Here is a 72,089-nt window from a genome sequence, read left to right as displayed (position 1 = left end):
ATAAAGTTGAATCAAATCTGTCTTGGATTTGGTGCAAAAGAGAGATAGAGGATAGTGGATCTGCAATCTTCAGGCCCATGCTTCAAGGAGATTTGCTTGATTCATCTCAGAGTACACGTTATCTCTGATGCAAGATCTCCTTTTGCTAGCTTTTCCATCTTTCCACCAACTACACTGTTCATGGCTGGAAGCATGTGCAGAAGTGAACATTCTGATCTCAGAATGTTCCATTTGTTCTTACTTTAGGTTGATTTGTAAGACTTAACTTTTAATGTAATCAAACCTAATAGTAAGATACAACTGAAGTGCAGTGAATGCATCATCTAGGACAATGTTCTCTTTGGAAAATTCCTAGTACTTTAATGTTCATAGTCTTGGATGAACATTAAAGATCCTTTTGACATAGTTCCTTGTCCATGCCTTTATTTGTTGATAGATCCATGCAGATGTACTTTTCTGAACCTTTTATTCATGTCTTGCATGTTCTTGATGAATCTGGGTTGCTTCTGAACAACCTTCTGAACTGGGTTGCTTCTGAACAACCTTCTGAACAGGGTTCTGAACAACCTTCTGAACTGGGTTGCTTCTGAACAACCTTTTGAACTGGGTTGCTTCTGAACAACCTTCTGAACTGGGTTCTGAACAACCTTCTGAACTGGGTTGCTTCTGAACAGAGTTGCTTCTGAACAACCTTCTGAGCTCTCATCAGAACGTTCTGATCAAACTCTCTGATCAACATTCTGAACTAACTTTCTGAACTTCAGAATTAGTTCATGGATTCAATGTCCTTTGATTTTATGCATCTTGGTATGATTCAAACCTTGTTCCTGTCTTAGTGAAAACACTCAAGAGCACAAGTTAAATACCAAGGAATTAATCAAAGTCCATTTAATCCTTAATCATTAAAGTTTATTATCTTTAAAATTAATTAGGGATTTTGCCTCAACAATCTCCCCCTTTTTGAAGATGATAAACTTATGATTTAGGATTATGGATTTTGATTATAAATGAAGAATTTTTAGAGCTTGAAAATTTTATTTTAATGCTCCCCCTCATTTTTATAATCCATTATGAGTTTTTAGAAGTTTTAAAAAGCTCCCCCTCATTTTTATAATCCATAGCATAAATAAGAATATGCAAATTTGAACCAACATCAATATTCATTCATTAATATCATTCATGAAGTCCAATTGTATGATGAACATGGTTCAAAAACAAAACGGCATATAAACTAAGTTTGATCAAGCAAAAATGAAGTTTTATAAGACTTCAATAACTATTGATCACTAGCCTACTTAGGGCCTAAACTTAGAAAACTTAAAGACATAAAATCCTAAAGCTTCTCCCCCTTTAGTCATCTGCAAAAAGGTTAGGGAGTAGGACCAAAAATGATTCAGGGAGTAGCATCACTAGAAACATCAGCTTTTCCTTTGTTTGTTGTGACAAAAGTGTTTAAAGAGTTAAACAAGGAAGACATGTTTGGGAGATTCTGAGTCGTTTTGGTTTGTGGTGAAGGTGGTGTGAATGAAGGGATGGTACTTGGTGTTGGCAGGGAAGACACGAGATACTTGCTAATTCCAGCAGTAGACCCCATTGTTGATGTTGACAGGTTCACAAACTGAGCCTGTTCAATGTTCTGAACAGATGGAACATTCTGACCAGTTTGAGCAAGAAGCTGAACTTCCTCAGAAGGCAAAGATCCTGAATCCAAAGGATTAGGATCTGCTGACAGCTGCTCAACAGGTGCAGTAGGAACATTCTGAGCTACATCCTCCAGAACATTCTGATCAGTGTTATTTTGAACATTCTAATCATCTTGCTGAATGTTTTCTCCCTGAGCATCTTGAAAGAGCTCATCATAGAGATCATTTGTAGTGTCTTCAATGTTGAGATCAAAATTAGGATGAGCTTCAACATTTTCTTGTTCCAACACAACTTCTTCTTCAACATCCATTGGTTGATTTTTGCTTCCAAAAGAGTCAGATACTAGAATTTCTGCAACTTCCCTAATATCATCATCAATATCCTGAGCTTGAAGCTCAATATTTTCTTCAACTCTAATATCTTCAAAGGGTGCTTCAACACCTTGATTCAAAGAGTCTTCAACATTCTGATGATCAACATCAGATTCTCCAACCTTCTCAGCAACTTTCTTACCCAGCATAGCTTCAAACTATTCTTGGCTTTCTTCAATTAGCTCTCTTGCATGTTCAGCAACATCAGCAAGGACTTCAAGAGCCGGAGTAGCCTTTCCTTTCTCAACCTTCTGAGAACTTGAACCAATTTCCTTCTTGGCAGGCTTGTCAGCTTTCTGCTTCTTCCTTACTTCCTGAACTTTCTGATCAGCAAGTCTCTTAACTGATCCAGTCTTTTGAGGAATAGGCATGTTTGAAGTTGTGATGTGAAGTTGACTAATGGTTTTTGGCTGTGAATCTCATAAAGGTGTCTTGACCTTTTCCTTTGTCCAGAGAAATTCCAGCAACTTCAAATATGGGTGTCAAGTGCATCCCATATGGCAACCCAACAACTTTCTATTTGAAGGAGTAGCATTGATCCATCATGTTTTGGAGCATGACAAAGCACAGATTGAGCTTCATTTGGGATATTAAGAATATCTGAAAGAAAGTTCTGAGAAACTTGGATTCTCACTCCTTTGACTATGGATTCCATAAACTTTTCTTCATTTGTTCCTTTACAGTCATGTTGGCATAGAATTCCTTCACAAAGTCTGGAAAAGTCTGACATTGAGTGGAAACAAAACTTGATCAGCCTTGAGGATCTGTGAACTTCTTCAGATTCCATCCTTTTGTCTTAAGACTTTCAAAGTCAAAGTTCTTAGCTCTGTTGATGAGTCTGTTAGCCATCTTTTCAATACTTTGAATCTTTAGAGTAGAAGCAAGTATGGCAATGTCTTTGCCTTTTCCTCTTATCCTATGAACAGATTCCTCTTCCTCTGTTTTCGCTTCTTGTTCATCTTCAGAGGAGGTTTTCTCTTCAGGTAGAGGCAGTGCTTCCTTTGCAATCTGATTCCTTCTTTGGTAAACTATCTTTGCAGCTTTGGCCATTTCAAAGAGAGTTTCCTTAGTTTTCTCAGAGGTTGCTCCTTCTTCTGCAACTTCTTTTCCTTTCAAGAGGATTCTTCTTCAACTTTCTCATAAACATTTCTCTTTTCCAAAATGGTTTCTTCATCAGAGTCTCCATGCATCTCTTCATTCTCTTTCTTTTCAACATCAGAAACTAGATCTACATGAGTAGTACTTGGTTTAGATGATTATCCTTTTCTCATCCTTTGAGATCTTCTAGTTGGCTTTTTAGAAGATTTGGGTTTGGATGATTTTAGAGTATCATGCGCAGGGATGATTACATCTTGTAGAATGATATGAAGAGGGGTTTCATTGAGTGGGGAATGATCAGAGGGTTGATCATCAGCAGCGGTTGGTGGTGATTGAGAACGAACGCGTGAAGAAATTTTGGTTCGTGCCATTTTTCGCAATAACAAAGTACGAACTTGTTTTGAGAAAAAGTTGGTTTGGAAAGAATAGGTGTGATGGAAATAATCTGAATAGTTGTTGGTTATTATAGAACCAAAATGTGTTCAGTTGAGGGAAGAAAGAGGAAGTGACTTGACAGTTTTTGCATTGGAAAATATGAAATTGAAAAGTAGTGGCCAGGAGAGAGAAACTAGCCGTTTGAGGAAAAGTGAATGGATGGTTTGATTGATGGTTAAGGTTTTACATGGTGGTTAATCCTTAAACCTATCTTCTTATAACCAAACATTAAATGCTTCAGATTATAGTGATATTTTTGGTTAAAGTCAACACAAAATCTTTCGTTTGAGATTTCTGACCCAGAATCCAGATCCTGAACATTCTGATGAATAAGAACATTCTGACCGGATGAACATTCTGATGAACATTCTGATGAATTGTTCAGATTAAGATTGATTTAACTGAAGTGAATCAGATAACATCAAGGGGGCAAGTTCAAGGCCCTTAGTGATTAATGATCAATCTTTATTGGGATTTTTCATGATTTGCAATATTTCTTTAAGAAAATTGAATCTATCCTCAACAAGGGGTTTTGTAAAAATATCAGCTAGTTGATTTTCAGTATCAACAAAGCTTAATACAATATCCTTTTTCTGAACATGGTCTCTTATGAAATGATGTTTAATTTCAATATGTTTAGACCTAGAATGTTGTACAAGATTTTTAGAAAGATTTATAGCACTAGCATTATCACACATAATAGGAATATTTGTGTACCTTAGTGAATAATCTTCCAACTGATTTATGATCCGCAAAATTTGAGAGCAACAGCTTGCTGTAGATACATACTCAGCTTCAGTTGTGGAGAGTGCAATAGTGTTTTGCTTTCTGCAAGACCATCCAATCAATGCTTGTTCCAAGAATTGACAGGAGCCACTTGTACTCTTCCTCTCAATTTTGTCTCCAGCATAATCAACATCCAATAAGCTACAAGATCAAAGCTAGAACCTTTTCTATACCAAAGGCCAAGATCAGTAGTACCTACTACATATCTAAAAATCCTTTTAACTGCAGTTAAATATGATTCTTTTGCACATGTTTGAAATCTAGCACATATTGACATGTCATTGATGTTTACAACTCTATCTTTGTCTTCAATTTTTGTAATTAAAGTAAGATAATTATTCAACAATGCTTAAAACAAACTTTTATGCTCAAAGCAGGGCCAATATAAGTGTAAGAACAAAATGTGCAGACCTTAGAGCAATTTTTGAAGATTATAACAAGATCACAAACAACATCATAATGAAGATCAAGTATATAAAATATCTTCTAATGATAAATTCAAACATAAGATTCATTTAAAATCATGTTTGATGAAAGATATTTTCTTAAACCATATCAAAGTTAAGTGAAATCTTCACGTTTCAGATTATTCTGAAGTTTGACAAATTAAGACATTTTTATGTTTCATATCAATGAACAATCATGATTTAACATTTATGATCAAACATAAATCTTCCTATGAATTATTTAACAACAATGATGAATTAGTTTCCATCTCATGTCAATAACTCGGATAGAAATGCTTAAGAGTAATTTATTTCAAATGTGAAGAGATAAGTATTACAAAATGATGTAACACATTTAACATTTAACATGATAGTTAAGAAAGAATTTTGGGGCAAATAATGAGAGAATATTATGCATGAATTTATACATAACAGAAACAACCCATTGTTCAATTATAAGAACATTAATTCATTTTCAATGCACCCTTAATATATATTGTTAAAGCAAAAGACATCATACAATGATTTCAATCATCAATTATGACGTGTGCAGTTGTAAATGAGTATAATACCATCATGAAAGGAGTATGAACAAAGTATGAAACACTTATTTGCATTTAAGTTCAAACATTTGATATATGCACATATTAGACATGACAGAATTTGATGCATTCAATCATTATATTTATTATAGTGCAAATAAATGTGTACCTTATGCGATGATATCCCTCACTTTGAGATTCAATGAAGAGAGCATGTTTCTCTTTCTTTGAAATACTTTCTCGTCTGGATGGAGAAGTCCAAGCATCAATAAGAAAAATCTTCTGAAGCAATTTAATCATCAGTAGCTTTCTCTTCTTCTTAGTCTTTTCAACTTTCTGATATAAGTATCTTTTAACATATTCAGAAGTTCCAGGATTTGCAGACATATAATCAACATATGAAATGTCTTGTTCATGAAGAATGTTTGCTTGAACATTCTGAACTTGATTTAAAGGAATTGTTCCATCATTTTCATCTGAGAATCCTCAAAGACACTTGCATTGAAGTCTGGGCTGAATTCCTCCGCATTCAGTTCAAAACCATCTTGATTTCAAGCTAGCTCAGCTTCATCAGATTCCTTTGTGGTAGTGTTTCCACTAAGCATGTGTGTGGCTAGAACTTTAGCAACATCATACATATCATGATCTTTTAATGACAGAGGGTCATTTCCCATATCAGATTCTAGAACAATTTCTTGTTCATCAAACTGAAGTTTACTCATGATGTTTGTAACATCACTTCAGATTTTGAAATTGTTTCAGCAGTAGAAGATTTAAAGGATCCTTCTCCAATAAAAGCTTTCAGCTTTGTTAGCTTTCTAAGTTACTTTTTCAAAAGCTTTTTCAATTTCATTAACCTTCTGAAGTTGTTATATAGGAACTTCATCAACTTTTTGAGTTCTATCTTTTAGTAGCTGCATCAACTTTTCTGAATTCATGTTTCAGTAGTTGCATCAGCTTCCTGAACCTTATTGGCTGCAATCTCAATATTTTGAGGTATTGCTTCAACTTGCTGACTTTCATTCTCAACAACATTAACTTCCTTTTGAAGTTCTTCAACATTCTGAACTTCATCAGCTTTCTGAACAACTTTGTTAGCAACGTCAGAAGCTTTTTGGAAGGTTTCTCCAGGGATGTCTTGATCCATTGTTGGAGGATATTGTTGTCAAATTCTTTTTGTCAAAGATTAGATAATCATTCTCATACACTTCACTTTTTCAAAGACATCTTAAAATGCTTGAATGTGAGTGTGAAAGCCAAATCATATAGAATATGAGAAGTCTTCTTTGTTCTTCAATCATATGTTGCAGGATCATGTAGTTGAGATTGAAAGACAATTTTGTTGAAAACATGATATATGATACATGATCAACATTAATGACATTTTCAAACACTTCCAAAGTTATTTCTGCCTTGCTTGAATACAGAGGAATGAACTTTGAAGCTTTCAACTTTTAGGATTGAATAGCTTCAGCATCAGGAGCATTTTCCTGAACATTCTGATACTAGTTGCAAATTCCATTTGAACATCTTCTAGTGATTGAACATTTTCTCCACATATCATCTTGGAAGCAAATATTTCTGCATCACAGATTGGAAAAGCTTTTGGTACCCATATTACTTTGGGTACTTGAAGGTTAGTGTTTCTCTTCTTGAGAGTTTATTTCTTATGACCACATTCTGATTTAAGATAATCAGCTTTGTTGTAATAAGAACATTATGTTTTACCAATCTCAACCTTTTGAGACCAATCTAATTTAGGATAAAATGTCTTTTTGAAATGAGGATTTTTCTCAAGTTTCTTTTCATAAAACAATATACAGGTTCAGAATGTTGAATCCTTTTTCAAAATGATCATTTTTATTTACCTTCTCACTTTTGTTTAGTATAACATATTTTCATGACAATTTTGTTTGTGATAGGTTATGAATCCTAAACCAGCCTTTTTGAAAGGTCTTAACAGACTTTATAAAGTTGGTTATGTCCTTTTTTTTTAAAATATTACTTCTCTTTTCAAAATAACATTTTATTTCAAAAGTTCAGACTTTGCTAAATCTTACAATTTTTGCTCATTGAGAATCTTATGTTTCTCAAATATTTTAAAATGAGAGTTCTACAACTTTTGAATGGTTTCAAGATATATCATTCAAGATTAGTAGTTTCACATTTTCTTTCTTTATACAAGAAAAGTTATTATTTTAAAAGTTCATACTTTTAAGATAAAATGCATGAGTCATATGAGATAATAGTAAACACTTTATAAAAGATAAGGATCAGATTTCTTACCTCTTTACTTTATGTATTGTCTTTTACTCATGTGTTGACTTCTTCTTCTTCAAAATCATCTCTGATTGCCATCTTTGCATTTTCTTCTTCAGAGGGATTTTACTTTTCAAATATCCCACATTGTTGCATATGTGATATGCACTTTGGCTTGCAGGTTTTGACATTACTTCTTTCTGGATCTTTTCCTCATACACTGTTAAGTGCTCAACCCATAGAGGCAGGCTCTGATACCAATTGAAGTAGATAAAATAGTCACAAGGAAGGGGGGGTTTGAATTGTGACCCTTTAAAAATTAACCTGAAACTTAAAAGTGATTCTCAAGTAGTTTACTTGGAATAGTTAAGTTAATATTCTGACTTCAGAACGTTCTGAAGTTCATACACATAAACAGTTTAATAAAGTAAATGTGTAAGTGTGTGTTGTGTATACTGTAATTAAAGAGTATAGGGAAGAGAGAAAGAACACACAGAAAATTATAGTGGTTCACCCAATGTGGGTTAGTCCACTCCTCACAATCTTGTGAGAGTTTCCACTATGATGCTTGAGATAACCTCTCAAATCCTGCACCTTACAATCTTGTTCACCTGAACAATTACAATCCTGTATTCTCTAAGCCTCAGCAGGCTTGCACCTTCTTGCTAAGTTAACCACTTAGACTTTTACAACCTTTGCTCAACCTAACACTTTAGGACCTCTAAAAGTTAGATGAGACTTTGTTACAATTTGTATGGAGCTTGAATGAATGAAATCAGACAAGAGAAGAAATGAAGGAAGTGTTATCTTTAAAGAGATAACAGAAAGAATTGATTTACACTACAAGAAGATATTAAAGAATCTTCAGTGATGATCAATTCAGATGCTAAAGCTTCAAAACAACCTCAAGTTGTTTTTCTTGTATGCTTTGCAATTTGTGTGGGGTTTGAATGTTTGAGAATCAAACAGAGGAGGAGGAGGAAGAAAGTTATCTTTGCATGAGATAACAAAGAGTATTGATGTGCACTAAGGAAACAAGAGCCTTAGAGATTGATCAATTTCAATTGCAGGAGCTTCAAACAAAATCAAGTTGTTTTCTTGTATGCTTTGCAATGGTGCAAGTTTTGCTAATGCCAAGTCCTCTATTTATAGAGTCTTTGGGCTCATATAGCCGTTGTAGGGTGTCCAATGGTGTTATGCCATGTGTCCTGGGTCCACAAGCTTTAACTTGAAATTCTGGGCAAACATTCTGATCTCTGATGAACATCAGAATGTTGTTGTGTTCATGATGATCTTCATCTGGGTTCATCATGTTCTTCATCTGGGTTCATCATGTATGAATGAACACATGAAGTTCTGGGCTATGCATATGCTTTTCATATGAATTTCTGGACAATAACCAATGTATGGACTTTTCTTCATACATCAGAATGTTCCTTTCCCATATTTTGTCTTGGAACTGGTGCAGGAGGATTTTGTGGGATTCTGCATCTTCATGCCCATGCTTTGAGAGATTGTGTTGTCCTTGTTCAATACCAACTCTCAGACGTGTCTATCTCTTGTTGAAGATGACAGATTTGCTTTGCTTTTGCTTTTTGCTTTTCACCTACTGTACTGTTCATAAAGTAAGCATGAGCTGAGCTTGAACATTCTGATCATCAGAATGTTTGATATTCATGATGTTCTTCATCTGGGTTCATCAAGGATGAATGTCAGATGAGTTTATGGATCCATTTCATACGTGACATGAGATTTGTTCAAGTGTTATCCTTCAAAAGTTACTTCTCCATATGCATCAAAAGTTGCTTGAAAAAGTAGGATAAAGTTGAATCAAATCTGTCTTGGATTTGGTGCAAAAGAGAGATAGAGGATAGTGGATCTGCAATCTTCAGGCCCATGCTTCAAGGAGATTTGCTTGATTCATCTCAGAGTACACGTTATCTCTGATGCAAGATCTCCTTTTGCTAGCTTTTCCATCTTTCCACCAACTACACTGTTCATGGCTGGAAGCATGTGCAGAAGTGAACATTCTGATCTCAGAATGTTCCATTTGTTCTTACTTTAGGTTGATTTGTAAGACTTAACTTTTAATGTAATCAAACCTAATAGTAAGATACATCTGAAGTGCAGTGAATGCATCATCTAGGACAATGTTCTCTTTGGAATAGTTCCTTGTCCATGCCTTTATTTGTTGATAGATCCATGCAGATGTACTTTTCTGAACCTTTTATTCATGTCTTGCATGTTCTTGATGAATCTGGGTTGCTTCTGAACAACCTTCTGAACTGGGTTGCTTCTGAACAACCTTCTGAACAGGGTTCTGAACAACCTTCTGAACTGGGTTGCTTCTGAACAGAGTTGCTTCTGAACAACCTTCTGAGCTCTCATCAGAACGTTCTGATCAAACTCTCTGATCAACATTCTGAACTAACTTTCTGAACTTCAGAATTAGTTCATGGATTCAATGTCCTTTGATTTTATGCATCTTGGTATGATTCAAACCTTGTTCCTGTCTTAGTGAAAACACTCAAGAGCACAAGTTAAATACCAAGGAATTAATCAAAGTCCATTTAATCCTTAATCATTAAAGTTTATTATCTTTAAAATTAATTAGGGATTTTGCCTCAACAGATTTTACTTCCTTATCCTATAAAAATATGATTTCCTTTCCTTTAAATAAGACAACTAATTAAAATAAAAGAGAGCTGTATTATTTTCATTTCTTAACAATTATTATTTTTTCACATGGATTATTTACTCAAATGAATTTTCTTTCGAACCTCCATGAATTTTTTATGAATCGTTTTAAAAAAAAAAAAAAAAGGATTCAATGCTTGTATCACAAAATAGGAAATTTGACAACGTATTGAATGCACATTTTCCTTATTTTAATTAGTTGATTTATTTCTCACTTTAATAGAGGTAAAACAAGTGAGATTGATTCATTTATTGCATGTTCCTTTATTGCTCCTTAACCAGTGTCTGGGGGCACCGGATAGCATTGCCCTTGTTTGTTTATATTGTAGATTCAATTTGAGGATGGGGAGGTTTGTTTGAAAATATACTTTTATTTATTCAAAGAAACTAATTTTGTGGACGTGTGTTTGGGGTCCATAGTTGGATGACCTGCCCTTTATCTTGTTTGGGTATAGGTTAATTTTGGCCTCTTGATGACTTGTACTTTGTTGTAACGTTCGTTGTTTCTTTTTAGCCCGTCTTGTGTGGAAGGTGCTACATTTTTATTGTTAATATATCTCATTTTTGTCTGTTCAAAAAAAATTGTAGAGGTCATTGGGACGCTGACAATGACATGTTTAATGATGAAAATTTCGCTCATCCACTAATTTAATTCACATTTTTTATTTATTTTATCAAAATATTGGAGAAAAAACTGATTATACATTTTGATTGTACTAGCTAAAACTGATTGTATAACACAAACTAAACTTATTGTACATTACACAATCATATTTGCCCAAGATCTATGGATTATCTATCGCAGCTAATTCTAAATTTTGTGGCACCACTGCCACAGACCGTGCTCTACGACTTAAACAATTTTTAATGATTAAATATATAATTACTAGTAATATACATACAGATATAAAAGGAATTCCTATTCCTAATAATATTTTCCTAGTTAAAGGGTTGTTTTCCAATTCTTCGTATGGACTAAATGATGTTTGAGCCCTCATTTCCTGCAGAAAAATGAAGAGAGAAATTAATTACACGTTTCTTTGAGAGATTAAATAGTTAATTTTGATTGAATTATTACCATTAAACTTTTGTAAAATTCAATTTAAAGATGCAGAACTTCCTTGAAAAATTCCAAGTTTTCCATTTAAATTCACTAATTTTAATGGTATTAAAACACGTTTGGAATTTGCTAGTTTCTTTTACATTAGATGACATGGAAATTTAATACACGTGTCGCGTTATTATTGGGAAAATTTATAGGAGGAAATTCAATTAGTGGAAAAAGATAGTTGTGATAGTAAAAGAAAAAACTTCATCGTCCTCCCACTTTTTACTCTACTTCTTCCTCTCTCACATCAATATCATATATGTTTGCAACAAAATATGTGACAATATCTATATCGGTCCTTTTGTATGAAGTTTTAATAGATTGTTGGAATATCCATTCATAAACAATTTGTTTGAACAAATTTTTAATGAGTTTTTTGTTCAGTAAATACATGTTTTTAATGTTTCTTAAAAATTTCAGAACTTGGAGGATGGTAAAACGTTTAAGAGAATGAAAGATGCAAAATCTTACCTTTGAATATGCAGAGATGGACGGATAAAAGAAATGGAAACAAAACAATTAGGGATTGATTTAACTACGTATATTAACTAATGCAATTAATTTGTTATGTAACCTAATAATTAATGATGATAAGTCAGAAGCAAATAAATAACGAATAATGTGGGGTCACCTTTTTGTTTTATGTACATCAGTCCAACATCTCAACCGTTAGATAAATAAATTAACACTCATATCTATGATTGAAAGTTGATTGCACCATGATGGGAAAATTAAATGTCATGGCGTGATGTATTGAATATCATTACGTGTCAACAATAATCAAAATTGGCATTTTACAAAAAAAATTATTTTTGGAAAATTGAGATGGTAACGGAAATTTATATGGTAAGTAAACGAAATTAACTTTAAAGGTATAAAAGGAATATGATACGGATTAACATGATTTTTTTTAGGATGCAAAAATGGAATATAGATTAATAACCTAAAGATGTTTTTCAAGCACAAGGTATGCTAGAAAAACTCAACGGTATAAAGTTACAAAGACAATAGTGAAAAACACATACAAACTAGCCAACATCCAAACAAATAAAGGGGTTTGACCAGCACGTATGCAAATTATGATGAATAGAAATGTTACTAGCCTTCATCCACAAAAAATAATGTAATTTGGCTTTCTCTACCAGTTGGTGAACGGTATGGTTTGAATTTTTGAAGATATGACTGTTTCTTATTCCATAGAACCCACACACAACACAAGCAAAAAAGTTGCATAAAAGATCGAATGGTACGAGAGTCACCTGCGGAATAAACAAATTGATAAAAGTGATCTGATAGACATAATGGCTCGGCTATAGCTATCCCTAACCAGGACCGAATATGCCCCCACAAAGCAGCATAAAACGAACAAGAGCGAAATAAATGATGAGCAGTCTCGATGTCTCCGCAACCTACCAATTTTTATTCGAATTCACGCTGAATTTATTCTAATTCATTTATTTATTTTATTTGAATTTATTAATTCAATACGCAATCATAAAATAAATGCAAAAGTTAACAAAAATAAACAAAAATAACAGATATAAAATATCATTTTATTAATATAATTCTTATTACATTTACAATTGGGTAAAACTAAATATGCGAAAAAAATAAAAATCACCAGAAAACCTAGCTTCCGGTGGTAAAACTAAAAGAAATCCACAAGAAAACTAACCTTCATGTGGTAAAACTAAAAGAAATCTACAAGAAAACTAGCTTTACTGGGGTAAATCTCAATGCACATTTAGTTTTGCCCAATCTAATTCTTTTTTCCCCAAGATAGTTTCTCACTAATCATCTTTTTATCCTCAAAATTAGCCTCTTTCTCTTTTTACACCAAAATAAAGAAGGAAAAAAAAAAAAAAAAAGGAAAAGAAGGAGATTCATGGGGGGAGGGGGTGATGAGGAGGGTGAGAATGTGAGATGGTGTGAGGAAATGAGGAAGTTTGGAGGGGTATTTATAGGTGGTTTAAGGTAACATAGCGAGGTCAAAAAATGTGAAAAAACTTAAAAAAAAAAATGTAAAAACCATTAAAATGCGTTGACTACTATCCAAAAAACATGTGTTCTTGAGCTCTAACCACCGGCCAACTTGCGTGAGTTAACTCGCGGACAGACAGTGATGCGTGACTTAATTCACGCAGGAGTATAATTGTCCAAACAGCTGGGCGCAAACAAAAAATGCTGGGAGAATAGCAGAAATCTTAAACTTTTTGCTAATCCAAAACATAAGTTATAAACTTTGAAATTATAAGCTACTTGAAGTATTATAAAAAAAAAACACTAAAACTTAATAAAAAAACAATTATAAACATTTTAAAAATAAATTGTTATCAAACAAATTTATATTTGTGTCCTGTAAATTTTTAAGTTTTTTTTTTTTGAGCAAAGTAAATTTGTAAGTTATACAACGTTTTTATGAATTTATGAATAAGAGACCGGTTGAATAACTTGTTTGAATTCGAATTCAAAAGTCGTTTTTAAGGATTACATGAAATTTTAGAGTTCGATACTGCTCCTAACAAATTCCCATTCCACTTAATAAATTAACTACCAACATAACTTTTCCTCTTGATGTGCTTCTACCATATCTCCTCATGACCAAATGTTGTCACTAATTTTTTACAAAGAAATGTTAGTTATTAGTAGATAAATTTTCCATCGTTCAAACCCCAAATCTCCTATTTTAAATATATTTGGTGTTTCTTATCTCGCCAGCATTTTTCTGATTTTTTATAGATAAAAGTTAGTAAATTAGCAGTTAAATTTTCAATCATTTAAACTCTAGATCTCCTATTTCAAATTTATTTGATGTCCCTTATCTCGCCAACGGAACTACCTACCTTGAAACTTAATCTGTTATTATCTTTCCTTTCACTATGAATGCCAAAGGAGAAGGCCACACATTTCGTTCAATTCCATACTCACTAACGCATAAATTCTCAACCAAACAATTTACAGCAACACAAGTCTAACAAATAATACTTATTAACCTAAATTATTAGAAAGCCAAGTTATTATTTGATCTACCAAATCAATAAAGATGGCAGCTGCTTGCTCTTTGATCATTGATTCGCCATTAGGTCGATGAATAATCTCTCTAATTGTCTCAAATTTCTAAGGTCCCACGTCCAGCACCCACTAAGAATATTTCTTTCCCAAAGTTTAAAACTTCAGAAGCATAAGCTAATTTAACTCATGCAAGAAGTTGTTTTTTTACAAAATTCAAGGCCAAATTTTTTTTTATGGTGTTCGGGATTTAAATCTCAAATCTTACATATTTTATGCATTATCTATAGCTGAGCTAAACTCACCAAAATTCAATGCCAATTTTTTCATTAAAAAAGAAAGGTTGGACAGATTGAACTTTTTGTCCATTAATACAAACATATTTTTAATCCACAATAAATTCTATCTATCAACTTTTCTACGATCATGTTTTCCCCATTGATGTATATAAAGGCTCAAAAACTCTCTAAAGTATTCTATGTGGGACTTCTATCATTTAAAATGAGAGATTATACACCGACCACCTTAGATGACAGTATCACTCCTATACCACCATTGTGTGGCATTTTTAACAATAAAAAATTTACATTTGCTTTGTCATCCGTTATAAGCTTGAAATCGTGTCTTTCTGAAGAGAGTTTATATTTATCTAATGCGCTGAGCTATCGAGAGCAATTAAACTCTACCAAAATAATTGAATTAGATATACAATTATATAATGCACTCTTGGGGTTAGAAGTCCACTACCACTTAAATACTAGTGTTTCATGTGATACGTTTTTTCTAATTTAATATTTCCTCTATTCTAAATTAACCGAATCATTTGTAAAAAAGAAAATTGTCCTTAAATAACTGTTGCGTCAATTCAAATTAATTACCTTTTTAATATTTTATATATTGCACACATATAAACCGAATCATTTTTCTCTCTATTTTATTTATACATTAATATTATTAATATGTGTGCAATATATAAAATACTCACTTGAACTAAAAGCCAATAATATACAAGTAAAAATCACGTGATTTTTTGTTTTTGTTTAGAAGGAAGTAAAAAGTAAAAACCACAATAATCACACTATAAGACCATAAACTGAGGAGTTGACTGTACATATATTGAAGAACAGTGGATCCAAATAGTAAGATATTGAAGAATGGAATTTCAATGGTTTTGGATGTCTGTTTCCACAATGTTAGCAATATTCTTGTACATTTTAGTTAGCAAAGTTGTTCGGAATTTGAATGAGTGGTATTATGATATTAAATTTAGAAACAAACAATTTCCACTACCTCCTGGTGATATGGGATGGCCTTTAATTGGTAATCTTTGGCCCTTCTTCAAATATTTCTCATCTGGTCGCCGTGATATATTCATCAACAACATTATACGAAGGTAGGTACCTCTCTTTCATTTTTGTTTCTTTTGCTTGCTTCAATTTTCATTGTAATTTTGAAGTATTGAAAAATGGATTTAACAGATTTTTGGAAATGCATTAACTATTTAATTATGGATGAGTACAGATTGAATATTTTTAGTAAATATTCAAATATCTATTTTTTTTCAAAAATATATTCTCCTTAATTAGTCATTCATCTTCTTTATCATGATTATGCATTCGTGTTCCTGTTAAAGAGTCCCACATCAGATAAGAGATGAGCTGACAATGTGTTTATAAATGGGAGCAATTATCACCTCACAAACTGGTTTTGTGGGGTTAAACTCTCATTAGTTTGAGGGGGATGTGTTTGGCTTTCAATTGGATCATGGCGACGATGGTTGGGTTTGGAGATTGGAGGAGAATGGTGTTTTTTCAGTCAAATTGGCTTATGAGAAGTTGAAGCTTTTGATGGTTTTCGAGGATAATCGGAATGTGGATGAGAGGAGAGGAGAGGAGAGTGTTTGATTGTATTTGGAAAAGCTCAGCTCCCTCAAAGGTCGTGGCTTTTTCTTGGAAACTTCTCCTAGATTGGATTCCAACGCGAGTCAATCTTCAAAGGCGGGATATTCTTCCTCCGGATGCTTCGTTGTTGTGCGTGTTTTGTGGTAGGAGGGACGAATCGGCTAACCATCATTTTATCCATTGTGAAAAGGTGATTGATATTTGGTATAAGGTGATTATGTGGTTAGAAATCTGTTTCATATATCCTCCTAACTTGTTTGTGCATTGGGAGTGTTGGAGTTTAAAAGGTAGAAACAAGAGGATCCAGAAGGATTTGCGTCTTATTTGGCATGCAATGATTTGGGCCATTTGGCAAGCGAGAAATCAAATCATTTTTAAGAACGAGGTTAGTGCGGTGGAAGATATTGTGGAGGCGGTGAAAGTTTTATCTTAGCGGTGGAGTTTGGAGAGGTTGAACATCCTGACTTGTTTGTGCTACGAGTGGATGTGGAATCTGAAGGATTGCCTTTTGAGGTAATAGGAGTCGCGGTCTGGGGTTTTCCTTGATTCGGTTTTGGGACTATTTCATTAGTCCGTTGGGAGCTCTGCAAGCGGTTCGGGTTTTTGCCTTGCTGCTATCTTTTTCTGCTGTCTGATTTTGCTGCTGTCTTAGTTTGCGCAGAGCTGAGCGCGTTTTTTCCCTGCTGCTAGCGGCTGCTGCTGCTGCTGTTTTGCTGTTCAGTGGTGGTCTGGCAGCTGCTGGTGTGGTCTGTTCTGTTGCTGAGTTGACCCGGTTTTGCTGCTGTTTCGTGTCGGACTTGGTTTTGGTTTCGTATTGGTCGGGTGCAGCAGTGGTTTTCGGTTATTTTTTTGGTCTGGAGCGTCCAGGGGCATTGGTTGAGGGTAGTAGTTAAGCGGTTGGCTGATCTTTTGGCTTTTGTTTTTGGGGGTTTGACGTGATTCGGTTTTGGGACTGTTTCATTAGTCAGTTGGGAGCTCTGCCAGCGGCTCGGGTTTCTGCCTTGCTGCTGTCCAATTTTGCTTATGTCTTAGTTCGCGCGGAGCCAAGTGCGTTTTTTCCCTGCTGCCTGTGGCTGCTGCTGCTGTTTTTCCGCTCATTGGTGGTCTGGTTGCTGCAGGTGTGGTCTGTTCTGCTGCTGCCGAGTTGACCTGGTTTTGCTGCTGTTTCGTTTCCGGCTTGGTTTTGATTTCGTATTAGTCGGGTGCAGCAGTGGTTTTCGGTTGTTTTTTTTGTCTTGAGTGTCCAGGGGCATCGGTTGAGGGTAGTAGTTAGGTGGTTGGCTGATCTTTTGGCTTTTGTTTTTGGGGGTTCCTCATGTATACGGAATCACTGTATTCACACTTAGGCCGCATATTCGGCACCTTGTATTTTGTTTCGGTTTCGTCCTTGTTTTGTGTATCTTACACATGCTTGGCTTAACAAATTTGGTTGTTTCAATAAAAAAAATTGAGAAAAAAAATATTGCATTAAACTTTTACTAATTATAGTGAGATGATCTATCTTTAGATCAGATCCATATGGGACGGACCGTTAATGTGTTGGTGATGTTTCAGATATGGACGAAGTGGTATCTACAAGACTCATTTATATGGGAATCCAAGCATCATTGTCATTGTACCAGCTATGTGCAAGAAAGTCCTAAATGATGAAGTAACCTTTAAGCTTGGTTATCCAAAAGCCATCACTGTACTAGCATACAATAGGGTACTAAATAATGAACACGGACGTTTAAAACGACTAGTCACGGCTCCTATTGCCGGTAACAATGTATCAACAATGTATCTAGAGCGTATTGAGGATATTGTGATCAACAAGCTTGAAGAATTGTCTAGCATGAAACACCCTGTTGAGTTTCTTAAAGAGATGAGGAAAATTTCCTTTAACTTCATCTTTCAAATTTTTACGGGCTCTTGCGATCAAGGTACCATAAATAAAATTTCAGATTTATTTGATGTTATGGGTAGTGCCTTGTTCTCTTTGATGCCCATAAATGTACCTGGTTTTGCTTTCAACAAAGCACTCAAGGTTCGTTACTTCTTTTTTTATTCAATTTTGAATTTTCTCCTTACTATATTTTTATTTCATTATTGTAGTTATGAATATGTTTGAATTTACTATTCTAACATTGCATGACTAATTTAGGCACGTAAGAAGTTTGCCAAAATAGTTCAAAATATTATTGATGAAAGGAGAATGATGGCAAAAGAAAGACAAATCGGTGAAAAGAAAGATTTGATAAACATTCTTTTGGAAATGAATGACGAAGCAGGTGAAAAATTGGAGGACAAAGACATTATTGACTTACTGATAACACTTCTATTTGGTGGTCACGATTCAATTGCAGCTGGTATGATGTTGACAATTATGTATCTTACAGAGCATCCACTTTGTTTGAAGAAAGCCAAGGTAAATTACCTAGAATTTTTTACTTTCAAATAGATCACTATTCGTAATGGTTTTATTTACGATCATATTATCTAAGTTAGTACTGGACATAAAAATGGTAGTCAAATATTCTTTTTCTTTATCTTGTAGGAAGAGCAAGAAGAAATCTTGAAAGCAAGACCACCCTCACAAAAACGATTAAGTATTGAGGAAATTCAGAAAATGACTTATCTTTCTCAGGTAAAAATAGTAGGATATAACATATCATCTATACACTCTGTGTATTATTACATCAGCCTATTACTCTGAGGAATAGTAAGAGATAACCTACGGTAGTTCTTAGAAGGGGTATCCAAAAAGTTGGGTGATGGTCACTCTAATTCCTTATGGAAAATTGGAAACATGTTTAGCTTGGCCCCCTTCCTCTAAGAGATAACATTTTTGTTTTGTACGAGAGGATGTTTTATTCACTCGATATCTCAAATAATATCGATGTTCCAACTTCGATTCAACTCTCACATCAAGAGGACTCTTGGCGTTTGAGTTGGGTGGGTGGTGTGCAATATTATGTTAAGTTGGCGTATTTGTTATTGTCAGACAAATGTATTCCTAATCCATCTCATTATGTGGTCGAGAATGAGGGAATTCGTTCCTCTTGAAAGAAAGCTTTGCACCTTCAAAGATGATTGTTTTCTCTTGGCAATTGTCGTTGCATAAACTCCCAACTAACTAGGCTGAACCTCTCGAGTAGAGGTGTGATTTTAGTGGATAACTCTTCACTGCGGGCTTTTTTATGACAGTGACTAGGATGACGAATATGTACATCATTTATTTGATTTTAGAATGTTCTCAACATCTATTTGATATGAGATGTTCAGGTGGTCTGAGCTTGTTACTATTATTTTGGGAATCTATCTATGTTCTTTCATTCGTTTGTTTCATTTGGTGTACGAATCGAATAGGGAAGATGAGGTTGTTGGTGATCTGACATGTTGTTTTGTGGGCAATATGGAGGTTGAGGAATGATGTATCATTTCTATTTTTTTCCGTGTGTGTATTGCAGGTTTTTGATGAAACATTACGCATCACCAGTGTCTTTGCAACTTTTCGAGAGGCAACAACTGATGCAAACATCAATGGTTTTGTTATATTCCTTGTACTTTGTTTCTAGCTGCTTCCGATTATTAAAAATGAATAATGAATTTAATGTGTCTTTTGCTCAATAACTTTAGGTTATCTCATTCCAAAGGGATGGAAAGTGTTAGTCTGGCTAAACGCTATGCATATGGCTCCTGAGCATCACTCGAATCCAGACGAATTTAATCCATCAAGATGGAATGTAAGTTGGATTAATATATAAGCAATTCAACAAATACATATTGATGATGATTCATTAAACTTATGAGTTAATTATATGCGTAGGATCATAATCCCACAACAGGGACCTTTCTTCCTTTCGGGATAGGTCGGCGACTTTGTCCGGGAAGAGACTTAAGCAAATATGAAATGCTCATATTTTTACATTATTTCGTCCTTAATTACAAGTTAGTATTACTTCTCTATCACTTTTTTTTTTAAATCAAACATTTTACATTCATGCTTAACTAGTCCATTTCAGAATTGAGATGATGGATGTTATATATATAGTAATGGAATATTCTAAATTTTTTTTTAAATTTTGTAGGTTGGAGCGAATAAACCCAGAATGTCCACTTACTAGTTTGCCATATATTAAGCCAACAGACAACTGTCTTGCTAAGGTCACAAAGCTCTCTGATGCTTAATTAGTTACAACCTTGCTTGTATGGCCCTCTAAGAGATCTTCAATTTCCTAGTTTGATGCTATCTGGGTTGCTACTAATTGCATGTATTAAGCAAAAATTTGGTTACGATTAAAATAGTTGAATAAACTAATATGTAACAAACATTTTGTCCGAATATATAAATCTAGGGATGACTAAAATTGACATTACCCTACACATCTAGGAACTATAGTTATACTGTGACTGTCTCGCATATTTAGAGACTAAAATGATAATTTACTAGGGAAAAAATGGAGATCACTTTGTGGTAACAAAAATTGGGTAGTTTATTCACCTTTAAGGTGAATTTCTCTAGCCACTAGACTAATTTAAAAAAAAAAAATAAGGGTAGAAAATCCAACTCCCAAAACTATGTTATCTAATCTAATATATAACGATTGTTCTACAAGCCTTTTAGTGTGCTCAAAATCTCATTGGATGTATCGAATCGTAACTCACTATTGAAAAAAACTGCTCGAAAAAAAAAATGATCCAATTTTTTTTTTTGCATCAAAGGGTAACTTCCAACCGGCTTAGACACATAAAGCAATCTTCATCTATAACATATATCGGGCGGAATTTCTTTTCCTACTCTTCTTACTTTCCACTCGTCCTCTGAAATTCTAAAAATGTTAATAATATTTTCGAATTTTATAATTTAAAATGAGGATTTTCCCTACTATTTTTTTTTTCACCAATTTAAATTATAAAATCCCAAAATATAAGTACTTTAACTTTTATAATTCGAACATTTATATGTCAAAATTAAATTTGACATGATTTTTTTTCTCACAAGAGGAATTCCAAACATGTACAAAAGGTGTTTGCATTATAAAATTCAAGAAAATAAGTACTTCAATTTTTTTTAAGATATATACTTCAAATTTTATGTGTGAAAAAAAAGTAGTTATCCATTAAACGGTGGAATTGCATGAGTAACATAATGCCATATCACACAATCGGGAGTGAGAAAAGAGGGTTGGAATAGAAATTTGTTAAGTTAACAACATATGAGACAATTCCTTCCGAAGTTGGAGTATATACAAGGGGTGAAGATCCTCCTCTAAAATTTGTCAATAATTTATATTCTTTTTTCAAAATTATCATTTAATCATTACGGTCTGTTTGGTTGAAGAGAAATAAGGAAGAGAGAAAGAGAGAAGAGAGACCAAATTTCTCTTGTTTGGAATGAAGAGAAATAGGGAAGAGAGATTAAAAAGTAGTGGGACCCACCACCTTTTTATGTCTCCTCACAATAGAGAAGAAAGTGGGGAGAGAAGGCTTTTAATCTTGTTATTCCTTTATTACCCTTGTATTGAAATATTAGATCTAATTATTTACCCTTGTTCCTATTTAATCTTGTTGTTCCTTCTATAATCTCTCGGCACTGTACGTGAAGGATTTCTAAATTACTGGATACCCAAGTGATAGTTCAGTAGATAGACCAACATTAGAAATGGATTTATGAGTTGATTTCGTTAATTTTTTTTTTTTTACCACAACTAAATTATTTAAACCCTGTCCAAAAACTAAAAATAATTAATCTAATCAAATTAAAAAAAAATAGTTTGTAGTTTAATAAATAAATTAACATACATAAATAAATTAGTGTATGTTGATCGAAGGATTTTTAATTTAGTGTTATAAAAAAATAATTTTTAATTTGGGACATTTTAGTACTTTCAAAAGTAATCAACACTTATTTCTTCTCTATTTCTTCTATATTTCTCTTCTAACAAACAATCCATCAAATCTACTCTATTTCTTACTTATTTCTCTCTTCTCTTACTCTCTCTCACTTATTTCTCTCTTCACAACTTCTCTTCACAATCAAACAAAGTGTAAAAGAGATGGATGATTAATCCTTTGATTCTATTTATTTAATTAAGATAATGTTGTAAATTGAGAATAGTATTAAAAAAGGGACAATTTTTAAAACAACCTCTAAAAAAACACAGAATCCTCCTCTCAAGACTTCAATTCCTTCAAAAGTTGCAGTGTTCAAACTTCAAAAAGTTACAACATGTTTGGTGCAAAAGCTTTCTCATTGTTGAGAACAAAATGGAAATTGAATTCACCAAACACTCTTTTAACCTTTTCTTCTTCTTTTTCATCTTCACATCACGCCAAGTTCAAAGCTCCAATGGATATGGCTGCAAGAGATGGCGAATTTAGGGTTTTTGTTGTTGCCGGCGAGGTTTCCGGTGATTCCATCGCTTCTCGTCTTATGGCTTCTCTTAAGCTTCTCTCTCCTTTCCCTGTTCGATTTTCCGGTATTGGAGGGTAAAAGTTTCCTTCTTTTATCGCTCTTCTGTAAATTATATGAAAATGGTTGAGGAATTTTATTCATTTATGTGATTTGAGAGTGTTTAATTTTTTTCAGGACTAAGATGACTAGTGAAGGATTGAAATCTTTGTTTCCTATTGAAGATATTTCTGTGATGGGAATTTGGGAATTATTGCCACATTTGTATACAATCAAAGTGAGTTGTGTTCTGATAACTACATTGTTAAGAAATGTAACTAATTTTGTTCTGTTTGGGAATTAGCGGGGTATTTAAGTTATCAGCTTAATCAAGTCGAATAAGCTATGAAGCACAAACACTTATATGTCGACACCTGTAAAATTTTGAGAAAATGACGTATTTCAATTTAATCACATGTGTCCGTGTCGGACATTGTTACATGTCAGATACTAGGATGCACTTTCGATTAGAAGTGTTGGTGCTCCAGAGTAACTAAGAAAAATTTATGCATAGGTTGTTTTACGAAATTCACGTATTCACACATCCGGGGCATTGGTAGCCATCTGATCAAGATCAAAGGTCCAAAAAATGCATATTTAAATTTTTATTTTATAATTTAAGATACCCGAGCTTGAATTTGGATTGTATCTTGGTTGAATGACTACCGATGTTTAAATGTGTGAATGTGTACTTCCCCTGACTACAGGGAAGCTCGATTCACTGTTTTACATATGCTTTCTTGGAGAGCCTATGAAAATTAGCTGAAAATTGTTTTATTTTCATAAGCTCTTCATAGCACTTGTACAGAAGCTGATGTTTTAAAATGACCCAAAAAAGCTTTTCCAAACACCTCTAGGGCCTGTTGGCTTATTTGAGCCTATCTACTGGCATAAGCACTTGTGAAACTGTTTGGGAGAACTTATTATGACGCCGTAGTTGTATTATCGCTTAGTGTTTGGGGATCTTAGCCTTTTACCTTATTTTGATTCTTTTTTAAAGCTTGTGTTGTGTGTAAGTAACACATGTTTTGATTTTCAGGTGAGACTGAATGAAGCTGTAAAAGCAGCTTCTTTATTTGAGCCTCATGTTGTATTAACAGTTGATTCTAAGGGCTTTTCTTTTCGGTTTTTGAAACAGCTAAGAGGTACAACTACTAAATTAATGTACCTGCAGTGATGGAAAATCTGTTGTGGATTTGCTATTTAGAGGTATTGATGTATACAAATGGTGGAATGCCTTTTGCAGCTAGATACAGTCAGCAAAAGTTGCATTCGCCGGCACATTTTCATTATGTAGCACCATCATTCTGGGCATGGAAAGGAGGTGAAGAAAGGCTTGGAGGACTGGCGGAATTTGTGGATCATTTGTTCTGCATACTTCCAAATGAGGATAAAATTTGTAGATTGAATGGATTATCTGCAACCTTTGTTGGACATCCTGTCTTCGAAGATGTTATGGAGTTGAATTCGGTATGAGCATTGTAGTTTCTCACTAGCTTTATACTGAAAATTCTATTTTATGCGTTTACATGTGATTTCTACTATTTTTATTCCTCGTTCTTAGTTGGCATTTTTTTATGTTAATTTCCTTGTCTAGTTGAACTTTATGGTTGAGTTTTGTCGGTCAATGCTGTATATTTTTTTTCAGAGAACCAACTGCTCAAACAATGAATGGAGGGCTGAAGGAAATGGTGAAGACTTCCTCGGGAAACATGAGGTGCCTCCAGGTACTTCTAAATTGAAAAGAAAAAAAAAAAAACTCCACAAGCTCACATACGTATCTTTAAGGAAAATGTATGAATTTATTTTTTCTTTCTGGTATCCAAAAGTAACTATGTAAAAGCCCATGCTTAACATTTCAGAACTATTTAGTAAATAAACATTTCAACTCCTTTTTTCTGACAACACTTCAATTCTAATACTCTCCTGACTTTCTTTCTTGAGATAAATATTTGTTGATTGCTTTCTTTCTCTTTTGTGTGGATATTTGCTTTAGCATAATATGCCAAAAGCCAAATTTTGAACCTGAAGTTTATTGTAGTTTGAAAAGAAACATGACATAAGAACCATTTTCTAGACACACTTTGCACGATTGTTTAATATTGAAGTAATTGTTTTCTTTATCATCTTATCAACTTTAACTTTAAAAGGAACCACTGTTATTAGCTTGCTTCCTGGAAGCAGAGTACAAGAGGTCAGTCGGATGCTTCCCATCTTCGCTAATACAATGGAACTACTGAAAGACAATGTACCACAGTTGATGACTGTCATTCATGTTGCACCTAATCAGGATGTGGAAAACTTCATTGCTGGGGCCGTTCAAAGGTGGCCTGTGCCTGCTGTATTGATTCCAGGTGGAACAACACGCCTGAGATATGACGCTTTTAGTGTACGCCTCATTTTCCCATTATACTCCAATTTGCATAACAAATTCTTTTCAACTCATTACGTCAAAACTTGTAGAAAATTTGTTTAACACCTTTGTTTTTGCTCCTGTCATTTGTTCTTATGGTTCCATTGTAGAATAATTACAGCCTCTAGCTTTATCAACTTCTAGTGGACGCTTTGACTTAATTGAATACATACTTACAATTACATAATAACTGCTAATTTTCCTAGCTTCCTATGTATTTGGTGTTCAACTTACTCAAATCCATAACTGTCCATACAATCTTATTTTAAATAGAAGCACACTTTAGGTTAGGTAGGTCCAAACCACCTTGTTTTTCTGTCTGATACTGGAATTACTTTTGATACTGGAAGCACATTTTGACTAAAGCTTCCATTATTGCGTATTATACCAGCGTATAAATTCTTACATATCGTGCATGAAGTTTGAATTTTGTGCCTAGTTAATCTGAGTCAACACATCACAGGCTAGTAAAATTGCATTGTGCACATCCGGGACAGTTGCTGTGGAGCTGCAGCTTGCACGTTTACCTTGTGTTGTGGCATATCGTGCCCATATTTTGACCGAATGGTTTATCAAGTACAAAGCGAAGATACAGTACATATCACTTCCCAATATTCTTTTGGATTCAGCCATTATTCCTGAAGCACTATTTCAATCATGCAAACCGGAAAACATAGCCTTATTGCTCAAGTAAGACTGAAAAAATATTTTATTTGGGTTACTATTTCTGAATGTCTTAAAAGCTTAGAATCTATGAAGCACGGATACGGACACGGACACCAGATACGACACGGACACCGACACAGCTAAATTTTTAAAAAAAATCACAAAATGCAGTGTACTTATATGTGTCGGTGTCAGACACGACACGTGTCTGACACGGGAACACGCCTAATCCAAGGAGTTTCCGTGCTTCATAGCTTAGAATATATTAGTCGCGGGCATTGTTTCTCATATTTGACATTATGTCTATGCTTTATTTTACAGAGATTTAATACATGATCATGTTCGTAGAGAAGAACAAATAATTGCAGCGCGAAAGTTTGTCAAGCTTTTAATGCCTTCAGAAAGAATTATCCACAAGCTTGCAGACCAAAATTTGATGAGTACATGTCCTGATTATAGTCCAAGTGCTGTTGCAGCATTGACTATATTAAACTATGGGAAGCCTGTTATTCATGATTAATACAGAAGCCTCTGGCATTGAGTTTTTATTTCAAATGTTGAAGGTTTGAAGCAGATATTCTAATAGGCTCTGGCACTATTAGAATTTAGGTTGGGTTTGACAAAAAGAGAAATTAGGCTGGGTCTAACTCAATCCCTTACAAAATCAATATCTAAGATGAAGACTACTTATTGCCTATAAACGCATTTTTAGATCAAATTTTGTCCAATGTGCGAGTTTTGACAGTTTTTTTAGAAAAATTTGTTCAGAAAAAAAAAAAAAAACGTTGCAATTGCATTTTCCTTTGAATATTTCTTTTTTTCCTTGACCTTTTATGATAACATAACCAAAAATTAGAAAAGTCAATGCAAAAATGTTCACACAAAAATATAACTAGTGACCAACTCACCGACAAGTGAAGCACTCTTCATACCCACATACAATTAATATTAGTAACATCTTTTCCAAGTTCTATTTCAACGCCTTTTTCTTTCAATAATTTAATATTCAGCCTCCACAAACTCAATGCTTGATAGAACCATGTTTACATATGAGAGAGGAAAATCAGCTTAATGTCATGTTTACAGTGAGCCGGGGTAATATTCTAAAACTAACAAGTGTAGTTTATGCAAAATTACAATGATTTAATGTAATTCTATCAAGTCCACCATACTACCAATTATGCACTTAATTGTTCATCAAAACTTGAGTTGAGTATGAATCAATTTTTAACTACATCCCAAGTTTTTGTTAAAAAATTTGAACATTACGACATGCTTTCTTAATTTTGAATCAAAATCATAAATTCTGCTTTGTAATAAAAAAGCCGCCACAAACTCTGACATCAGTCATAGCAGGATACTAGGATTTTTTAAAATTCACTGACTTTTTTATTTTATTTTATTTTATACACACACATGATTTCACATTCCTATTTTTTAGTAAAATATAGTGTTCGTGTGTGCACACACATGATTTCTTATTTTGTATGGTTCATTTTTCCAAGAGTAGTGATAATAGAGAGAAAAAAAAGGAAGAGAGAGAATAAGAATATAATATAAGTACAAGAAAGAAAATTATCAAAAAATTATAATAAAATGGTTGTACAAATATCATTTCTCTTTTTCTAATATGTTACTGTATATTTGTGTTCAATGTCGTGTGGGTGTCTCCACTAGATCTCATTAGTTGTATATTTACATGCAACATAATATTATTGTGCAAATTATAAACTTATAACTGTGCTTATAATCCCTAAAAAAAAAACGGTGCTTATAAGTTTTTGTTTATGAAGGATGTCCTCTTTAAATAAATAAAAAAATACAATATTTAGGATCTTTCCCACTTTACTGACTTAATTATTTCCATAAACTAAGTTTTATATTCTTTTTGTAAAATGAACTAGGGAAAGGAAATGTTTTATTAATTAAAGTGATATTAATGACTATTTTACAATTATTTTTGAAAAAAAATTTAAACTTTGTATCTTGATGTTACAAAACTAAACTCTTATTGTTGAGCTAACACCTCATGTGTAACTAAAGTTATTAATTTAAACATACGTACTATGTGATTAATCTCTAAAATAGGAGAATTTTCATTAAATCAAATAAGAAATCAGTTTGGGTACATGTATTTTTTAATTTAAGTAGGGGTGGGTATTATAATTTTTTTTGAGGCTCATAATTTTTGGAAGCTCGGTTCAATAGAACCTCTTGCACTCCCCATGATCCGGCCCCGGTAGAATTGGGTAGAATAAAAAATGGCCTCAAGACTAATTTTGTGGGTTGAATTCTGGTGGAACATACAATATTTAAATTGAGAATAAAAACTTTTTTTTTTTTTTTTTTATCGAAATTGAAATAAAAACTTTAGAACCTCACATTCTAGTGGAACATACAATATCAAATAACTTGGACAGAAGACATATTTTTATTTATTTTTAACGGAAGAAGACATTATTATGTTATAAATGTTTTTTAAACATCATAATTTGAGATTAAACATCGTATATCTAACATATTATATATGTTTTTTAATTGTATATTAATGTCTTCGGTCCCATATATAAAAAATTATCATGTGAGCTTAACTCAGTTGGTAGGGATATTGCATATTATATACTGGGGTTGGAGTTCAAATCTCGGACACCCCACTTCTCCACAATTAATTGTGTGAGCTCTAGCCACTAGGTTAGTTGACAAAAAAATATTAAGTCAGTAAAAGTTGATACAACGTAGTAATATAAATGTAAATATGTGTTTATCTAATGCTATAATATGTAGCTTATTCAAAACCACGATGAAATAACCTCGAAACGCAATAAAAACAAGTCTATCATATTTCGAAACATTGCAATATTTAGTCTAAAATTTAGTTGAAATACATAAAAAAAAAAAACTTTGGTAGAGAACTATTTTTTCAGAATTTGACCACACTAAATATTTTATACGGTGATGAGATTTTGTGTATAAATATCAATGTTAGTTCTTAAATTTAATTTTAAATGATTTTTCTCTTTGCTTACGCCATCTTTTAAGATGACGATTTAAATCCACCCACTTGCCATGAATATCCAACCACCAACACGTTCACATCATTATTATTCAATTATGCAAAACCAGTAACTACAAAAAACAACTATGCAAAACCATTTTTCTCCCAAAAAAACTATGCAAAACCAAAGCCGTAACATCATTCAACTCATTGGCATCGTGGGCTAGCTAGATACTAAGAGGGATTTCGTGATGCCACGCACTCATTTGCTTCTCCTTTATTCTTTTTTATGTTTTTTTTAGAGGTATTCTTTTTTATGTTTGAAAAATGTTTGTTTAACACCCAAATATTAACGAGCACTTTGAGAGAAAAACAAATTGAAAGTATGATGTGATCAATGCGATAAAATAAGATGTTGAATAAGTGTATGAGATTTTATGGTAATTAATATAAGAGTTTTTTTTTTTGTTTTTGTTTATCTCACTGGCTACCTCAATGATCTCCTCCATTCATTTAACACTTTTAACTATTGTGTAACAATTGTGAGGTAGAGTCTTACAATACATGAAAAAGTGAATGTCGAGCAATATATAAGATTTCTCATAAACACAATGCAATAAGGTTTTAGTTTAAGATGTATTGCTCGACATTCACTTTTTCATGTATTGTAAGACTCTACCTCACAATTGTTACACAATAGTTAAAAGTGTTAAAAATAGTCAAAGACACGTAGAAACTTGACAAATCACCATTTTACTTGTGTCTCATGTTTATAGCATCACTAATTGAAACAACTTCTTTATGTGAGTACATTCTGAGGCAATGCTACGTGTGTGGATGTGAGAAATGGAAAATACCGTGATATGAGAGATAACTTGTCAAACAGGGCCGTCACGTATAATCAACAATAGAATACACACATTAACCTTGAAAATAGTGAGGTTTATTCTCTAGGTCACGATGAATTGCAAAGTAAGACTAACTTTATCTAAACAATCTTTGAAGAAGTTCACAAAAAAACCTAACTTATTTTTTTTTTTTTTGAAGAAGCTAACTAACCACCCCTCAAATTGCACCAGAAAGAATTGAACCTAAGACCTTTGTTATGGAATGCAAAGTGTGAAAATGATCTCATTTCTCATAGATGTGAAAGTAGTTACATTATGTTTTTATAGGCAAAATGTAAAGTACAATAAGACTAAGTACATGCTAAATCAGCTAGAATAAGAAAGCTAAACTAGTTAACTTGAGATGCAAGTAAACTAGATGAACTATCTTTATTATGCTCTACTTCCTCTAATAATTTTGAGGAGGAGCACACTCCCAGATTCAAAACCAATAACATTAACTTATTTCTTACTTAACACTATTTGAAGAAGGTAAAAAATTTATACTTGATAAACGAAAAATTACATTTTTTAACCATTAGACAAGAGATTTGATAGTACATATATAACATATGAGCGGAGAGATGTCAATCAATTAAATAGATTTACGTTAACTTGATAAATTGATCTTCTCAATTGCACCAAAAATATATCTTAATTAAAAAAAAAAAAAAAAAAAACATGTTATTGGTGTGCATGACTTTGTGGAGAGAGAAAAATTTGAAACATAGAAGAAAACATGACATAGAAATTACAGACATAAGAAAATAATAGTCAAACATAACCGGTGGCTCCGGTCAACGGTTGATAAACCTCTTTCTAAATTGCTCTCTCTCTCTCTCTCTTGCTGAAGCATTCAATTTTGTGGAGGAGCTTCTTGGGTTCTCTCAGTTTTTACCTCTTCTGAGGTTGATCCAAAAAGAGCCTAATTTTTTAATTTCTTTTTCAAGAATTTTGCTTTTCAAGCTTAGAAGAAAATGGCAGTAAGTTTTTTTTTTCTTCTCTTTTCTCTCTATACAAATTTTTACCTTTCTGATCATGGTTTGGTTATGTTGTATATGTGTCTATGATTATGTTTTTTGCATTATGTTGTATGTTTTATGTGTATTTTCATCTTCAATTGTTTTGAAATGGTTGACCAAATTAGACTTTAACTTCTTTTGGTCAACTTTGTTATTTCTGTACTGTTAGATCAAGCATGAAAAGTTTCCTTTTTTGGTTTCTTAGAAACTTGAAGGAAGCAATTCAATTAGAATTAGAATCTTCTTATTTGTTTATGAGCAAAGAACCTAATTATGCTAGTTTCATATTAATCATGCTGGGTTTATGATTTAGCTTAGCCTAGTTTTTTTATTTATTTTTTATTTTTTTATCATAATTTATTTACTAATTATTTAATCAATTACCTTGTTAATAATCAATAGAGGAGTGTTATTTGAACAACCATTTTGTAGGACAACTTGTGGGACAACCAAAATATAGAAAGAAATGTGAGTCTTGGCACAAAAACCAAAGCAATAGAGAGAGAAAATGAGAATATGATGTGAGTATGAGAGAGAAAGTTGTCACAAAAGTTGTCACAAAATGGATGTTCAAATATCATTTCTCTAATCAATAATCGTAATTGTATTTTCGTATAATTTGAATCCTGTGTTGAATCAAAATCTGTCAAAACAAGCAGATACTTAAGTTGTAACTATGAGTTTGTTGTTTAGTTGCAATCCCATGTTTGAGTTGAGGAACAACTTGGATGAGGTGTATGAATTATGATTCTCATTGGATTTTTCTGTAGCACATGTGCTGATTGTACTATTTAGAATGCACATATTTTGGTACATTAAAGTATATGTGAACTATCACATGAATTATGTGGTTTTGTTAACTTCCCTGTTTGAGTTTAGTGAAAAGGCATAGAGAATCTATTGTATGTTTTAACAATCATTCGTTGGCCTAGTAAGATTTTGCGGAGAAGGGATTTTGGGTTCAAAATATTGAACCATACATCTTAATTGTGATTGAATAACGAATGATGAAGTTATGTTCAATCATATCATCTTTTAACTATATATTCTGTGTCGATGGCCCCTCCGCAAGTGGACGGTGGGATTGGACCCATTGGATTAGTCGGCTCTTGGGCTGGAATCTGAGTTTTTTTTTAAAAAAAAAAACTTCTGTGTTTCAATCCGAAATGGTAGCAAAGGCCTGATTTTTTATAGCAAAATGCGTACTATATTGGGTGATTAATTAAGGTGAGAGTTAAAAATGAGCAAATGGTTACACAAAAATAAAAGAGTAAATGAATGAAAAAACACAATTCATTGAGGGTCTTTATCCTATTTGAATTCTAGAGTTGATGTATAGTATGAATTCGATATTGTGTTGGGTATGACTGCAAGATTGTAGTTTTGCTTAGGTCAAAAAGTTAAATAATTTTGGTGATTTTATGGAATTATTAACAAAATTATGAATATATCCTTAAATTTTGATGATGAGAGAGGCATCCACATTCAGTATTTGACATGCCTTGAATAGGATTATCTCCAGGATAGATTATGAGAACAACTTGAACTTATAGCTTATATAAAAATAGCTTCATTTTATTTTATCTTTTGTTATTGAAATAACTTATATATAAACACTTATCTTTTGTTCTAGAAGCGCTTAATTAAGTTGTTTACCCAAACAAAGTCTTCATAGTGAGATATTTGGTGTAATCTCTACCAGCTTCTAGAAAGTGTAGCAGTTTCGGGGACCAAGATAATTGATTATTTAATCTGGTTCACGAGACCACAAAGGGTCCAAATTTGAAATCCAATATAAATATATCTCCCTAAAATACCAATGTATGATGATTATTACAACAAAAATGGAAGAAAAAAAAATCACTGCTTTGTTCTCTTGTTATTTAAAAATTATAACAAAGGTTCTTGAATGTGAGTAGTGAAGTTACAAGTGTTTGAAACATGTACTCTGGCATTTATTTTATTGAAACTCTACTTAACAGACTATTTTTCATGTGTTGATTTGGCAGCAACGTACTCATGTACCAAAATTTGGCAATTGGGAGAGTAATGATAATGTTCCTTATACAGCATATTTTGACAAGGCACGGAAAGGTCGAACTGGCACAAAGATGATAAACCCGAATGACCCTGAAGAAAATGTCGATTTAGTTCTTGATAATTCATCGTCTGATCATCCACCTCCTTCCAATACCAAACCCAGAGCCAATTCAGAGGATCTATCTGGAAAGGGATTGGTGCGATCAACAATTGAGTCGCATAAAAGTCTTGATGGTGATCCTAAGCAATATGTTGACTCTCCGGCTCGCCATGACAATGCAAGCAATAGGAGTTCCAATGATTCTACACCTCGTCTTGGAGTAGGTTCTGCTGATAACCGACGAAGACCTTCAAGACAAAGTACTGCTGGGTCTGAGCACAGCGTTGAACGGTCACCCCTTCATCGTCAGGCTAGAGCTCCTGCTGGAAGAGATAGTCCCTCTTGGGAAGGAAAGAATAATTCCTATGACAGCAGCCATGGTACACCGGGAAGATCTCGATTAAGACCAGCTAATCGAGGGGATGAAACTGTTAGTTTTTCTTTTCTTCCGTCGTATGTTATCACTGTGCATGGCATGAAGAGTAAAAATCTGCATATATATTATTGTACCTTAGAATCTTCGTGATATTTTCTATTGCGAATATGTTATGATTTTGGCATTCTGATGTTGCAGCCTGATAAAGGTGCAGCTGTTCCAAAGTTTGGTGATTGGGATGTGAGTAACCCTGCATCAGCTGATGGCTATACTCACATTTTCAATAAAGTGAGAGAGGAGAGACAGGGTGGGGCCGGACATGCACCTGGCACACCTAATGAGAGGCCGCATGTTATCCGCAACCAAAATAATGACAAAGCTCAGGTATGCCCTCCTGTTTAACACATTGCAAATCTATAAATTTTGGAGTTTTCAACTATGCAGCACCGACACTTCAAATTGAATGCGTAGTTGGTGTCTGACACATGTCAATGTACAACACAATACTAACATGTGGTTACATTCAATCACTTTTATTTTCTTAAATTATTACAAGTATATATCGGTTAGTATTGTGTCTAGTGTCGGCGTCTGCACCAGTCAGTGCTTCATAGTTTTTCACTGTACTAATGCTTATCTTTGCACTCTTTGTTTCTCCAGTGTTGCTGCTTTGCTTGGGGCAAAAAGTGATTTGTTGGACAATGTGAATTGTATTATGATAAGAAAAGAAGGCGAAAATAGCGTTGTGAATGATCATGAGGTTTGTGTAGCATTTGTAATTTGTAAATATCCAAGGTTTTCTTTCCTTGCGGGAAGACATCATTGAATTGCATCTATCATATAACTGCTTTGTGCTCTTTTTTACACTTTTGCATGCAAGATTGTGATTTTTTTTTTTTTTTTGGCCTTCTGTTGTGTTACTGTTATGCTCCTATGATTCAAATTAACTGTATTTATCCAAGATATATAAGAGATTGGTTATATAATTCTTTCCAATGAATTTCTGACTTGTGACTTAAGTCATACTGTCTTGAAGTTAATGTTAAACTTTTTGTATGCGATTGAAGATGATCCAATAGGAAAGTGTTATAAAGGATCTTATTATGACCTACTCCATGTCACACTACGATGCATTTTGTCCCTTATGCTTGACACTTGGGGAGCAAACTTGCATAGATAAAGAAAATTGAAGATGTGTTGAATTATAATGTTGATTTTGATCTTGCAAAGAATAAAATTGAAAGGATTAGTGAAGTTACCATCCTTAAAGTTGTCTACCAAAGCTTAGTTGAATCAATGAGTCTCCATCTTTTTGCAAACTTTTCTTTATCATCCATCACCTATAGTAGACTTAGATGCGATTGTTTCAGTTTTTAAAAAAAGAGCAATGTTATTTGAAAATTCAAAAAGCAGCAACTATTTGACAATCCGTATAAAAATATATAATTAATAGCTATTGATGTGAATATAAGAGAGAGAAATAACTAATAAAAAAAAAATGAAATAGTACTTATAGAGTATAAATATATGGTGTTGGACAACCAAAAAGTTGTCAACTAACATTTCTCGAAAAAAAAAAGATTGTGTTAAAAGAATCTAGAGATTTTCTAAAAAAATTGAAGCTATTTTTGTTTGTTTACTACCCATAAAAATCACTTTTTTAAAAGATTTTGTGTTAAAAGAATCTAGAGATTTTCTAAAAAATTGAAGCATAGAAGAAGGAACCTCTCTCTTGCAAACCTCTCTCTAACCTAAACTAAACTAGCCGCCGCCCAACATCATCACCTTCATCCAATACCCAAACCTTTCTGATGTAGCCCTACACTGCAGTGGTGCGTTATGCCCTCACGGCTGCACCACCGTCAAACCCTATGGTGGTCTTTTTGGACACGTTAGGGTATGCTCGGGTCAACGCCGCCGTTGTCCTCGACAGTGGTGGATGGTTATCTTTCTTAGCTGCGGCTGTTGTTTCCTTAGTGAGCAGCGCCGTTGTCCTATCACCCTATTACGTCCGTATGGACCGATGGTTGATGGGTGTTTTGGTGTTGATAACGTGGATTGAGATCTTTTCTAATCTAAGAATCGCGTTCGGAATTTTCTCGGTTCGTCTGACTGGGGTTCTCATCTTGCTTTAGTTTTCCGATTCTAACCCATATCTGTTGAGATATGCAGGATTCAACACTAATGGGTTTGCTTCCACCATGACGTAGGAATCGGGAAATGGCTTAAAATCCGTCTCAATCCTTCGTGATTGCAATCAGACAGATTGGTTTATGCTTTAAACGTCCAGTTTCAATGTGTGATTGGTACTGATTTGTGTCTTGCTTTGTTTCCTGATTTTAACCAAGGTTTGATGATATTTGCAGGTTACAAATTTTACGGGTTTGCATCTATTGCACCAAGAAATTGGGGAAGGTGTTACTTTTAGAAAAATCAGTTCCAGCTTGTGTTGATTCTTTTTGGATCGCAACGTCTTGTTCATGGATGGTTTGGTTCGAAAAGGGCGATTATTGCTTGCTGTTGTTTTATAGGGAGTTGATGAATCATTTATCTTTCTGTGTTGGAAAACAATTCATACGTCATTCTCGGGTATCCCAGTCACCTTGTTGATTGTCATGAGACTGTATGGACTCGAAAGAGTCGTCAATGCTTGCTGTCGTTGTTGCAGGAAGTTGATGATACATGATCCGATTTGTGTTGACGATCGATTCATTCGCCAAGCTTTAGACCCGCGTTTAATTGTTAGAATTGTTTAGGGTTGGACCCACTTCATGGATGGTTTTTTTTTGTTTTTGTTTATCCCTATTAGGGTTGTTGACTATGTCAGGTTTTATGTCCCCCTAATTTTTATGTAATTTTTCCTTTTTTTTAATAATATGTTTGTGCAATTGGCAAGAGAGGAGAGTAGGGTTCCAACATAGTTGGACACTATTCTTTTTGATGTCATTTTGCTCTTGACTTATTTTTTTTTAAAAAAAAAAGAGTTTTTAACTTGTACATGTGTTCCCTCCTTGTTTTTGAAAAAATAAAAAATTGATTTTGACAAAAGTTAATCCTAATAGCTTTTCATTTAAAGGAAAAATATTCTTTTTCATAAAATGATTTTTTTCAAAAAATCCTAAACTAACATTTTAAAATGACAAGTGATTGAAAAAAAATAGATTTTCTTAGAAAAAAATCTGAAACAAAATGGGCCTTAAGCAAACAAAACACTTAGAGCTGTCAAAACGGGCGGCCCGGCCTGGCCGGGCCAAGGGCTTTTAAGGGCCGGGCTAAAAAGCCCAGTTTGAATATGGGCTGCAAAAAATGAGCCCGAGCCCGGCCCTATACGGGCTCCCGGGCTAACGGGCCGGCCCTGGCCCGTATTTTTTTCTTTCCTTTTCCATTCTTTTAAGTACGGAACATACATAAATATGCCGGGCTAACGGGCCAGCCCGGGCCCGTATCAGTCTCTCACACACACAGACCACAAAAAAAAAAAAACAGTTGTATTTTTTGCGGGCTTCCGGGCAGCCCGGACGGGCTAGCCCTAACGGGCCAACGGCTTTTACGGGCCGGGCTAAAAAGCCCTCTTCAATTTCGGGCTCCAATTATTCGGCCCAAGCCCTACATTTTATTCGGGCTTTCGGGGCCGGCCCATTTTGACAGCTCTAAAAACACTAGCAAAATGGAAAAAATAACCCTTTTTAATTCTTTGATACATGTCATTTTATTCTTTGCGTGTAAGAAATTTGTAATCGGATCCTCTCCTTCCCTTTATTCTCTCCTTCTCCTTGATTCTTCAATTTGTGTTTGTTTCTCTCTTGATCTTATTCTTTTTAATTATTTCTCTCTCTTGATATTCTCTCTAAAATTTAGAGAGATAACTTGACGGGAGGGAGAAGGAGAGAATTAGGGAACGAGATAATATAAATTCAAGTGATCCCTCCTTTTTTTTTTCTAAAAATATTAACATTTTTATTCATTATAAAAAGTGATAAGATATCATTGATCAACTGTCTTCTTTTTGTTACGTCACTTTATTGTTTTTATGTTATTTTAATAAGTAAATTACACTCCCCTCCCCTCTTATATTAAAATATACATTTTTCTCCTTTGAAAAGTAAAATTTATATCCACCTTTCCTATAAGATGCTTGAATTACAACCCCCTCCCTTAATAATTAAATATGCACTACACTTTAATCTATTTTAACATAAATAAATATTTTTATGATATATACTAATTTTGAGCCACCATTTGAGAAAAATAAATTCATTTCTTTATAATTTAAATGTAAATGATAATTAAAATTAAATATTTTGCCATTAATTTTATAATTTAGAGTACAAAATTAACTTTTAAATAACCATACTTTATTGTCTTTATTAATTTTTCACCTATTTTAATTTTATTTTGGATACATTTCATATGCTACTAAGACTTAATATAACATCGATGTCTATATGTCTATAACAAACTTGTGAGATAACACGATTAATTTCTTGGTTGGAAATTATAAAAATACTATTGATAAATTTTATAATTTTTTTATATAATTATAACCACTTTCTAGAATTGATTCTCTGTATGAAAAAGACTAAGTGATATTTTTTTCACAATGATATTTAAATAGTTTAATATTCCACTTATATTTAATCTTATTTTATATAATATTACATATTTAGTCTTTTTTAAAAAAAAAAAATATTTGAGGTGATGTCCCTCTTCGGACAAGATTTAGTCGTTTATTTGACTTAGCGACTAACAAGCTGAGTACGGTGGCAGTTGTATGCCCTTGGGTGGGAGAATGAAGGAGGGGCGTGGAACTGGAGGAGACCTTTGTGAGTGTGGGAGGAGGAGTTGGTAGAGCACTGTAGGCAATTATTTAACGGTGTAGTCTGATATTTCTGACAGGTGGCTTTGGGATTCCAACAATGATGATGTTTACACAGTGCGTGGGGCCTATCAAATTTTAACTACTATGGCCGATCCTCCAATTGTTGGTGTCGGAGACCTTGTCTGGCATAAGCAGGTTCCTTTGAAGGTTTCCATTCTTGCTTGGCATTTGTTACGGGATAGGCTTCCAACTAAAGCCAATCTCATGAGGCGTGGGTGTCTGGAAGTCGAGGCAGCTGGGTGCGCGGCTGGATGCGGTATTGAAGAATCAACAAATCACTTGTTTCTCCATTGTGCTACTTTTGGCGTAGTTTGGCAGCATATCTGGGCATGGATTGGCGTGTTAGGTGTTGATCCTCATGATCTTTGTGAGCATTTTATTCAGTTTATCAACTGTATAGGTCACTCGAAGGCGCGTAGATCCTTTCTTCAGCTTATTTGGTTGCTTTGTGTTTGGATCGTTTGGAATAGACGCAACAACATACTTTTTAATAATATCCAAACATGCATAGAAGGTTTATCAGAAAAAGTAAAATTACATTCTTTATGGTGGCAAAAGCTAGTAAAGCCACATTTGTGTAAGGTTATCAAAGGTGGTGGTCGGACCCTATGTTATGTTTGAATATCGACGTACCCGGTTTATTGTAATTACTACATTTGTATGACTGTTTCACGGGTGACTTCTTAGTACATCTTGTACTTAGGAGGCTTCACCGCCTTTGTTAATATATATACCATTTTTGTTTCTTCAAAAAAAAAAAAAACATATTTGATCTAATTAGTTCAATTTTTTTTACTTGATAATTAAAAAAATATTTCCAACTCGATATAACTTGTTTAACATATAGATAGAAAAAGAATGGATAGTATATTTTTCTTTTATAATTATAATTAAATGAATAACTATTAAATTTATATGTAATATTATTTTATACAATGTAATAGGTTTGACCTAGGTGGGAAAATTTTATTATAATTAATTTTATTTATTTTTACTTCCATCCGTAAAAACAATACTCCTTCCAATCCTTTTTATAAGAGAGAAATGAGTCATTAAAAATTGATGTATTTGGTTCATAATAAAGACCAAATACATCAACTTTTGTTGATCATTTGTCTTTTAAAAAAAGTGGCCGGAGTATTACCAATTTGATATAACTTTCGACACAATACAAATAAAAAAAGAATAGAGAATATTTTCAAATATAATTAAATAAATATTCAATTTATATGTAATTCTTTTTTATATAATTTAATAGATTTGACTGAATTGAATAAAAATAAAGATTTGACTTGATTATATTTATTTCAACCTTTGAAAAAATAACATCAACTTGGTAATTTGTGTGCTATAAATACAACAATCGATCCGGCTAAGACATACTCACACTGACAAGATCTCTGAAGCTTGTAAAGATAACCGTTACAATACAAGCATCATGAGATTTCAATCATTTGTAATTATCCTTGTTGTTCTGTTTGCCTCAACGACAATCAATCAAGCTAAACCCATATACAACAATAATCAACACCTGATTAAAGTCGCAAACTTTGCTGTTACTGAGTACAATATGCAAAATACTGAGGCAAAACTTGTATTTGAGAAAGTCACCAATGGTGCATCCGATGTTAACAAGAAGAAGGGAACCAAATACAGCCTCACCCTTTGTGCTAACAATGGTTCAACTTCTAACAATTATGCAGCTATTGTGTTGGAGAAGCCATCAGATAACTTTATCCTCAAGGCCTTTTCACTTATTCATGATCATGATGCTTAAATTATTAAATGTTTCTTATTAAATGATCATATAAAAATAAAAAGTTTATGTATTGTCTATTAGAGTAGATTGTTGATCTAAATATATTATATGATCGTTTAACTATGTTTAATTTTCTTATGCTTATGATTCTATAAAAACTTCATGTCGATTATTTTACTTTGACTCTTTGAGCATTTTAGAAAGAAAATTATTAATATTTTAAAAATAAGGTACAATACAGTTGACAAACAAGAAAAAAAAAATCTTATTCGATTACAAACTAATGTCTGTCAAAACTTGGTCTAGCAAATCATGAGTTCATCGCAAAATGACTAACACATGTTATGAATTTTTTTGTTATCTCACTTATTCGGTGAAGGGAATCGTTGTGCAAATTTTAATAATTTTGATCATATTTTTTTCCTTAAAAAAATTAATTTAATATGTTTTTTTTAATAATATTACCTTATTCCATTTAAAAAAATAAGATAATATTACTTACCTTATTACATTGAAGTAATCAAATCAATCCCCACAGGGTATCTATCGGAAACAAGTTAGCGTCGCATTGAACTCTTCTTCTGATCTTCGGTCGCCACAAGCAGTGAGTCAGAAATTCATTTTCATGTGTTTTGATTTTCCAATTACAAATTTTCTATTTCTCAGAAAATGTTCAAATTGTCAACTATCAATTTTATTCATTTTTCTTGATTTCTCATTACCTTGATTTCATTCATTTTTTTTTTATTGATTTATTTGAGACTGTTTTTATAGGCGCTTATTTTCATAAGTGCTTCAAGTTAGCTTACGAAAACAGCTTATAGCTTATAGGAAGACAATTTAGCTTTATTTTATCCTTTGTTATAGAAATAGATTATACATAAGTGCCTATCATGATAAGCGCTTATGATATATTTGCTCGAATTTTTTGATTGAGTTTGTAAAATGAATTTAATTAAATAAGTGTTAGTTAGTTTCTTCGTATAATAGAGTACCGGGCTTGAATATCACAGTAAATGAAAAATGAGATTATGAGTTACGACAATTATTTGCTCGAATTATGCTCTTTTTATTACATTTAGGCATTTTTAAGTACTAAGCACATAGTTGATGGTTTTGGAAAGGACATCAAATGGTTGCATTTGATTCCCAAGTCTGTTGTTAGTTATAGGGGATCATATGGTTCTAAATTTCGGTTGCAGTATGCTGCAACAGTTTATATTGCGGTAAAATGTGGCCACAGTTGCGTTTGCGTGTAAAAACGTTATATTTTGTCCGAAATTGCCAGGGACGGATACAGAGGGGGGCGGCCAGGGGCTCCAACCCCTCCTCCCCACCCACACGATTTTCGCTTATCAGTTTGGCTATCATTTTCAATTTGATAGGCATAGTGTGGGTGCTTAATTGGAGATCGGAAACTTGAGGTTTTGCCTCTGGTCAACCAACTAAATGGTCAAATTGGCTTCATTGGCCTAAGTGCTTTTATAACACAGCCTACCATAGAGCTGCAACTAAATCCCATTTTGAGATTGTATATGGTCACGTATAACCTGTTGCTTCCAAAGTCTAGGTTGATCCATCCAGTTTTCTATTTCTCAGTTATAAAAAAGTAGTAGAGGTACATAAGGTGGAGGCACATTTTCCTGCATCTTGGCAATTGTAATAGTCCCTCAATATCAGAACCACTAGCAGTGATAAATTCATAAGCTGTTAAGCAGAAGCAAAAACTGGTCAAGTCGTGTCTGCTTCATTGGTGTAAAATTATTAAGCACATGGTTCTACACGAGAACTAACTTCTACCATTCAAATCAATTTTGAAACAGTTTTTAGGAGAAGGCTGATGCCAAGGAGGTTGGCTATGTTAACTGCCCACTAAAGGGCCAAATGTCAACTGCCCAAGTAGCCTAGGGAGCCTAGGCCTAATTTTGGGAGGTATATGTAAGAGGTGTCCCGGGGTTTCGCCAAAAGCAGGGAGGAGCATGCGAGAGATAAGGAGAGTATTTGTCCATTAGATATGTAGGAAAGAGTGTTGGGATGGGATTCTGTTAACTTGTTACAACAGAGGAGTGCTTCTATGTGAAGCATAGGGGGCGGGAATTCTTTGGAGGGTCACCCTTTTACTGTTTTCTTCATTATCATAATTGTATAGTAAATACAATTCATTTTTTCATCTATACTATGATTTTCTGTGAGATGATGTAAGAGAGTGTACTGAAATTGATGTAGACTAAGGATGTATGCTTTTCCAGTGAAATCAATACTAGATACCAGTGGTTCTATAGCTTGCATCATTAGGCTTTACTTCCTTTTCAAAAAGCCCTGTGATGACTGTTGTGGCAAAATATCACAAATATTATAACTTTGATCTAGGAAAGCAATGGCATGGAGAGGAAATCTTTCAAAGAACATAAAAGAGCTTCGGTTTTTGATGTGCCAGTCATCTCCTGCAAGCTCATCTGCAAGGTTAGATATATTTTTTTCCTTTCTTTGGACCAAAATTTCAAAGCATTATTATACATATTTGAATATAAAATGAGCTCTTATTATTATTTTTGTTATCTCAGGGCATTTGTTGAAAAGAATTATAAGGAACTAAAGACATTGAACCCAAAGTTGCCAATATTGATCCGTGAATGCAGTGGAGTTGAACCCCAATTATGGGCAAGATATGGTATCCCCTATCTTAATTTTCATTATTTTTTATTTGAAATTCTCGTTCCATAATTTTCATTCACATGCTTTTTTCCCTTAGTTTCAAAATGCTCATAATGCCAATTTCAGTATACTTACTCTGCAAAGTCATTGTATCTCTGGTGAACCTTTCTGATTATATCTTGAAGCTCATCATTTTGTACTGGTTCTTTATTTTGATCAACACATTCATTTCCTTCTTTAATACCAGATTTGGGCGTTGAGAAAGGCATTAAACTGGAAGGCATGACGGAGCCACAAATTTTTAAGGTACTCGAAGATATGGTAAAAGCAGGGGAGTCTTTTAAAGCTTGATATTATTGCTTTTATTCACTATATGAAAGGGAATAAATGTTTTTAGGTTGCACTTGTTATCACAGTGCGACTCTTGGTCATTTTAAGAATGAACCTGTTGAGTTTAAGTTGAAGCTCTCGGTTACACACAGTGACCATGTTTATTGTGAGATATTGATTCAAAACACGGATTAAATATATTTATTGGGATTCATATGATTATTTTCAGTGAAATGTTGTCTTGCTTAGATCATATGATTATGTATCGATTAAGCAACCTGGTAGAATATACTTTTTAAGCAATCAATGCAATTTCAAACGATTTGTTTTTACTTGTTATGACACCAGATTTTACTTGTTGACTCTTCTTCATTCTTTAACTTCACACGCAACACAGCAACAGAAAATTACCGATAGCTTAACTGTTTACTCAACTAAATTGGATATGTTTTCGTGAAAATTAATAGGTAGATAAAAATCGTCAATGTAATTCCAATACTGGTAAAATAATAGTTTGAAACATATCTTGCTGATGATTTGTGATAACTTGATTAATTAGTAGGCAAAACTTAGGGGATTGATGAGTTAGGGTGCTACCTGCTTCAGTGTATATAGGAACAACAATATATAAATCATAGAATAGTATAACTTTATCATAATTCTAAGTTTGAACCAAATTAAATCAAAATTTAATTAAAACTCATACGTACACAAATAATCTTATATTCTGTACAACACACACAAACGCATCACTGAAAGAAAAGGTGGTCGTTGCACTCGTACAAACAGGATTCATGAATAAACATAGAGATTTAAAGAAACACAAAAAGAAAACCATGGCGAGGATTCTTGATCTTAGCACCAATAACATAAAGATCAATCTAGAAAATTTGTCTCTCTTTGGGCTACTACTACACTTTCTTTCAACTATCAAAAAATATCAATACAACCCGTAGTTGTAAGAGCAAATGGTGACATTAAAATTAGGTGTCCCTTTACCATTGGAAGTCAAAGGAATTCTCAAACTCTAAGCTATAATTCCCCAAAAGTGTCTCATCGTTATACTCAACGAGTTGCTGAGGCTTGAGTTTGATCATGCTATGCCCTTCACACACTAAGTGCTAAAGTAAAATGGTATTCATACGGGCAAGGACAAAGGGCGACATAGTTGCATAAGTGAATTCAATACCCTTATACGAAAAAGGTGCAGTCTTTTTTTGATTATCTATTTCATTGTTGGAGTTTCTTGCGGTACGTTGACCTTAAAATCATAATATAAAACATTGTTGCTTATGAGGTTAAACTGTGTGATTGAGGCATCAACTATGCTGTACTCATATAAAAGAGAATCACATGAATAAAAGAGACGGAAACCCGTCATCGGAGCACATCTTGGCGATGATTACTAACTTGATGATGATGATTGATTGGTATGGGATTGGTGAGTTAGGTTCAACCTGCTTTGAATCCAACAGAGGGGGATACCAATGATTTGAGAAAATTGCTTCTTCCTTAAGAAAATTTAATCTCAGAGCACACAAGTTGCCACGAAGGTTGATTTCTTCAACCTTCATTTTAATTAGTTGAACTAAAACCTGGGTTGAGCAAGGAACAAAAACCTTCAATTCTTCTTTGAAAAAAACATCCATGGCCACAACAAAGGTAACTTATTGAACATCACCAGATTGAAAGAAAACATGATCACAACCATCATTAATATTACTCCAAACTAAGTTTGCATGTTCACAATCTCTAAGAACAAGAAGACCTCTATTGCCGCCTATCCTATGCCATACTGGTGAGTGGTACCTCTCTCTCTCTCTCTCCCTCCCTCCCTCCCTCCCTCCCTCCCCCCCTCTCTCATGAATCACTTTAGTCCAATAGCATCCCCCATGCATTCGATCTCTCTCAGTTCTCGCAATTGTGGAACTAGTCGCGCTACCTATTTTCATTCACTTTTGCTATCATATACCTTATCCAATCAAAATTGGCCTTGTAGTATTTGTTGTTTATGTATCGATTAACTAAACACATGAATTGTTGGCATTTAAAAGATTAAAACATATAAGATCAAAAGAGAGGAGTACATTTAGATCTCAAATCATTACCGGACCGATCTTCATCGGTTGTCCCAAATATAAAATAACAATGAAATTCAAGAAAATTTTCATCTGCAAAATAAATAAATTACTAACGGGTAGTTGCATTCACACACATACTCAACGAAGTAAGAATGCTGATTAGACTATTTTTTTTAAAGGCTGAGAGAAACTTTATTAAGAAGAAACTTAGAGCACAAAATATGTCCAATAAAAGTTAGTTCAAAAAGACTGTTGAAGATAGAAATTAAATCATGCCACGTTAAGTCTTGGCGGCAGACCTTCTTCGTTTTAAAAGTAAATACTACTATTTTTTTAAGGAAAAGTGAATACAACAATTAAAATGACCCACTTTAAAATTTCAATTTGGTTAACCAAAATTAATTAGCTAGTCAACCTTTAAAATACTCAATTATATCATAGGTTTTTCTAAAGAAGCAATTAATGCACTTTTTTTTTTCTCTCTCTCTTATTAACTTTTCTAATCCATTTTTATGTCTTATTAATTAGCTTTATGAATTTTCACCATCACAGTCACAGCGTTACAATTCACTGTAATGAGTGCAAACAAGGGAAAGGTCATGTGGCAAGGAAATCAAAATTAGGAGAATTTTGGAGTCCATTATATTAAACAGAATTCAGGGAATAGAACAATTGGTGTCGGAGTCGTGGAATGTTATGTCATTACTCATTTAGTAACGGTGGGTTTAGAACATGAGTGTCATCAAACTTGAGTTGTCTTTTATGTTTGAAGTGTAGCTCTTGTTTCAGGAATATGTGTTATGTTCTTTCCCTTTGAGATCATGGGCCAAGAACTGCAAACGTTCATCTCTCTAATTCCGTCTCCGGCAAAAAACGGCCACAAAGGATTGAACCACCACTAACAACAAGATTTATTCTAATAGAAGTTTTATTTTCAATTGGACAAAAGATCTTTTCAATTGCAAACATTCATCTTCGTCGTATATTTCAAAACTGTTTTTTTTTTGTTGAAGAAAATAAACCTGTATATAGCATCCAGTTTCAAGAAATGAGCTCATTAATATGACATAGAAAAGGCCAGAAAGGTTAATAAGAGAGAGAAAAAAAGTGAATTAATTGCTTCTTATATCATTTACCTCAAATGACACTATCTATTATTCCTTTTGTTCAATTAATTAGCTAGTCAACCTTAACCCACAACCCTAAAAGGAAACCACATGTTAATATATTTAAGACTAGGGCTCCACACCACACGGTTTTCACACCATCTTATGCCCTAATTTTGTGAAAATCATTTTCCTCACGCAATTACACATTTAATTGATTCACTTCTCATTTAAGGTAATAATTAATCCTATAAATTGGAGTGATTTTGATGACGATTTCTTCATTGCAAAACAAATTGATTAGAAGAAAAAAAAAAAAACAAAGTGTAAGAGAGTAATTCATCACATACTATGGCAAAGTTCATCACAACTTCACTTATCTTAGTTCTCATTGTTGGGGCATTTCTGAATGGTGCCTACAGTGTTGGTGAGGGTGAAGGAAGAGGTAACTACAAACTGGAGAATGATGATCCTAATTTTTCAGCTTGTATGGTTTTGTTTTACAAGTGCATGGTTTTCCCTCCTGTGTGCCCAATCTATATTAAGTTGTGTGCTCAAAAACCTCCAAGTCCAAGTACTATTCCATGATGAATGATTTTGGCCATGTCCTCTGTGTGTGTTATATTGATATCTATATATTTATCTATACTAATAATAATGTTTGTGTGAGTGTGAGAGTGTTAAATTACATATATATAGCTAAATAAATTGGCCTCTTCTTTGGTAAGTTCGGTCAAGCTAGGATATATAATATCTTTGTGTGTTTTGAATTTGTATTATGGTACCATGTTATATGTTATGGTTATATGCGATATTGAAATAAAATAATTTCTTTTATGTACTTTCTTGTGATCAAAGGGTTTGTATTAATTACTTTTATGTACTTTCTTGTGATCAAAGGGTTTGTATCGAAACACATAATAAATCTTAATTAAGAGAACACATAATAAATCTTAATTAAGAGAATTACTTTTTGCCAAAAATTAATTAGAGAAAGAAAGCTGAGTTAATCCCGACGGGTTGATCAAGAAGATGGTTTGTATACAACAATACATGTTTCGGTTTTTACATTTTTTTTTAGGGAAATGCTAATCGGTGCCCCCGGGCACTAGTTAATAATATGAAAGAGGAAATTATATAGTAGTTAATGCATTGAAGTTGTGTAATTAATTGATAATAAAGTCAAAAACAGTTTCCTTTTTTGATAATAATTTCCTTTTATGATATGCTTAACCAGTGCCCCAGGAGCATCGATTAGCAGGACCCTTTTTTTTATAATCATCAGTTTTTACATTTAAATCAGTGCCTATCGAAAGATAAGGTTACTAAAACTCAAACTTTAGGTCGACTAAAGAAATTCATATTTTTTTTTTTTAGTAAGTTTTATAAACAAAAAAGTTACATATGCATAGAAAAAATCTATATTTTAATACTTGTTTTAAGCTCCACTTACTATTGAAAATTATCGAATAGAAGTGCTTTGCTTTAAGCTCCACTTATTCCTATTCCTTCTATTTAGACTTTAATATTAGTCTTCAATTTTGTAAAAATAATATACCTCACTCAAACCCGAATTTATTTCACATTTAAGGAAAACATTAGTAAGAATTTTGCTGCCAAATTCACTTCATGCAATCAGAAAAAATAAAACCAAATATCATTGTATATATCATGCCCTAAGCTAGGACTGCCCTTGTTCGGATGATTAAGTGATCTTTGTTTTGGAAACAAAATGAGTGGGTCTTGCTTGTGACCAGTGTTGATTTAAGGTTACTATGCGCTATCAGATGGGTTAAAGACTTACATATTAACAATGCTAAGTTTGAGCTTAACTCTAAGATAGTGGTTGATAGGTAGACGGACATGTTTAATTTAAAATCTTTTAATTTTTATTGAGAAACAACATTGTGCATGTATATCTATTATTAAAAAATACTACATAGTAAGATTGGTTTCAAGACTTCTCATTTTCAACATAGTATTGTGTTGCCTGTAACTTGCAAATACACCTTTATTATTGCTTTCCTCTTATTACATGTCTAAACTTTTTTTGCTTGCTGATCCTAATCACCTACTTCACATTTCATCCTTTGATTTACATTGGAGGTCTTGCAATTAATTATAATTCCCCTAATATTCAATGAAATGAATGTTGACGAGATCCTAATGCAAAGTCAAAGGCACATTTCATCCTTTGAATTGGGCTACGGCCTTGCAGAGACCATTTAGTGGTCTAGTTTTATTTGGGCTACGGCTTTGCAGAGACCATTTAATGGTCTAGTCTTCTGGGCTACGGCCTTGCAGAGACCATTTAGTGGTCTAGTTTTATTGGGCTAATGTCACTAGGTGGCGGGCCTTGCAGGAACCATTGAGTGGTTATCTTTAGTCGTGGCTGTGTGCGTTAACACGACGATATCCGGATCATTTGAGTCTTGCATATCATGCACTTCATGCATAAAGTTTTACAAAAGAGTTTTTGTGCACTTTACTCTTTTGGTAATTTCTAATCCTTTTTAGTTGATGAGTACTTTTATTATTATTTTATGACATTTTTATGAGTTTAGGTGATTCCATGTGGAACGGGAAACTGACCATTACATTAATAAAATGTTGTAGGTATCAAAGATTGAAATATGAAGTTGATGTGAGATTGAAGCGTTGCGCGAGACCAAAATGGGTTTTATAATTATATTTGTAATTCAAAGTATTTTTAGGTGTATTATAAAGTTGATTTGTATTCCATAAAGAAATAAATGAATTGTCTCTACCTTTGAATTTTATTTTGTTGTTTTATTAAAAAGCAATTTAGTAAATGCATACTTTTTTGAAAATAATCTTCTTTCTTTTTAAAAGTGTAATTTTTTAATGATGTCTTGGATTAAAATCCGAGGCGTTACATTTGGTCTCCCACTCTTATACATCACTTTAGTCCAATGGTACCCCCTAACCCTTTGATCTCTCTCTCAGTTCTCGCCATGGTGAAACCAATCACGCCGGCATGGAGCCCTTGAGGTAGTTCACGCGTTTGACCTCTCTTTCTCGTGAAACCCCAATAAAGCTACCTTTTTTCATTCACTTTTGCTATCGTAGACGTCATCCAATCAAAATTGGTCTTATAGTATTCGTTTTATTGAATTGGATTGAATTTCAAATTGTCAACACTCTTGTAGCGAGAGACTAAGTTAAAGCTAGAGTAAAGCTCTGCCTCGATTAACCAAACACATGAATTGTTGGCACTTGAAGGATTAAAACATATATCAAATAACAGGAGTACACTCAGATTCCAAGTCTTTACCAAACTGATCTATGCCGGTTCTCCCAAATATAAAAATAACAAGTCTCAAATATAAGAAACTTTTCATCTGGAAAAAAAAAATTACTAATCAGTAGTTGCATCACACACATACTCAACAAATTAAGAATGCTCATTAGACTAATTTTTTTTTTATAAGGCAGAGAGAAACTTTATTAAGAAAATTAGAGCACAAAATATGTCCAATAAAAGTCAGTACAAAAAGACTGCTGAAGATAGAAATTAAATCATGCCACTTGAAGTCTTGAAAGCAGACGTTCTTCGTTGTAAAAGTAAATACAACTATTAAAATGACCCAAAGGATAGCTCTTTAAAATTTCAATTTGGTTTATTTTGACTAAATAGTCAATTTCCCCCATGAAATTGTAAGTTTCATCAATTACCCTCCTGAAATTAACAAAACTTCAATTATCCCCCTGAAATTTCACCACGTTAGTCAATTTACCCCCTCCGTCAAATTTTTCTGTTAGTAAACATGACGTTTTGCAAATACCCCCCTGAAGTTTTGCACTTATGTGCAAAATGCCCCCTAAACTTAAAAATTTATATTATTTTTTTCTTAGAAACAAACAATTAATAGTTAAATATTAAAGCTAACTATTAATTTGGAGTTTGGAAAAACTACATACATATATATATCAAAATAGGGAAAATGTGTATTTTTAAAGTGACAATAATAGTTATTTCTAATAGACAAATTATTATTTTTAGAGGTTTATAAACAAATTAATAATCAGATTTAAATTTATATTTTCTCCTTTACCATCTTAGTCTTTTAACTCCTCCAACTCCTTCAACAATTTGCTCAAACCATTTAAACTACACAACCCCCAATATTAATCCATAAATCATCCCATTATTGTCACTTTAAAAAATACATATTTTTTCCCATTTTGGAGCCTATTTTGATGTATATATGCATGTAGTTTTCCAAAATTCCAAAATTAATAGTTAGTTTTAATATTTAACTATTAATTGTTTGTTTTTAAGAAAAAAATAATATAAATTTTTAAGTTTGAGGAACATTTTGCACATAAGTGCAAAACTTCAGCGGGGTATTTGCAAAACGTCATGTTCACTAACAGAAAAATTTGACGGAGGGGGTAAATTGACTAACGTTGTGAAATTTCAGGGGGTAATTGAAGTTTTGTTAATTTCAAGAGGATAGTTGATGAAACTTACAATTTCAGGGGGGAAATTGACTATTTACTCGTTTTATTTTTCATTTTGGCTAATCCGTGATGATTATGGTGGATCTATCCGACATATCCACGATCACTCTTCCTCTTCTCTCTTGGGAGCCGTCACAAAAACCCTAGTTTTTATTTCCCTTTTACTAAAATAAGTTATTTACACATCTATTTCGTTTCTTTTTTGTGATTTCGTCGTCTTAGTGCAACCTTGTTTTTTTCGTCGTCTTTGTGCGACCTTGTTTGCCTTTCTTGTTTCATTCAGGTATTTGTTCGATTCAGATAGTCAGATCAGCTTCGATCAAGTGCAGATCAAATCAATGACTTTGGAGTCGTCAACGTTGCAGATTTGGAGACATGAGTATTCCGGAGACTTAAATATAATCATATGTGTAGGCTTTAGTACTTTGCCGTTTTATGTTATTAACATGGATGATGTGAGTTTGTTCACAGATTCATCAGTTTTGTTTTTAGCAAATTTTCATGTATCGATGTACTCTACCCATTTGAATGAATGAATATCATTTATTTTTGTGAAAAAAAAATTCAATTTGGTTTTACTAAAAAAAAATCAAATTGGTTAACCAAATGAATAATTAATTAGCTAGTCAACCTTTAAAAATACTCAATTATATCATTTACCTCAAATGACACTATTTATTAATCCTTTTGTTCAATTAATTAGCTAGTCAACCTTAACCCACAGCCCTAAAAGGAAACCACATGTTAATATATTTAAGACTAGGGTTCCACACCACACGGTTTTCACACCAACTTATATCCTAATTTTGTGAAAATCATCTTCGTCACGCAATTACACATTTAATTGATTCACTTCTCATTTAAGGTAATAATTAGTCCTATAAATTGGAGTGATTTTAGTGACAATTTCTTCATTGCAAAGAAAACTGATTAGAGGAAAAATAACAAAGTGTAAGAGAGTAATCCATCACATTGCTCTACTATGACAAAGTTCATCACCACTTCGTTTGTCTTAGTTCTCATTGTTGTGGCATTTCTGAATGGTGCCTATAGTGTTGATGAGGGTGAAGGAAGAGGTAACAACAAAATGGGGAATGATGATCCTAATTTATACAAATCTGAAAAGTTTGGGCCTACAATAGATTGTGCGATTTTGCTTTACAATTGCTTGGCTTCCCCTATACCTTTTGTGCCTAATCCTGCGTGCCTTCTCTATAATCAGTTTTGTGCTCAAAAACCTCCAACTCCAAGTACTCTTCCATGATGAGTGATCGTGGCCATGGTCTTTGTGTGTTATTTTGATATCTATATATCTACCTATACTAATAATAATGTTTGTGTCAGTGTGAGAGTATTTACATTACATATATAGCTAAATAACTTGGCCTCTTCTTTGGTAAGTTCGGTCAAGCTAGGATATATATTATCTTTGTGTATTTTGAATTTGTATTATGGTACCATGTTATGGTTATATGTGATATTGAAATAAATTAATTTCTTTTATGTACTTTCTTGTGATAAAAAAGGGTTTGTATTAATTTCTTTTATGTACTTTTTAGTGATCAATGGGTTTGAAACGGAACACATAATATATATAAATCTTAATTAAGAGAATTACTTTTTACCAAAAATTAATTAGAGAAAGAAAGCTGAGTTAATCCCAACGGGTTGATCAAGCATATGACTTGTATCCAACAGTACATGTTTCAGTTTTCACATTTAAATCAAGGTATATCGAATGGTAATGTTAATAAAACTCAAACTTTAGGTCTAATAGCGAAAATAATATATGTTTAGTAAGTTTGATAAGAAAAAAGTTACATATTCATTCCACCAAAAAAAAAGAAAGAGTTACATATTCATAAACAAAAAGTTCTATATTTTAAAACTTGTTTAGGGCTTATAATTTATAAACAATGAAAGGGCTAGAAGAGAAATCTTCCAAACTTAATTTATTCCACCAGAAAATATTATTTAGTCCCAAGATGAGCCCAAACCAAACAAAAACAGCAAGTTTCATGTAGAAACTTCATCAACCACACGTAAACTCTATTTCTTACAATGTGACTTCCCACTCTATCTATAACAAAATTACAATTGCAAATGCATAGATGAGGAACCATCCAAATACCATTATGTCATATTTAGGAAGAAAATTAGAATTCACCCACCTGCATCTTTCATATATGTCCACCACTAACCTCAAACCTCAAACGTATCCCTAATTTATCTCATTTATTCATAATAGGGTTAATAGGCTTTTACCCCCCTACCATTTGGGCGACATTTGGTTTACCCCCCTGCAAAAAAAAAACTTGTAGATTCCCACTTGTAATATGAAGATTCCTTGGTTTACCCCCCAAAGCCAATAGTCAGCGTCTGACTGGATAAAAAAGGTGACGTGGCATGCTGAGTAGGTATTTTTTGTTTCTATGTTTTTTTTTTAATTTACAACTAGATTATTAAAATTTAATTTCCCCCAAAATTGAAAAAATCCAAAAGTCCAAACATTTTGTTTATTGGTATACCCCCCTCTCATTTCCCCCAAAACTTAAAATCTAATTTCTCCAATTGAGAAGAAGAAACGCACGAAGAAGAGAAACAGACGAAGAACAAAGGGACGGATTCAGAATCGAAGAGTAACAACTGGGGTTAGGGTTTCGATTCGAAGCAAGATTTCTGCGATTCGAAGCAAGGTTTCTGCGTTTTAGCGATTTTGAAGCAAGAATACTGCGAATCTAGGAAGCTGCGATTTTGAAGAAAGAGGGTTTCGATTTACGTTATTGCGAATCTGGACACGAACGGAGAAAGAGTAAGCGAAGTGAACGGGAAGGTTGGAGACGAAGCTTGTGGTAAGTTTACTGATTCTCTCTTTCTCTTTATGCATGCGTGTCTCTGTGTTGTTAGTATTTGTAGATGGTAAAGAAAGGGAAAATTGTATGTTGTGGTCCCAAAAGTCTGATCCTAGATTCCATTATTGTCTGTTTTCCATGTGCAAAAGTTCCATTTTTAGGGATTATTTATTGAAGCTTTTTGTTTTGTGTGAGTTGTTGATATTAACCTGGTTTAAACCAATGGGCTGCAGACACGTGTGGTTCTGATTTTGAATAAAAAATTGTTTTTTTTTTTACCACAGATAATGGTTTTGTTTGATGCTGTTTTCCATCATGGTGGGGAGTTTGTTATGGATAAGCGTATTTTTTATAGAGGTGGTGTACAAACTGTTGTGTCTGGTCTTGAAAGTAACAACTGGGGTGTGTGTGATATTCAGAATACTGTGGCTTCTTGGGGATATGAGAAGAATAAGTTTAGGGTGTGGAGTCAAATTGAAGTGATTTTTGAAGATTTTTTTCAAATCAATGAGGACCATATTGCTGAGGAGGTTTCTGGGTATTCAGTTGCTAACAAAGTAGATGCACATATCTTTGTTGAGCACAATGTGTTGGATATAAGTGTCAAAGTAGATGTACCTAGATTTTTTGATTTGGATGTAGGGTATGATGAGGAAGATGTTATGGTTAGCACTGATGATGATAGTGGTAAATTTGTTGGGTTTGATGATAGTGAGGATGAAAGAACCACTGCACTTGAAGATGGGTTTGAAGATGTTGAAGTTGAAGCACCTGCTAATGGTACCAACAGAGTCACAGTTAACTACAAAACATTAAGGATCAAGAAGTGTGGTTCCAAAACACCTAAGAAAAAATCTCCTAAGAAAAACAATAGTGGCAGGATGAATGTGATTGCACCAGTGTCTCTTTTGAAGAATGGGAAAGGGAAGTATGTTGTAGATGAAGAAATAGATGGAGATTACCTTAGTGAAGAGTTGGGTAGCTCAGACCCTGATGACTCAAATGATGACACAATTAAATATGACCAGTTTAGGATGCCACAATTAAATAAGGATTTTAAGTTCAAGATAGGTATGGAATTTAATACTCTGGTAGAGTTTAAAGAAGCAATTATTGAGTGGAACGTATTAAATGGTTACCAAATTAAAATGCCAAAAAATGAAAGTTACAGGGTAAGGGTGGAGTGTAGGGACCAATGTGGATATAAGGTTTTATGTTCAAAGGTGGGTGACAGAAGGACTTTTCAAATAAAGACATTAGAGGGGCCCCACACTTGTGCACCAGTGTTGGAAAATAAAAGTGCCAATTCAAGATGGGTTGCTAAGAAAGTTGTGCCAAAAATGCAAGTCACCAAAAAGATGAGTGTACAAGAGGTCTTTAATGAAATGGCTGTTAATTATGGTGTGGGTATTACCATGGACAGAGCATGGAGAGCAAGGAAGATTGCAAAGAGCATAATTGAGGGTGATGCAGATAAGCAGTATGCAATGATAAGGAGGTATGCAGCTGAGTTGAAGAGAGTGTGTAGGGACAATAATGTGAAGATAAATGTTGCTGGTCCTTCTGCAACTATTCAACCAAGGTTTGGGTCTTTTTATTTCTGTTTTGATGGGTGTAAGAAAGGGTTCATATCTGCTTGCAGACCCTTTGTTGGAGTGGATGGCTGCCACTTGAAAACAAGATATGGGGGGCAACTGTTGATTGCTGTAGGAAGAGACCCAAATGACCAGTATTTTCCACTAGCTTTTGGGGTAGTTGAAACTGAGTGCAAGGAAAGTTGGAAATGGTTCATACAGTTGCTGATGGAAGATATAGGTCAAGATAAGAGATATGTGTTCATATCAGATCAACAAAAGGTATGTTTAGATCTATTCATGTTTTATCTATACATATATGTATTCAATGTTTCAGATCTGATGAGATCTATATTGATTTACTATTATGCAGGGGTTGCTGTCAGTTTTTGATGAGATGTTTGATACTATTGATCATAGATTGTGCCTTAGACATTTGTATGCTAATTTCAAGAAGAAGTTTGGAGGAGGCAGTCAAATAAGAGATTTGATGATGGGAGCTGCAAAGGCCACTTACTATCAAGGATGGTTGGAAAAGATGAATGAACTGAAGAAGATAGATCTGGGAGCTTGGGAATGGTTAATGGCTGTAGAACCAAAAAAATGGTGTAAGCATGCTTTTACCTTTTATTCTAAGTGTGATGTACTGATGAATAACATATCTGAATCCTTTAATGCCACAATATTATCTGCTAGAGATCAACCTATTATTAGTATGGCTGAGTGGATTAGACATTATCTAATGAGAAGAATGACAACATCTGCCACTAAACTTCAAAAGTGGCAACATAATGTGATGCCTATGCCTAGGAAAAGATTAGATAAAGAGATAACATTAGCTGCTCATTGGAGATCAACTTGGTCTGGAATAGGTGAACAATTTCAGGTTATGCATACATATAACCGTCAGCAATTTATTGTTGACATTGCAAAAAGGAGTTGCAGCTGTAACTTTTGGGAGATAGTGGGAATACCTTGCAGACATGCTGTTTCTGCACTTGGTAAAAGGAAGCAAAGGCCTGAAATGTTTGTTGATGATTACTACTCTAGGACTAAGTATGCCTTGTGTTATAGTTTTGCAATTAGTCCTATTAATGGTATGGATATGTGGCCTGAGGTAGAAGCTCCTGAACTTTTACCTCCAAACTATAAGAATGGACCAGGAAGGCCTAGAAAGCTTAGGATTAGAGAGTTTGATGAAAATGGATCTAGAATGAGGAGGCAAGGGGTGGCATATAGATGCACAAAATGTGATCAATTTGGACACAATCAAAGGAGATGCAAGAGTGATGTTCAGAATTCAGAGGCTGCAAAAAGGAAGGTATGATGATTATGTACAAAATGTGATTAATTATACTCTCTGATTATGTACAAAATCCTAACTTATGCCTTTTTATGTTTGTTAATGTTGTAGAGGAAAACACCTAGAAGGAAGAACACTTCAACTGCAGCTACAACTGCTACTGAACCAATGCAGACTGACCCAATGCAAGCTGAAGTTGCAGCTGCTACTGAACCAATGCAAGCTGAAGTTGAAGCTAGTACTGAACCAATGCAAACTGAACCAATTCAGACTGACCCAATGCAGGCTGAAGTTGCAGCTGGTACTGAACCAATGCAGCCTGAAGTTGAAGCTAGTACTGAACCAATGCAAACTGAACCAATTCAGACTGACCCAATGCAGGCTGAAGTTGCAGCTGGTACTGAACCAATGCAAGCTGAAGTTGAAGCTGGTACACAACCAATGCACACTGCATCTACTCAAGGTCCACCAAGGCACACCACAAAAATTGTAAAAGTGAAAAACTCTGAAGCTCCTTTCAAGATACAAAAAGTAGTCACCTCTGAAGCTGCAAATGCTTTACCAGAAAAAATTGTTACAGAATTTTATGAAGCCCTTCCTGAATCACAACTTGAAACTGGCCTTGGGCCAGATGTGTTTGATGACCTGGATGACAGTGTATTGGCAGCCATCACTGATCAAATGTTTGAAGCAGCAGAAAAAGAATTGAATGTTGTGAAGAGTAGGAATGAACAGAAAAAGAAAACATTGGGGTTGAAGAAATCTGTAAAAGCTGGTAGGAAGAGTTCCAGGTTGATGAAATTGAAGACCAAGGCAATCAAAGGTGCTGGCTCCAGTATGGTTCAACCTATGGTCCTTGATGAGTCTGAAGAGGGCACTTTGACTCAGGAGGATCATGGTGTGATTAAGAGTGGGACATGTTTGTCTGTGCTAAGAGGCTTACCAAAATTGGTTATGAGATCCTCCAAGCCTAATTGAAGAAGCACATATTCATTCTAGGCCTCTGTTAGGTTCCTGCTTGTTAATGTTTTTGTTTAAGTTTTTTGATGTAATGACTTATGCACTTTAAGTGCTTTTGGTTGATGAATCTGATTATGCACTTTAAGTGCTTTTGGTTAATGTAATGACTTATGCACTTTAAGTGCTTTTGGTTGATGAATCTGATTATGCATTTTATGCATTTTAAGTGCTTTTGGTTGATGAATCTGATTATGCACTTTATGCACTTTAAGTGCTTTTGGTTAATGTAATGACTTATGCACTTTAAGTGCTTTATTGCTTATGTTATGGCATGTTTAGAATGATGAAAAAATTACTTTAAACATTTTTCATTAATATCTAAAGGAGTTACATTTTTCATTTTTCATTAATATCAAAAGCAGAAATGTTAACATAAGTCTTACTACATAATCAGAACATTACAATGACTTAGAGAACAATTACATTAACTTGAAAACAACTGAGAACACAATCCAAGACACAGCTAGCGCAACAATGACGCCAAAATTTTTCTTCTTCTCAGCATCAAGCTTCATTTTGAGTTTCTCATGCTTCTTTGCACTTATTTGAGTTCCATGTTCTTTGCCAAACTCTTTCCCAAAGTCTTTGCCAAATTGTGTCAAAAACTCCATTGTCATTGCACAATTGCTGCAACCAGCTTCAGACTTTAAAATAGAAGAACAACCTGGTTCACAGTACTTTCCACATTTTTTAGGAACTTCATCGAGTTCATCATCCCAAATGAACAGCTCACAACTATACTCAGCCTGCAATAAGTTTCGGCTTACAAATTTAGCAACTATTTCAAAACTACATACGTTTGGAAAATTTGAAACAACAAATTTACATCAAAATAAAAAATTCACTTACTCCAGAAAATCGGCATCTCCAAAACTTTCTCTTGGGATTTTCATCTGTGTTTGAAATCCACATCTTCATAACCTTCTCACAACCGCATATTGGGGGTCGATTTCCAACATTGTTACTAATTGACGAAGTTCCGCTTCCACCCATTATAAACCCTAATTTCTCCAATTACATATGAGAGTAGAAGAACAAGAACGATGGAGGAAGAAGAACGATGGAGGAAGGAAGAAAAGATGGAGAAATTACGATGAAGGAGGAAGAGGGGAAGAAGAAGAAGAAGAGTGCAGATGCGATGGAAAAATTAGGTTTTAAGTTTTGGGGGAAATGAGAGGGGGGTATACCAATAAACAAAATGTTTGGACTTTTGGATTTTTTCAATTTTGGGGGAAATTAAATTTTAATAATCTAGTTGTAAATTAAAAAAAAAACATAGAAACAAAAAATACCTACTCAGCATGCCACGTCACCTTTTTTATCCAGTCAGACGCTGACTATTGGCTTTGGGGGGTAAACCAAGGAATCTTCATATTACAAGTGGGAATCTACAAGTTTTTTTTTTGCAGGGGGGTAAACCAAATGTCGCCCAAATGGCAGGGGGTAAAAGCCTATTAACCCTTCATAATATTAGACTATTTATTTATCATTCTTTCTATTTAATTAATTAATAAGCTGGTCAACCTTAAACTACAATCATAAAAAGCATTTATCACACATTTATCAAACTCAAATTTTTTATACTATTTATCATTCCTTCTATTTAGACTTTAATACTATGGTTCCCACATAGTCTTCAACTTTGTAAAAATAATGTAGTATTCCTCACGCAAACCTGAATTTAATTCATTCACTTAACATTTAAGGAAAACATTAGTAACAATTTTGTAGCCAATTCACTCCATGCAATCAGAGGAAAATAAAACACAATATCGTTGATATATACCATGGTAAAATTCATCTCTATATGACCAATATGGTGCCTATAGTCACGAGGGTGCAAGAAGAGAGGATGTTATGTTGGGGCCTCTGGCTGGGATAGATTGTATTTAGTTTATAAACAGACAATTTTAACAATAAGCTAAAAAATATTACTTTTGTTATGCAGAATATCAAAATATGACAAAGTAAACTTATACAAAAATATAGAATATAAAGAAAATACTCTCAAAACAATCTGTCCGGTTTCCTTCGATTCAGTTCGGTTTTTAACCAGAACTAAAAATATTGGATAATTTTTAGTTCGATTTGATTTAATTTTTCGAGTTCATCGATTTTCTCTGAACCACTTACTCATATGACTATATCGACATTGTAGACCTTTTTTTTTTTTCATCCGTTCTTATCCTCCACTATGTAAGTAGTGAAATATTAAACATTTCTAGATTTTTCACACCCAACCCCCATATTATTTCATCCTACCCACAAAATTTTTCTACAACCTATGTTGCCCCCACTAAAATCGCCTTCGAAGTTTTGTGAGAGCATTGAGTATTTTTTTAGGACCTTTGAAAAATAAAAAGAATTAGTATTTTCATCTGAAATTGAAGCTTTCAAGAAACAACTAACTAGTAATTACTTTCACACAAGCATGCACAACAAATTAAAAATGTTAAACTATTGAAAAGATATCAACATGGAATGAACTTGTCCATTTTACAAGTGAAGACAAACCAATGACCCAATTGGATCACACTGTATTTCTATTCATTCATTAGTTATTCTATCCTTTAACATAATTACTTTCTATTTATTCCTCATGTAACAAAAAGCATGTCAACCTTAAACAACATAAGTAAAAGGAAACTAAAATCCTTAATACTTTAAAACCATGGTTTCATCTTGCAACACGTTTTTCAGCTACTTTCAATTAAGCTTTGTTAAAATCAATTTCCTTACGATAATGTAATTTTAATTCACTTCTATTTTAGGAAATCAATAGTTCTCATCACTCTAGCCTTAAGTTCTATAAATTGGAGTGATTTTGGAGAAAATTTATTCATACAAACACGAGAAAAAAAACTTCAAGAGTAACTTATATACACTATGGCAAAAACCATCACTGGTTCACTTGTTTTAGTTCTCCTTGTTACGGCGATTCTGAACGGCCACATCGAAGCTGCCGGTAGAGGAGCTGAACCACCAAAGGATGGAAGTGTTTACGAACCCGAAGGGTATGGAGGTTTTCCGTTACCACCGCCGCCGACGTTTATAACTTGCTTGTTTTGGTATAAACTTTGTTTGTTTTGGCCTTTGTTTTGTCCTGATTATCAAAAGATGTGTCTTTATTACAAAGCCACAGAAGAAGAAGCTGGTCCAAATGCTCAAACCGTGGCTAAATCCCCTAATGTTCCATGATTTCATAATGTTGCTATATGGCTTGTGTGTTATAGATATCTATATGTTTGAAGTGTGATTGTGAAAGTATTATTATAATATCAAAATTAAATATAGCTAATTATAAATAACTTAATAGGCCTCCACTATAGTTGTGTGCCTTACTTAGATTTTTAATTTGTGGCATGTATTTGTATCCTTGTTCCATGCATATCATTGTTATATGCTATGATTGAAATAAATTTTTTCAAGTTTATTTATTTTAAGAAAAATTGATACAAATTTAGTCTAGAAATCAACATCACATTATACAGAACGTGTTTATAGATATTATTGCTATGCATTCTATTTCAATGAGTATGAATGTATAATTTCGATATGAGAACATGAATATATAAATATTTACTCTACGAGTTGATTTGATAATTCCAAAGAAGAAAAGATTTGAAGCTTTCGTACAGTTTCAAAAGGTTCTAAACATAAATTTATTGAACCAAAAAACATTAATTAATTTTTTAAAAAACCTGTTAACTATTATTAGCATTTAAAAGTACTTTGATCTTGTTCCAATTTTTGAGCAAATGATAGGGTGGAAAGGTGTGGAATGTTCTCATTGAATTTATCATTTAACACTTTAGCCATTTTAGAAGATCCAAATCATAAGAGGAAGTTTATGTTTCCACTCAATTAATATAACTTTAGTTTGTACTTTGTACATCAACTTTTTTTAAACAATTTTTTCTCATATTCGAGACTGGAGTGTTAAAAATAATAAATACTTGTTACTACAATATTTTTTTTTGACAAGGAAACTTACTGCATCATGAGTGAGAGATTACCCGTTAAACATTATTTTTTTAATTCGCGTGAACCATTTTGAATTTTTGATGAAGCTCTTCTAGCTACAATAAAAACTATAAACTGAAAATTTGCGTGTACTTCTATATAATAGGAGTAATTTAAAACTTAAGTAAATAATATTGGCAATTGCTACCTAATATCGATATAAATAATATTTATCAGAATTGCCTACCAAGGTGTTACCTCTTTGTGTGAGACACTTGTTTTTCTTAGAGCGTATTGCAAGACGTAGGTGACCATGCACCACCCAACGCATATACCGAACATCTAAACCGTACAAAAGTAATAGATATGGATTTTGCTTAGTATAATGACTTTATTGTGTGAATAAAAAATAATTGATAAAAAAAGAGAGACTAAATACCCAAGTATGAAAGGTACAAGAAGTCCAAGAATTAAAATAAGAAGTTAGGAATGTGAAACAATATTTGATATCTTAATCAACCCATGATCAATTTGTTATGTATGATTTTTTTTTTTTGTTCAAATGTTACGTATGAATGTTTAGTATCAACTATTATTTGATTTTTTTTTTTGATATGATAAAAATAAAATAATAGAGTTATAATAGATATTTTTTTTTGGTACAAGTTATAATAGAGTTTTGATACCCGCATTTAATTTCTATCAAGTCATGTATCTAACATTTTATTTATTTATTTATGATATCGTTGATATTTATAGTGAAACTCAATTTCACGAATGCGTGCAATTACTAATCACCGTTTGATCTTTCTTTGATACCATACATGATGGGTGAATTAAAAGTCTAAGACTTTGGCTACAATACATGTGCACGGTCTTGATGTAATTGCTAGCAAACTTTTGACAATATTGGATAATGGGAATAAACTACGAACTTTAATTTTTATGAAATTTTGATTTTGATTAATATCATAGGTATTAGTGTTTAGATGTCGCCTGTTCACTTTTTTGATTGTGCTAATGCATATAAATTACAAACAATAATATTTATGAAATTATGATTATGATTATGATTAAAATCAGAACTTACATAGAGTTAACTCATTTATATGATCTAAGCCGTATTACAAAGATGAGTTAAGGAGAATTTGGTACTGATCTTCCCCAAAAAAAAAAAAAAAAAACCCGACAGAAGAATTTGGTACGTAGTATTATATATTCCTAAAATCATTCAATATCTCAGCCGCATTACAAAGATGAGTTAAGAGCTAGCTGGATCCATTTTTCATTGACCTTCTCTTAATAATTTAGGATTGCATTCGATATAATATTAGCTATATTGGAACACCTCTATAAATTATTCAGGTATTGGTTATAAGTTAGACCTATAGATATAGTTCTGTCATAGGTTTAACAACATCCCTATTTATTATTATTTGATGGCCCAGATCCTGTTTGGATTTGGATTCTTATAGGAAAAGGTCATGGGCAGGACGTGTTTCGTGCAAATAAGTTGGGAATAAGCTTTCATACTTGCTTTGTAAAAAAAAAAAAAAAGTCGTGTAAAAATAAAATATATATTAACAAAGCTAGGAATCTCCAAAATACAAGTTGTATCAAGAAGACCCCTGATAATTACAAAGATATAAAGTTAGCCATTGTTATGCCAATTCTCAAACAAACCAGGGGATTTGATCACGGATTTGACCACCAAGAGGTATAACCGTAAACGAAAATGGCATTACTAGCTTTTAGCCACCAAAGAGAGCAATGCTTAACTTTATCTAACAATTGATCTATGTAGCTTCCTATATTATTAAACAATATATATTTGATTACGGTCGTTCCATGATCCACGCACAAAGCAACCAAACAAGCTGCATAAAGGAGCGCCTTGCTCGCAAGCCACCTGCTGATTGAGTAAACTGATAAAAGTGCTTTGAGACATTAAAAGGGTCTGGTCCTGAGACACCAAGCCAAGACCGCACCTTATGCTACAGAGAGCCATAAAAGTCACAAGTAATGAATAAATGCTGAGAAGACTCGGTACCGTCGCATCCTGTCAAGCAACCTGCCACAACATCAATAATAATACCACGATCCACCAAGTTCAACCTTTTAGGCAACCGGTTCCATAACAGCCTCCAAGCAAAAATTGAAATTTTAAGGGGGACATGTTTATGCCAAACGAGAGCCTCTGTGTGATCCACCTGAGGGGTGTCCTGAGAAGTTTATAGCCAGTAGGTGTTACTAACAGTATAACCTGCAGAAGGCTCTGGCTGCCATCTCCATGTATCTATCACATTAAATTGCAAAGAAACACTATGAAGTAAAGTGATACACTCCCCTAGCATTTCCTCCTCCCACACCCACAACCGTCTTCTCCACCTCCACCCCGCCCCTCCAGCCTCCCAACCACGCGATGACATATGAAAAGCCATGCAAGAATTGTCAACCGCGATGTCAAATAAACGCCTAAAGCGCACACCTAATTAATGACACTCTACCTAACCAAGGATCATGTCAAAAAAATGTGTCAACACCATCGCCCACCAACCGAGATACAAACTCCTTGAACCAACCTCCTCCTACACCACCTAGACCATCTCTAATTTTAATTAATTGATTAATTAATTAATTAATTATGCAATAAGCTTTCATACTTGCTTTGTCAAAATAAAAAATCTTTCATACTGCTTTGTTAAAAAAAGAAACAGCTTTCATACTTGTAACATCTTATTTGGCATAAAAAAAGAAGGGTTAATAAGTCTTTACCCCCTGTAATATAGGTCATTTTCGGTTTTCCCCCTGTAAAATATTTTTTTGATTTACCCCCTGTAATTTTTTTTTTGATTTACCCCCCTACTAGGCCAAACAAAAATGAATTTTATTTTTTTTTCAAGAATTTTTCGTTTTTGTTTGGCTTATTAGGGGGGTAAATCAAAACAAAAAATTACAGGGGGTAAATCAAAAAAAATATTTTACAGGGGGAAAACCGGAAATGACCTATATTACAGGGGGGTAAAGACCTGTTAACCCAAAAAAGAAAGTGAAAGAATCCCCGTGAGTTTAACTCGGTTGGTAGGAATATTGCATATTATATGCAGAGGCCGAGGTTTGAATCCTGGACACCCCACTTCTCCACATTTATAATGTGTGAGCTCTAGCCACTAGGCTACTAGACCAAAAAAAAAATGGAAGCATTGATATTATCTATAAATAAGATATTCAAGAACATTATTTAGTTGTTTATGTTTGTGTGCATTTGTCAGAATGTTTTACTATTTTCAAATTATTAAAATGACTTTTAAAATTTGTTTTTACCTATCCTAAAAAAAAATGATTCTATCTCATTCTTTAGGCTTAATATTGTCTCGACAATAAAGAACACAAGATGATGTATTAAGAGTTTAATAATTTATTTCATTATTTTGAAAATAATATTTGAATGGTCAAAGAAAATAACGTGCAAAGAACATCATCCTTTATTTATTGCTGACACCCTTAAAACATCATGTTTTCATTTTTAAAATATGTTTTTGATTGCTATGGCACCCTGAAAAACAAATTAAATTTTTGATCATGGTATGAACTAGTTGGCCCTTAGTTGGAACTGAACCTTATGATTTCAGAATCAAACTTATATTGATTAAACATTATTACAATACAATTTCACACCTAACTACCATACCACATGCATATAATACGTGTCTTTTTTTCTTTCTTTTTCAAATGTCAATTTTTCATTATAAATTGATCAGTTGCTAAATATTATTTCACACATCAAAATCGGCTAGGCATTTTTCCTTTTGAGTGTGCTAGAGAAAAATGGAAGTTATTAATGTAAATCAATGGAACAATGAAGCTGATACCGATGAAGTTGAAGAAATCAGCTTGCAACGAAAGAGTGTTGTCCAGCATAGTAGTAGCAGCAGTAGCAGCAGTTCAGATAATAATTACATAGAAGCAAAAGGTAAACATAAATGAACAAATAAGAGTTAGTTTTAACCGATTTAAAAAGTATTTTGTTAACGATGGGAGTAAACTCACGAGCTATGAAGCACATACACTTTTTAGATTAGGAGTGTCTGAGTATCGGACATGCGTCGGTGTCCGATACCGACACCAACACGACACTTATGATTTCACTGAATTATGTGATTTTATTAAATGATTATTGATGTCGGCGTGTTTGTGTGTGTATCGTGTCCGTGTTGTATCCGTGCTTCAGAGCTCAGGAGTCGTATTACAGAATCAAAGATGGAGGCCTAAATAGACTTATATTAATTGTGCTAATGAATTTTATGTTACTCAAAGGTGGAGGCCTAGACTTTATTGAATCTGATGAGACAAAACCAAAATTTGAAGTGGAGATAAAAGAAAGGAATGCTGAAATGATCATCCAAAAAGAGGATATTGATGAAAATGACACAATTTTACCCGCTTCTGATCCTCCCCTTCCTGAGGATTCTACTTCTTTGATCAATGTGACAAATGAAAGTGGCACAGTTATTGTAGTAGAAGAAAATGGCCAAGAAAGACAAGAATTTTATTTGGAAAAGGTGTTTGAGAAACCACCAACACATGGATTCTATTGTCCTAACTGTAATGTTTGTATCCAAAAGGTGTACATTCAAAAGATCTACATTCAACCTGTGCAACAACCTGATACAATAAGATGCACATCATGCTTCAGTTTCCTCATTCCAATAGGTACTTTTTTTTAGTTTATAGTAATGTTTTAGAAACTAGACTGAATTGGTCGGTTCAACTGGTTGAACTGAGAACTGATTGTTTCGCCAATTGGTTTGATCCCAATTACATTGGAGTCTGGTTGAAATTTAAATTTTTCTTTGTCTTGAACAGGTAGCTGGTTATTCCCTGGATTGGTATCTAATGGAGATGGAGAATCAAATGATCAAGGTAATGTATTTTGATGAACATATTTGACTAGTTGACTTCTCAAGTAATCTTACCAAACATATTTTGTTTATCAAATCATGGTTATCGGTATCTTAAAATATATGTGAGTTGTATCTCATCACGATAAAAAACTTAACACAATGAATAAAAATCTCATGATGAATATCGATTTATTATGATGAATCTAGATTCACTATACGATTAATCCCGATTCATTTAATAAATCACTACCTAAGCATAGTTTAGTCGTCTACTTTTTGATGTCGTTTAATCTATGATATAAATAGTGAATTATTATGAGGTTCATACATGATATATAAACTTGTTCACGTATGTAAATACATACGTGAACAAAACTTACAATGTTACAATCTGACTTGTTTTTACTTAATTATTTTCTTCTTATTTTTACTAATAATGTATCTTACGATTTTTAATAAGATTTGATTCACGATTCTCAAAAATAGGTTTATCAAGTAACCAAAGAAATCCTGAAGTCACTGAACAAACATTCAAAGTTGCATCACAACATGAAGCTGATTCAATACTTGGTCAATCTGAGGAAGTGAATCAATCTATAACCAGAGGTACCAAAACAGTCACTAAAATTGTAGATGACACAGGAAAACAAACCATGCAAATCATTGAAGATGTGGTTATTTTTGGACGTCAAAACGGCGAAGTTGTAACAAAAAAGAAACATTTTTGGAGTGATTGGGGTGTAATAGGTGGTACTAGTTCTGAGGTTGCAAAAACAAAGAAACCTGAAACAGGATCTACAGACAATAGTGATTGGAAAGTTATAGGTTCAGTTTCTCAGACCACTTTGTCCAAACAACCTGAAATTGACTTTGAAGGCAAGAAACAGTCAGACTTTGTCGAAGTTAAAGTCGAGGGATCATCGTCCACAGGTAAATATCATACTCATTATGTTCTAAAATAAGCGTCGTTTAAATTTTTTAACAGAAATTAATATATATGATAAACGACTAAATATCATACTCATTATGATTAATTTATTGCAATGATATGATGTTGTACATTTTGTTAAACAGGATCTGCTGAGGGAATAGTTCCCCCTGTAACTTTAAGAACACCACTTCTTACTGATGATAGTAATCCACCTGCACCAGCAAGTAACAGGCCATTGGAGATTCTGAAAAGTATCGTGTATGGTGGTTTGACTGAATCATTAGCAAGTCTTAGTGTCGTAACATCTGCAGCAAGTGCTGATGCTGCCACATGTAAGACTTTAACTTTACTTACATATATGATATATCCTTAGTATTTATTTCCAAAATATTTTTGTAGCATCACTTAATAATATTCATAAGGTTGACTCCTAAGGAAAAGGAAAGAGGAATTAATGCATCAATTTTTTTGTATCATTTTGCAGTGAACATTGTTGCTCTGGCTATTGCAAACTTGATTGGTGGTCTTTTTGCCCTTGGTCACAGTGTGAGTTATATGTTTTCAAAATATTATATTTTCAAACTACATGATTTTACATGTTCAAAATATAATATTGAAAGAGTTATCTGCTTAAGTCTTATGGTATAAGATATATTGACATTTGATAAATGATTTAAATGAGATAATTTCATTTATAGATATTTGAATTTGGGTTGAGCCAAACTTAACCCTTACAAAATCAGCTTGGACGGTGAGACTACCTTCCCTTATAAACATATTTCAGTTCATTCAATGTGAGACTCTTAACACACTTGTCTCGCGTTAGGACTAGACATTTGGAGTGTGACCCCAATGGTCTAATAGTGGTGGCGTAATAGAAGGTGACTCAACAAATCTTAGATACTCTCTCATACCATCTTAGAATTTGGTTTGCGTCTACTCAACCCTAAAAAAAGCGGCTTGTAACGTGAAGACAACCTCCCACTTATAACACATTTTCAGGCCATATCTTATCTAATATGAGACTCTTGTAAATGTATAGATCAACATTAAAATGATTATCCAATACTTTTATTTAACTAAATCTAATACATGTATGCATTTGCAGCTTAGGGAACTAAAAGCTAATGAACCAAAAAGATCCAACACTGAAGCAGTGGTAGATCAATACAATGAAGTGCTAGGCCAGAGGAAGAATTTCATTCTTCATGCATTTATTGCAATCTTATCATTCATTATTTTTGGACTAATACCACCAGTTGTATACGGCTTCACATTCCGTGAGAACGATGAAAAGGATTTCAAGCTAGCAGCAGTTGCAGGAGCTTCACTTTTATGCATCACATTGCTTTCTATTGCTAAAGCTTATATCAAGAGACCAAACAGTTACTCAACATATTTTCAAACTGTGTTTTACTATGTTAGCACTGGTGCTGTTGCCACAGTGCTTTCTTACTTAGCTGGTGATATGATGAAGAAACTCATTGAAAAGCTTGGATGGTTTGAACCGGCATCAAGTTTCGACTTGCAGAATCAACCTGGATTTGGATCATTTTAATAATAAGGATTGTTGAATTTGTTGCGGAGATTGATGAGTGTTTTTCTTTCTTCTTGTTCATGTTTATCTTTACATTTTGTTTTGGATTTCAATTTCAATTTTTGTTAACTAGGAAAAATGTCCTTCCTGTTTCACAATTTTATGAGACTACAGATTTGAGTTGTTCTGCTTCAATGACTTTTTAGTCATGTATGCTATATTTTGTTAAGCAAAAAAAATTTGGAATGAGATTGCTTGATACTACTATAAAATGAGACGTTTCGACGTCCCAAAATAAAACCTAAGTAACTAACCCAAATAAATTGATATACATAAGCGAATCTATCTAAAATTTACAGCCATTTCACAAACCAAAATAAATATACAAGCATAAAAAATATTTACAATAAGTGTAATTTGTGCATCTAACAAAGTACCACATGGTAAGTGAGCTGACATCATACATAACCACCAGAAAAACCAACAAAGACGCCAAACATATATCCCCTCGAACAACAAAACCAAATGATCCCACGAAAAGAGATAACACAAGCCTCAACACACTCATTTGAAATGTGTGTTTGGATTCACATTAGGAAACTAAGGCGATTACAAAACCGCGCAATGTCATATTTTTCCATGAATTTGAGAAGCTAGGTATTAGGGCATCCGCTCGCTAGACGCGGGTCTATTGGTTTTTTGCATAACATGGAAAGAAACACTCACCAAAACTATATACAACTGATCAATCATGTCACTAGTTACCTCTTTCACTATCACAAAGCAAATTCATTAAAAAACAATTTTTATTTATTGTATAGCAAAACACACACACTTATAATCAACAATGTTAGTAGAGCAGTTTAAATTTGTTCACTTTATATACAGTACTTACTTCCTTATGAAAATTTCTTAGCAATTCTTTTTAAATACAAATATCTTTCCCATGCACATCACGATTATTTATTGATATAAGTTTGTGTAAAACAGGTACAAGAAAGAAAATAGAACATTTCCTTCCTATGATCTATTATTATTTATTATACTTTAGAAATAGAAATCACATTGATTTGAACAAAAATTTAGTGTTGATGATTTGTTCAGCAGATGAATTCACAGAAGCAAGCAAATCCAAGGCCATCAGGCATGCAAGTCCCACCAACTCCGTGTTCAGAGCCGATGCAATATCTATTATACAGACTTCAGAATCCAAACAAAGATTTCCCCATGTTGTATCGCGCCTTCAAGTTCGACAAAGATCTGCTCATACCTCTGCACACATAATAACAAAAAAGATAGTGAACTCCACTTTATCTGACGGTAAATTAACATTTTTTATTTATTTAGTATTAGTAGATCAATTCTAATAAATTTTTATAATTTTTTATTTTATTTTTATAATTCATCAAATAATTTCTCAAACATTTTCCGTGGTTAAAAGGTAATTGATCTATACACACCTAAAGCTTAATTATATAGACGTACCCCATGTGGAAAAAAGGAGGAGGGCAAGGCTGAGGAACAGAAAGATGATGTAGAATTTAGGAGAAGAGGAAGCCATTTCCTAATGTAGATGATATTTTGTTCTTCATGAGAAATGGTTCAACAAGTGTATGTGTATATATAATTAAGGATAAGAAGACAATTTATGTTGTTTTGAACAGCAAGGAAATTTTTGGGTTGCATTTTAACTTACGTGATCTATTTTCTTGTAGAAAAATTGATACAATCGAATAGTTTTTGCAAGCTTTCCATGTATCACCTTTCTATCTTGGGATATTCATTATTTATTTTCTTGTCCATAGTACTGTTGCTTCTCCCTCTTGTTGTATATTCAACTTAGTTCCATTTTACGACTTCGGCTCACAATTATATACTATGCATTTTTATATCATTCTTGGCCTGGTATAGATCTCCGTAGCCGACCTTAGTTTTCTTTGTAGGTTTCTCTTCCATTGTCTTCAACTTTTGAAATCACATCTCTTCAACTTTTTATTTCATTCTTGGCATTTTAATTAATAAGCAATGAAAACTAGGTTTGGCTCAACATATATTTTGTGGCCTAACACGTACATTAAAATGAGGTCTTATATGATAGAAAAAGTAAATTAAGAATTGATTTTACAAAAAAAAAAAAAAAAAATTTTGGCTAAGAAAATTATAAAAGGTATCGATTATATATCTATAAGCATTAAATTAAATTTTATATTTTCTGATAAATAAAACACAATAGCAGGAAAACATTACTATAATATGAAATAGCAAAATGACAAATATAATTTTGTTAATATTCTCCTCAACTAGTCAATTATTGTAGTTTTGTTATATTTCATTTCTTTCAGTTAAATAATGACGGGAAGTGTCTGAATTACACTTTGTTAAGTTACTTTTGCATTGTGAGATAGGGTTACAGTGCGGTGAAGTACCAAAAAATACATTGAATATTGTCTAATTTACTATTGCAAAGTGACTCTCTCGCAATGTGATCCAATGTTATCTTTACATAGAAAGTTGCAAGATTACAGGTTGCATTACACGATCATGCACACTACGTACTAGAACTGTCGTGCCAACATGCGCTCCATTTTTTTTTTTTTACGTGCTAGGATGCTGCATAACTATATGCAACATGCGTCTAGGGCCGTGTAGACTCAAGGATGGTGTTGATTTTAGGGGGTTTCTATAAAAGGCTATGTTGTCTTGCGAAAATGAGTCTTGAACTTTAATTTGGAGGCTATAGAAAACGGTTAGAGCATGTTGAAGATGTAAACAAGGAGATTCGACCTTGAAAACCAGTGTTGATCTTCAATCCATTGTAATTCATGTGTAATTTTTCTTTCTTTCTTTGAATTTATGTCTTTTATAACGAGTAGCTAAACCTCCATTATAAGATGACTTGATTTTGTTATGATTTAGTAGTTTATGACTTTAATTTAGTAGCTAACCCTTTATGTTATGATTTAGTAGTTTATTGATACTTTTATTAATATTAATATATTTGAGTTGTTTTTCTATCTCTATTCGTAATGATTTTTATCACTTGATCACCAATTGAATGATTCATGGTTCATAGTTTGAAACGGAAGTTTATTTTATATATGAATGCTTGAGATTAAAAATTCTTATATCTCTCTAGTCTTGCCAGGAATAATTATTGAGGCATGAAACCCTATGATAAATTATATACATAAGTTTAGGTTCACTAAAGAATTAGGGATTTAACTAGGATTAAATGTTCTTGTCATTAAGACATTAGGATTAGAATTTTTTAGAAAATTCGGCTACAACTCGTGAGATGAATTCAATAACCAATTCCAACCACTGAATGTTGAAATCAATTGACATTCAACCCATGAGATCCCTAATGCTTTTTAATATGCTATATTTTGTTAAGCAAAAGAAATTGGAATGAGACTGCTTGATACTATATAACACGAGACGTTTCGACGTTCTATTGATAAAACCTAAGTAACTAACCAAAA

General features: G+C 33.4%; 5 protein-coding genes across 7 annotated transcripts; all 5 read left to right on the top strand.

The window, feature by feature from the left end:
- The first annotated feature begins 15,491 nt into the window (after positions 1-15,491).
- Positions 15,492-20,659, top strand: LOC25500330 (beta-amyrin 11-oxidase). Its single transcript, XM_013588706.3, has 8 exons — positions 15,492-15,788; positions 17,851-18,322; positions 18,440-18,703; positions 18,833-18,922; positions 19,746-19,821; positions 19,915-20,021; positions 20,105-20,226; positions 20,367-20,659. Exons 1-8 carry the CDS (start codon positions 15,550-15,552, stop codon positions 20,464-20,466), a joined length of 1,470 nt encoding a protein of 489 aa, XP_013444160.1. The 5' UTR covers positions 15,492-15,549; the 3' UTR covers positions 20,467-20,659.
- A 1,753-nt stretch (positions 20,660-22,412) lies between these two features.
- On the top strand, positions 22,413-26,575 carry LOC25500329 (probable lipid-A-disaccharide synthase, mitochondrial). Of its 2 annotated transcripts, none has more exons than XM_024772041.2 (8): positions 22,413-22,767; positions 22,868-22,967; positions 23,868-23,874; positions 23,976-24,199; positions 24,378-24,456; positions 24,880-25,118; positions 25,606-25,832; positions 26,130-26,575. In XM_024772041.2, exons 1-8 carry the CDS (start codon positions 22,508-22,510, stop codon positions 26,326-26,328), a joined length of 1,335 nt encoding a protein of 444 aa, XP_024627809.1. In that variant the 5' UTR covers positions 22,413-22,507; the 3' UTR covers positions 26,329-26,575. The 2 variants fall into 2 exon arrangements, with proteins under 2 accessions (XP_024627809.1, XP_013444159.1); XM_013588705.3 differs by having other exon boundaries at positions 22,414-22,767; positions 23,769-23,874.
- A 3,879-nt stretch (positions 26,576-30,454) lies between these two features.
- LOC25500328 (RPM1-interacting protein 4) lies at positions 30,455-34,228 on the top strand. The gene is made up of 4 exons (XM_013588704.3): positions 30,455-30,673; positions 32,722-33,282; positions 33,427-33,612; positions 33,889-34,228. Exons 1-4 carry the CDS (start codon positions 30,668-30,670, stop codon positions 33,916-33,918), a joined length of 783 nt encoding a protein of 260 aa, XP_013444158.1. The 5' UTR covers positions 30,455-30,667; the 3' UTR covers positions 33,919-34,228.
- A 6,121-nt stretch (positions 34,229-40,349) lies between these two features.
- On the top strand, positions 40,350-43,183 carry LOC25500326 (NADH dehydrogenase [ubiquinone] 1 alpha subcomplex subunit 2). 2 transcript variants are annotated; one of them, XM_024772025.2, is made up of 4 exons: positions 40,350-40,470; positions 42,237-42,329; positions 42,431-42,537; positions 42,769-43,183. In XM_024772025.2, exons 2-4 carry the CDS (start codon positions 42,244-42,246, stop codon positions 42,870-42,872), a joined length of 297 nt encoding a protein of 98 aa, XP_024627793.1. In that variant the 5' UTR covers positions 40,350-40,470; positions 42,237-42,243; the 3' UTR covers positions 42,873-43,183. The 2 variants fall into 2 exon arrangements, with proteins under 2 accessions (XP_024627793.1, XP_013444156.1); XM_013588702.3 differs by having other exon boundaries at positions 40,372-40,470; positions 42,242-42,329; positions 42,769-43,120.
- Positions 43,184-64,915: 21,732 nt separating this feature from the next.
- LOC25500320 (membrane protein of ER body-like protein) lies at positions 64,916-68,846 on the top strand. Its single transcript, XM_013588693.3, has 7 exons — positions 64,916-65,208; positions 65,553-65,948; positions 66,102-66,158; positions 66,626-67,069; positions 67,214-67,402; positions 67,555-67,616; positions 68,179-68,846. Exons 1-7 carry the CDS (start codon positions 65,064-65,066, stop codon positions 68,626-68,628), a joined length of 1,743 nt encoding a protein of 580 aa, XP_013444147.1. The 5' UTR covers positions 64,916-65,063; the 3' UTR covers positions 68,629-68,846.
- Positions 68,847-72,089: the final 3,243 nt, after the last annotated feature.

Source organism: Medicago truncatula, chromosome 8 (genome assembly GCF_003473485.1).
Source record: "Medicago truncatula cultivar Jemalong A17 chromosome 8, MtrunA17r5.0-ANR, whole genome shotgun sequence".
In the NCBI taxonomy this organism is placed as follows: Eukaryota; Viridiplantae; Streptophyta; class Magnoliopsida; order Fabales; family Fabaceae; genus Medicago; species Medicago truncatula.
The sequence above is the reverse complement of the archived record's forward strand: the minus strand, read 5'-3'. Positions and strand labels throughout refer to the sequence as shown.

What these genes read in the sequence shown, in the direction of transcription:
- LOC25500328 (XM_013588704.3), top strand. An exon ending in CTAATCGAGGGGATGAAACT is followed by an intron (nt 33,283 to 33,426) that starts GTTAGTTTTTCT and finishes CTGATGTTGCAG; the next exon opens with CCTGATAAAGGTGCAGCTGT. An exon ending in AAAATAATGACAAAGCTCAG is followed by an intron (nt 33,613 to 33,888) that starts GTATGCCCTCCT and finishes TTGTTTCTCCAG; the next exon opens with TGTTGCTGCTTTGCTTGGGG.
- LOC25500326 (XM_024772025.2), top strand. Translation starts at nt 42,244, where the DNA reads ATGGCATGGAGAGGAAATCTTTCAAAGAACATAAAAGAGCTTCGGTTT. An exon ending in CCTGCAAGCTCATCTGCAAG is followed by an intron (nt 42,330 to 42,430) that starts GTTAGATATATT and finishes TTGTTATCTCAG; the next exon opens with GGCATTTGTTGAAAAGAATT. An exon ending in CCAATTATGGGCAAGATATG is followed by an intron (nt 42,538 to 42,768) that starts GTATCCCCTATC and finishes CTTTAATACCAG; the next exon opens with ATTTGGGCGTTGAGAAAGGC.
- LOC25500330 (XM_013588706.3), top strand. Translation starts at nt 15,550, where the DNA reads ATGGAATTTCAATGGTTTTGGATGTCTGTTTCCACAATGTTAGCAATA. An exon ending in ATCAACAACATTATACGAAG is followed by an intron (nt 15,789 to 17,850) that starts GTAGGTACCTCT and finishes GTGATGTTTCAG; the next exon opens with ATATGGACGAAGTGGTATCT. An exon ending in TTAATCCATCAAGATGGAAT is followed by an intron (nt 20,022 to 20,104) that starts GTAAGTTGGATT and finishes TTATATGCGTAG; the next exon opens with GATCATAATCCCACAACAGG.
- LOC25500320 (XM_013588693.3), top strand. Translation starts at nt 65,064, where the DNA reads ATGGAAGTTATTAATGTAAATCAATGGAACAATGAAGCTGATACCGAT. An exon ending in CAGTTTCCTCATTCCAATAG is followed by an intron (nt 65,949 to 66,101) that starts GTACTTTTTTTT and finishes TGTCTTGAACAG; the next exon opens with GTAGCTGGTTATTCCCTGGA. An exon ending in AAGTGCTGATGCTGCCACAT is followed by an intron (nt 67,403 to 67,554) that starts GTAAGACTTTAA and finishes ATCATTTTGCAG; the next exon opens with TGAACATTGTTGCTCTGGCT.
- LOC25500329 (XM_013588705.3), top strand. Translation starts at nt 22,508, where the DNA reads ATGTTTGGTGCAAAAGCTTTCTCATTGTTGAGAACAAAATGGAAATTG. An exon ending in GTTTTTGAAACAGCTAAGAG is followed by an intron (nt 23,875 to 23,975) that starts GTACAACTACTA and finishes TGCCTTTTGCAG; the next exon opens with CTAGATACAGTCAGCAAAAG. An exon ending in AACATAGCCTTATTGCTCAA is followed by an intron (nt 25,833 to 26,129) that starts GTAAGACTGAAA and finishes TTTATTTTACAG; the next exon opens with AGATTTAATACATGATCATG.